Source organism: Nannospalax galili, unplaced genomic scaffold, assembly GCF_000622305.1.
Source record: "Nannospalax galili isolate Female #2095 unplaced genomic scaffold, S.galili_v1.0 scaffold1941, whole genome shotgun sequence".
Lineage (NCBI taxonomy): Eukaryota > Metazoa > Chordata > Mammalia > Rodentia > Spalacidae > Nannospalax > Nannospalax galili.
The window spans coordinates 753,292-825,380 of record NW_008344179.1 but is presented as its reverse complement, the minus strand read 5'-3'; the positions used below and the strand labels follow the sequence as shown (position 1 = coordinate 825,380).

At 43.3% G+C, this 72,089-nt stretch overlaps 1 protein-coding gene and 1 long non-coding RNA gene across 3 annotated transcripts; one reads left to right on the top strand and one right to left on the bottom strand.

Moving 5' to 3' along the window:
• Positions 1-19,597: 19,597 nt before the first annotated feature.
• Slc20a1 (solute carrier family 20 member 1) lies at positions 19,598-34,668 on the bottom strand. Of its 2 annotated transcripts, XM_008840367.3 has the most exons (11): positions 34,494-34,659; positions 33,456-34,068; positions 33,154-33,294; positions 32,896-32,981; positions 28,561-28,657; positions 25,537-25,656; positions 24,103-24,372; positions 23,446-24,004; positions 22,559-22,744; positions 21,992-22,076; positions 19,598-20,531 (listed from the first exon to the last, which is right to left on the bottom strand). In XM_008840367.3, exons 2-11 carry the CDS (start codon positions 33,799-33,801, stop codon positions 20,370-20,372), a joined length of 2,052 nt encoding a protein of 683 aa, XP_008838589.1. In that variant the 5' UTR covers positions 33,802-34,068; positions 34,494-34,659; the 3' UTR covers positions 19,598-20,369. The 2 variants fall into 2 exon arrangements, with proteins under 2 accessions (XP_008838589.1, XP_029422913.1); XM_029567053.1 differs by lacking the exons at positions 19,598-20,531; positions 21,992-22,076; positions 22,559-22,744; ... (1 more) ...; positions 24,103-24,372; positions 25,537-25,656 and adding an exon at positions 25,664-28,470 and having other exon boundaries at positions 28,557-28,657; positions 34,494-34,668.
• A 154-nt stretch (positions 34,669-34,822) lies between these two features.
• LOC115071586 lies at positions 34,823-50,534 on the top strand. The gene is made up of 4 exons (XR_003850684.1): positions 34,823-35,562; positions 46,971-47,054; positions 49,983-50,067; positions 50,518-50,534. It is a non-coding gene; the product is annotated as an uncharacterized LOC115071586 (long non-coding RNA).
• The last annotated feature ends 21,555 nt before the right edge of the window (positions 50,535-72,089 follow it).

The window sequence follows — 72,089 nt, the reverse complement described above, 5'->3', positions numbered from 1 at the left end:
CCAACGCCCTCTGGCATTGCACATGGGTACACCTACACACATACATGCAGGCAATACAGTCATACACATAAAACAAAAATAATTTTTAAAAATTTTATATGTATGAGTGTTTTGCCTGCATGTAAGTACACCATGTGCATGCTTGGTGTCCTCAGAGGCCCAAAGAGGGTGTTGGATCCCCTAGAACTGAAGCTAAGGATGAGTGTTAGCCACCATGTGAGTGCCGGAAACTGAACCTGGGTCCTCTGGCAGAGCAGTAAGTGCTATCACCACTGAATCATCTCTCCAGCCCCCCTGGTTCCACTATTTCATTCATACCAATGGATTCTGGCAGGAAGCCCTAATATACTCGATGGCCCATCTAGGATACCTATTTTAGGGTTCTCAGTCCTGCAAGCATATTGGAGTCCACACCAGAGATTTAAAAAAGCCTTGATACCCAGGCCACATCTATATCAACTAAATCACAAGGCCCCTGGAAGAGACCTAGGCCTAAGCATCAAGGTAGTGTAATACATAGCCAAGGCTGAGAACCACAAGGTCATTCAGTCCTCTCTGGAGAATGATAACCCTAAAAGACACCAAATGTGAGTTCAGGTTCTTTCTCCATTCAGCCATATGTGACACATTAATTCCTTTCTATTGCTTTCAGTTTATACAGTTCAGACCAATCAAGGATTCAAATGCCATGATAAGACTGCTTAGGCTTAGGAATGAAGAATCCTAGGTGTCAATACCAGTGTATCTGCTCTTCTCTAGCACTCAATAGAACTCTAAATGCAACCCCACTAACTACGTGACTACTCAACAGAACCCCCACTTTCCAGGGTAGGGTGTAAGGGAGAAGGGAAAGCACTCTTCTACCAATGAATGCCAATTGATAAGTGTCCAAAGAATGAGAAAAATAGATACTTAATTACAAATCCATTTTAGTAATTAATGATCCAGGCAAGATCCACGCATGAATGCTAAGGCCATTGAGAGGCCACTGATCACAGGATGATCACGTGATCTTAGAGTACCTCCCCTCAGATAACACACCATTCCACAGCACAAGAAATACTTCTAAAATAGGGAAAACTGGCAGGTGCCACCTGTGTGGGCTGTGAAGCTTTGGTAGCACATCTTCAAGCCAGCTACCATCTCTGCTCCCCTAGGGATGCTGGGATTCTTCCAGCCAGATATTTGCCAGCTGCCACCAGTTTGCTCTACCCACAGGAGGCATTGTGAAGGGACTGCAAGGCTAGAGGAAGGAAAAGAAACTTCCTCCTGGTCTGCTTCCTCTTTCGCAAAGGCAACTTCATATTTCTTCACTCTTGTGTCTGAGTCCCACTTACAGTTCTTTGGCTCTCCAAGAACTGGCCTGTCCTCATAACTCTTGACCTCATAGGCCACCAGCATGCTGTCCTCTTGGTCTTGGGCCTAGGCCTGCAAGACTTTTCTACCAGGACACAGCACACAAGCTAGGCAGTGACCTGTCCTCAGAGATCCATGATTCAGTTTCACAGAAGTTCTTCTAGGGAGCTGGTGTTCTAGTGTTAGTGACTCCAGTGTCTTTCCCTTCTTTGCCCAGATTTGGTGATTGCTACTTTGACTATGCCTTAGAGTGTGCTTTTTGCTGTTTCAGTTACTTGGTTATCACTTTACATCTAGTTAATAAATAAAATTCAAATTCTAAATTCTCTCTTAAAATAACTATGATCTGGGGAGGAGGGAGGCTGGGGAGATGGCTCAGGGGGTAAAGTGCTGGCTATGCAAACGTGAGGACCAGAGATTGGATCCTTAGCACCCAAGTAAATGCCCAGTGGCCACAGCAGCCACCAAGTAATCCCAGCACTCGGAAGGTGGAGACGAGGGATCCCTGGAGCAACCTGGCTAACAAGACCAGCCAGAATGACTCAATGAATAAGGTAGAGAGTGATGGCGGAAGACACTTGACATCAACTTTAGGCTTACACATACACACATCCATGCACATATGTGCACACTCACCTGCCCACACACATGCACACCTGCATACACTCACATATGTAAAATTTTTATAGAAAATTATGATTTCTATCTCCCAACTGGATCCTAATGAAATTGGTACCAGGAGTAGGGTATGTACCACCTTCTGTCTGCCATGCACATATACCTAAGGCATATATACTATATTGTGCACATTGGGACTCAATGGTGCAGTCAAACTTGCTATTATCAATGAGATCACTGATGTCTTTGGGTATTTGGCTCTAAGAGGTAACCACATGTGGAAGGCAGAACTAGACAGAAAGAGCCTGTCTCTCTACACTGATGACCTTGACTGGAGCCATTATGACAGCCCAGGACTTCTTTTATTGGGGGAGAGAAATTAACTTTCTTCTTCATTCTTGATATTTTCTGTCATTTACTGCTGAACCTAAAATGAACTTAGTAGAGGGTAGTCATATACACTTGGCTTCAAACTTAAGATGAAGTTACAGTTCCTGAAAACTGCTTGTCACATTCCAGAGTCAGGACAAGAGACCTAGAGAATCAATGCCAAATGGAATATTACCTTGTCAAGTAAGAGAAGGTGAAAAGCTAGGTATGCAGGCCTACAATCTCAGTATTCAGGAGGCTGAGACAGGAAGATGCCAGGTTAAAGACCAGCCTGGGTTACATAGCAAACCCCTAGAAAGAAGAAGAGGGGAGAGGAGGGGGAGGAGGAGGGGGGGAGGGGGAGAAGGAGAAGAAGGAAGGGAAGAAGAGGAGGGGGAGGAGCGGGAAGGAGAGGCAACAAAACAACAGCAACAGAAAAGATGCCTGTTCAGAGAACGACATCAGTTAATAAACATGATGAGGAAGAGGGCTGCAGTTAGGCACTGCACAAATCACATGCATTATTCATTTTAATCCTCATGAAAATCCCATGACGTAAGTGCTATCATCACCACCAATCTTCAGATGAGACACCTGGGACTTAAAAGGATGAATTAACCTCCAAGGCCACCCAACTAGAAGTGATAGAGCTGGAATTGGAGCCCAGACAGGTCTGGCCATCAAGTCTGTGCTCTTAAGTGCACTCAGCTGCACAGGGGAGGCTTCCTGCTGACTCCAGTGGAAACAGAACACTAAGCCTTTCACTAAGCTAGACTGTAATTCTATGGAGGAAGAGACAGAACCACTCACAGGAAGACCAGATCCTAAACACAGGTATCACTTACCCACTCTGCTCCCATGCTGACAGGATTCTAAAGAGACTGGTGAGGCCAACCACATTGAGGCTGACTGAGGGACTGCCAGGAGCCAAGATGTTAGGTAAAAGAAAATTATCTTATTTCCAAATCAATAAGGTATATGTAAAACCCACCAACTAATGGGCCACATTGATTAATTATTCCCAGAAACTGGATCCCCACACATTTTAATTGAAATTAAATTTAATAAAGGCTCCCAGAGCAAGCCATGAAGTCAGTGGGTGCTCGTTCTCAGGCTGCAGTAAATTCTCCAGTGGTTCATCACACAGCATAGGCTCTCCCTGTGATATCCAAGGGTCCATCGTCCTTCACACTTAACCACAAAATACTAAGTACTAGTTCATTTTAGGAACTGAACTGGCAAGTCCGTTGTCAGCTGTTATTGTGCAAAGCAGGACACAGTGAGTTGAAAATTATATTTTTCCAATTAGCACAGTGGGAGACACTGTGAGGCATTCAGCTCCAGCCTGCAATTAGAGAACAGCCACTTGCTTCCAGAAATAGAATGAATGGAAGTGGAGACCTGCTATCTAGGTCTTCAGCAAGAATACCCCTGGAGGGGAGACCTTGCTACCATTTCCCAGCAAACACCCATCTTGCTCTTTTTACAAAGCAGCATTCTGTGCTGCACCACGGTGTGCTCAGCAGAGACTAAGAACTCCAGAGTCATCCCTGACTCTAACAAAAAGAGTTTACACCCAAGTCCAATCTTAGGAGGTAAGTACTGCCAGGGAGCCGACCGTGGTTCATTAGAGTATTTATTTTAAAAACATACTAATAAGGTCTCAAGTACTCTCTCCATCACAAAAGGAAGTTTGGCAGGAGCACCTGCACGATCTCTGTCTGGCTCCCTGGCCCTTCTCAACCTTGTAAATTTTTTCATGTCTCCAATGAAACAGATGTTTAGGGACTGAGGAGATGGCTCAGTGGGTAAAGTGCCTGCTGCACAAGCATGAAGATATGAGTTCGGATCTCCAGGACCCATGTAAAAACCAGGCATAGCAGTACGTGTGTAACCCCAGTGCTGGGAGGCAGGGACAGGTAGATTCCTAGGGGCTCACTGGCTACCAACCTGTATGAGATGCAAACTTCAGGTTCCAAGAGAGACCCTGTCTCAAAAAATAAGATGATGAACAATAGAGGAAAATGTCCATCAATCTCTGACTTCCACACCTGCACTAACGGGCAAGCAAACCCACACACACACATGCATGCACCACACACAAATAAAGAAAGAAAAGAAATAACAGAAGTTTAAAGAATGTAGGTTTCTCGCATAATTGAGAAAGATCAAAGGAGATTAGTGACAGACAATTCTCATACTGTGTGGAATGAGCTCAGTAGCCTTATCAAGAAATTCAAAGCACTAAACAAGGTTTTAGTGAGAACAAGAGAAAAGCATAGGCAATTGAGATGTGTGCAAACATCTTATATTACAGAAGAGGAAAGGTTTCAGCAGACCAGGCACCTCTGTACCACAAGGTCTTACAGGGAACACTGAAGCCCAGCTTTTAATGAGCAAGTCTTAACTTGTTACCTTTGGTCTTTAAGCAGCTTTATACTGCCTGAAAGTGAAAGAGCATGGCATAGAACAAATCCTTTGATTTCCTGCCAAGCAGGAAATGAAGACTGAAAGCTTCATTTGCAACACTTACAGCAACTTGAAAATAAGTATAAGCAGGATTGTGCAACACACATATAGTCTCAGCTTCTGTAGGAGGGTCACCAGTACTTCAAGATTGACCCTCGTTCTAGGAACAAAGCCAAGGAATAAACAGCTCAGGGATGGTGGTAGGAGGATGGAGAAGAGGGAGTAGGTTAACCAAAAGCAAGGATGTTCAGAAAGCCTTATGCAGACCTGTTACTTTCAAAACTAACTGAATAATATAATTTTTGAAAAAACGTCTGAACAAAGATACCCTGCACAGACAATAGATAATACTGCTCCCACAAGCCATGGGTTATAATAAAAATCCAGGGCAAGCCTGGGATACCTCCCTATGAGCAGCTGGTCAGGAAGCCACAGAGGTTTCCTAAACAATACAAGCTATTGCCATTGCCCTTGGCTGACCACTAGAACTAGCCTATTGCTGAAGACAACACACACTTTAGTTTCAGGCCATACAGAAATCAAACTGGAACTGACCTGGAAACTTCTTCCCTGATAGTTAGCTTTCACAGTGCCAGAAGGTGCTATGCATGCCACTAGGGAAGAAAAGTCATCATAGTATTATCACCCTGGATGCTACAATACCAACCTGCCAGGCACGATGTGCTCACTGGTGCAATAGCAGCATGAAGGCTATAGAGGTTTGTAACCAACTACTTTCTAATTGGATTTGAGGCCCACTCTACAGGAGGGAATTCATGTCTGGTACTACAAATGCCCGTGGCTCATGAGGGTCATGCAGTTAATGCAGAGACTCATAATTGGTCAAAGAGCTGAGAGTAAGTGACTGTTGAGGACTCAGCTCTAAATGGGTCCTCTCCATCACCTCCCACCCATCCAAGACTCAGGGAACATCATGGAAGAGAAGAGGGAAAGAATGTAAGAGCCAGAGGATCGGAAGGAGTGCTGTGAAAGCTCTTCAGGACATGACATGGCTGTTGCACTCATGAACTCATAGCACTGTGGTTACCTGCACAAGATCAAGACAGTCAGAATCCAGCATGAGTAAGGAAGGGACATGACACCCCACAGCCATGCACATTCAAGCAACTATAAACTCAGTGGGATATTGTTCTAAAAAAAAAATAAGGGGCTGGAGAGATGGCTCAGTGGTTAAGAGCACTGACTGCTCTTGCAGAGGACCCAGGTTCGATTCCCAGCACCCACATGGCAGCTACAAACCATCCTTAACTCCAGTTCCAGGGGAATCCGAAGCCCTCTTCTGAACTCCGCGGCATTGCACAACAGGGGTGCACTCACATACATGCAGGCAATACACTCATACACAAAATAAAAATAATCAATAAAATATTTAAAATAAAAATAAGTAAATAAATAAATAAAAGACATGAAAGTCAGAGGGTGATGTGTTGGGAAAAACTCTAGAATGACTGGAGGGGAACAAAAGAGGAGGGATGGGAGGATGAAAACATCAAATACACTATATACATGTATGAAATTGTCAAAGAACAAAAAGATATATTTACCAAAAGAGCTTCATCTCTCAAATTCCACAAGTGTGTGTAGGCACACACATATGCATAGGTAAAATTCTTAAAAGATGTGCAAATTCCTGTCAATGGTTTCCTTTGAGTGATGAGACTGAGAAAGGGGAAAACAAATGTTCTCTCATTCATCGCTACACCTAATTGTTGAAAAAGTTTTTCGGGGCTGGTGAGATAGCTCAGCGATTAAGACACTGGCTGCTCCTGCAGGGATCCAGGTTTGGTTCTGAGCATCCACATGGCAGTTAGCAACCATAGCTCCTGTTCCAGGGGATCTGACACCTTCTTCTGACCTCCATGGGCACTGCACTACAGGAATGCACTTAGATACATGGAGTGCATTACTCATACACATAAAATAAAAATAATAAAATATTTTTGTAAAAGAAAAAGGGAGGCTGGAGAGATGGCTCAACGGTTAAGAACTCTGATTGTTCTTGTAGAAGACCTGGGTTCAAATCCCAGCACCCACATGGCAGCTAACAACTGTCTATAACTCCAGTTCCAAGGAACCCGACAGCCTCTTCTGTTTTCCGTAGGCATTGCACGACACGGGCACACTTACCTACATGCAGGCAATACACGTATACACATAAAATAAAAATAATAAAATATTTTAAAAGAAAAAGGTTTTCCATTTAAACATTCAGTATTTTTGTTTCTTTTTTGAGACAGGGTCTCCCTGTAAACACAGCTGGCCTAAAACTCACTATGTAGACCAGGCTGGCCTTGATCTCATAGAGATCCACCTGCCTCTGTCTCACAGAGTACTGGGATTAAAGGCATGCACCACCACACCCTGCTCTTCAATAAAAGTTTTACTGTGTGTGTTTGTGGTGTGTGCATGTGGGAAGGGTGTGCTCCCCTGTGTGTATGCGTGTTGAGACCAGAGATCAATTTTGGGTATTTTTCCTCTCTACCTTTTTCTGGAGACAGGGTTACTGTGTAATTCTAACAAGCCCACAACTTGGTATGTAGACCAGGCTGGCCTTGAACTCAAAGATCCAACTGTCTCTGCCTCCTGAGTGCTGGGATTAAAGGTGTGTGCCACCACACTTGGCTATCATCTTACTTTTTTGAGACAAGGTCTTTTGCTGAACCTAGAGTTTACTGATTCAGTTAGACTGGCAGGCCAGCAAGCCTGAGAGATCCACCTGCTCTGCCCCTCAGCACTAGTGTAACAGGCACACACTACCATGTGCAGCCTTTTCTTCTTTCTTCTTGTTAAACTTTTTTTCTTTCCTTTTTTTTTTTTTTTTTTTTTTTTTTGCAGGGGTTGCACACATGCTATCACGCATGTGTAGAGTCAGAAGAGAGATAACTTGTGGGAGTCAGTTCTCTCCTTCCACTATGTAGATTGCAGGGATCAAATCCAGTTTGCCAGGAAGTGCCTTTATGCACTGAGCCATCTCAGTGACCCTTTTTTAATTTTAAATTACTTAATTTATGTGAGCACACCTGTGTATGTGTTTTGTGCACACACACAGAGCAACTTGTGGGAGTCGGGTCTCTCCTTCAACTACATGGGTCCCAGGGATTGAACTTGGGTCCCAGGGATTGAATTTAGGTCCTCAGGTTTAGTGGCAAACACCTTTACTCACAGGCCTTTTTTGTTGTTTTGTTTTTATTTTTTGTTTCTTGAGACAGTCTCCCTGTAACCTCAGCTAGCCTGGAATTCCCTATGTAGACCAGGCTGGCCTCGATCTCACAGAGATCACCTGTCTCTGACTCCTGAGTGCTAGGATTAAAGGTGTGCACCATCATGCCCCCTTTTATTTTTTTTAAAGATTTAAAAAATGTTTATCTGTTATTATTTTGTATGGAGGGATGCACATGCCACAACATGTACATGGAGGTCAAAGGACTTTGTGCAGTTGGTTCTCTCCTTCCAACTTTCTGTGGGCTCCAGAGATTGCACTCAGGTTACCAGGCACCTTTATCCACTGAGCCACCTCACTGGCTCATGTTCAGCATTTTAAATGGGGACTGGGATCTGAACTCAGATCCTCATGCTTACACAGCAGGAATTTTCCCCACTGAGCCATCTTTTGGCTTTCCCCCAAGAACCAACTTTTTGGGTTTTTTTTTTTTTTTTTTTTTTTTTTTTTTTGTCGTTTTGAGACAGGGTCTTCTTGTAGCCCAACTGTCCGTTAACTCCAGTTCTAGGGGATCTTCTGACCTCCACGGGTATTGCATGACACGAGTGCACTTCCATACATGCAGGTGATACACACGTACATGTAAAGTAAAAAAAGATTTTTTAAAAGAGTATTACTAATCTATCATCTATTTAATTCCTAGGAAAACACAGATTGAAAACTTTGTGTTTGCTCCTCCTGAAACACCACAAAAAATGGCTGTAGGGACTATCACAGTGATGTAGGGGAGGGGAAGGAGGGGAAACTCCATATAGCTCTGCACACTAGACAGAGACAGAAACACCTGCACATTCAAGGACTGGTGCTAAGCTGGCCACTAGACAGTTCTGAAATTACAGACCAAGGCTAGGGATGTAGCTTCATTGTAGAACACCAGACTAGCATGAAGGAAGCTCTGGGTTCAATCTCAGCACCCACATAAACAGGTATGGTGAAACAACCTGTAATTCAGCAGGGGAGGCAGAAATATCAGAAGTTCAAGGTCATCCTCAGCTACATAACTAGTTCAGGTCTTTGATAGTACTATTTATTTAATACACTATAATTTAAGATACTGAAAATACCAGAATTTTTTGGACCAGCTTCCAATACTTTACCCTTCAGGCTTTACTGTGACATGTCTGAGATCCTTTACTGTCAAGTGCTTGTCAGCGTCACTTCATCTGGGACATTCGCATCCTCTTTACCATCATCACATCCCTCTTTTTTTCTTGGTTTCCTTCACTAAATTCCTCTAGCTGCCTACATATAATCTATCAAAGAGCAAACCCAGCCAGGCTTGGTGGTGCAATACCTGTACTCCAGCGCTCAGAGGCAGGACTCCCACAAAGCTTCAGGCCAGACTGGTCTACATACCAAGGTCCAGGCCAGTCAGGACTATAGAGCAAGGCCCTGGTCTCAAAAAAACTAAACCAAAGCAAACAGAAACCCACAAAACGTAGCAGTGTTAGCCTTGGGATATAATTCATGTGTGATCTGAATCCTGCAGCTCTTCCCAGTGTAGTTTCTACCACACTGAATGTTATTGTATGTTTCTGCCATGGCATTTTCCATATACTCCCAACCTTAGCTGAAGAAATTGCAAGGGCTCTTCAGATGCAGCATCAAAGGCCTACACCAGGGCCCATCTATGATAAGAAGTTTTAAAAATTGAAGTAGCTCCATTAGCTAGACTGACGAGTTGTGTTTGATGGTAAAAGCACATTTTCATTCAAGCCCCAGGACAGCTGGGAGCAGAGCCCAACAGCAGTGGAAGTTAGCCTAGGTCTTTACTGCTGAGTGGAGGAAACACAGCCAAAAGCTTTGTCATGAGAAAGTAACAGATGCACAAAACTCAGTCACCAATGGATGTTGAAAGATGCTGGACCACTGGGCATAAGAAGCTGGTATTTTCTAAATGTGATTTATAGACCAATGAGCTGCAATGAAGTTTGCACTTTATTCGATGGATCAGTTAACACATGGAGGTGACTGAAATGTGAACCCCAGGTGGTTGGGGACTAGTATTTACCTAAACCATGGCAACCCAAATTCACAAGAATCAGTGCAGCACAAAGCAAGGACTACCTTTACTGAAAACAGGGAGGTTACATTACATTGTAACTACTCACTCTGAGCAGCTGGCCTATCACCATTCTGAGTTTTCCTCCAGTTCCTCAAGGAAACAGTCCAACCACATCACCTGACATCAAGTTTCCTCAACTTCAACAGTGCTTAGCATTGTGAAATGTTCACAGCAACATCTCTGGTCAGTAGCATCTACCAACTGTGACAACCCAAAATGTCTCCTAAGGGACTAGAGAGATGGCTCGGCAGGTAAGAGCACTAGCTGTTCTTACAGAGGACCTGGGTTCAGTTCCCAGCACTCACATGGTGGCTAACAACTATAACCAAATAGGACCAGAAAAGAAACTCCTCATGGCATGTCACTGTAAAAACATTAAATGTACAGAACAAAGAGAAAATACTGAAAGCTGCAAAAGATAAAAGAAAAAAAAAAAAAAAAAAACAAAAAACGGCAAAAAAAAAAAAAAAAAAACAAAAAACGGCAAAAAAAAAAAAAAAAAAACAAAAAACGGCAAAAAAAAAAAAAAAAAAACAAAAAACGGCAAAAAAAAAAAAAAAAAAATGCCTATTATAGTTGAAAGGGGAAATAAAAATCTTTCACAACACTAATAGGCTGAAAGAATATATGTCCAAAAAAACAGCCCTTCGGCGAATACTTGAAGCAATACAAAGAATAGAGAAAGGAACAACTATACCCCAGGGGTAACAGAGAGAAAGTAAATGAAGGTATAATTGTGGAAACACAAAGTTAGACCAAGAATGCAAACAGAAATTAAAAATGACAAAAATCAATACACATCTTTCAACGGTAACTTTAAATATCAGTGGACTGAACTCCCCAGTCTAAAGACACAGGCTAGTTGACTGGATTAAGGAACAAAATCCATCTTTCTGTTGTCTCCAAGAAATCCATCTTACCCTCAAGGACAGGCACTACCTTAAAGTGAAAGGATGGAAAAGAATATTTCAAGCAAATGGCACTAAGAAACAAGCAGGGGTTACAATTCTAATATCTGACAAAATAGACTTCAAACTAAAACTAATGAGAAGAGATAAAGACGGTCACTTCATTCTGAACAAAGGAACAACTGACCAAGAAGATATTACAGTCATGAACATATGTGTACCAAACTCTAGTGCACCCAATTTCATAAAAACATACTACAGAACTTTAAGACACAGATCAATCCCAACTCACTAATAGTAGGGGACTTCAATATACCATGTCTCCATAAAACACATGAACAAGACAAAGAATAAGGAGACATCTGAATTAAATGATACCATACATCATCTACTAAATATTCCACCCAAGCACCAAAGAATATACTTTCTATTCAGCACCCCATGGAACCTTCTCCAAAATCAACCACACTGGGACACAAAACAAACCTCAACAAATACAAAAAACTGAAATAATTCCATGCATTTTTATCATACGATAAAGCTTAAAATCAACACTGAAGGAAGCCCTAGTAACTATACAAACTCATGGAGATTAACAACACACTCCTGAATTAATGAATGGGTCAAAGAAACAAATTAAGAAAGAAATAAAAGTATTCCTGGAACTAAACAAAAAGGATAATACAACACAACAAAACCTCTGGGACACTTTAAAAACAATCCTAAGAGGGAAGTTTACAGCTCTAAGTGCCTACATTAAAAAATAGGAAAGAGCACAAATACATGACTTAACTTTGCAATTCAAGACTCTGGAAAAGCAAGAACCAATTAAATCCAAACCCAGCAGACGAGAAGAAGAAACAAAAATCAGAGCAGAAATTAATGAAATAGAAACAAAGAAAATAATACAAAGAATCAACAAGTCTAACTGCTGGTTCTTTGAAAGGCTAAACAAGATAGTTAGCCCAGGTAACCAAAATAAAGAGCAAATGCAATACAACAAAATCAGATGAAAGGGGAAACATTACAACAGACACCAAAAGATCCAAAACATTGTAAGGGAATACTTTATACTCTAAATGTCAGGCATGGTAGTGCATGCTTTTAATTCCAGCACTCAGGAGGCAGAGATAGGCAGATCTCTGTGAGTTCAGGGCCATAGTGAGTTCCGAGACAGCCAGGGCTACAGGGAGAACCTGTCAAGAAAGAAAAGAAAGAAAAGAAAGAAAGAAAGAAAGAAAGAAAGAAAGAAAGGAAGGAAGGAAGGAAGGAAGGAGTAAAATTGAGCTGGGCATGGTGGCACATGCCTTTAATCCTAGCACTTGTGAGGCAGAGGTAGATGGATTTTTGTGAGATCCAAATCAGCATGCTCTATATAGTGAGGTCCAGGTCATCTGGGGCTACAAAAGAAAGAAAGAAAGAAAGAAAGAAAGAAAAGAAAAGAAAAAAAGAAAAACAACATGAAAAACTATACTCTATTAAATTTGAAAACCTAAAAGGAATGGATGGATATTTAAAATCATGGGACTCACCAAAGCTAAACCAAGAAGAAATCAACAGCTGAAGCAGAAATATAACATATTAGGAAATTGAAACAGTAACACAAAACCTCCCAACTAAAAAAAGCCTAGGGCCAGATGGATTTACAGCAGAATTCTACCAGACAGTTAAAGAAGATCTACAACCAAAACTACTTAAATAGAAGGAGCAGGAGAACCCTCAAATTCCTTCTATGAAGCCAGCATCACTCTAAAACCAAAACCAGGTAAAGATACAACAAAAAAGAAAACTATAGACCCATGTCCTTAATGAACATAGATGCAAAAATTATCAACAAAATACTTGCAAACCACATACAAACATACATCAAAAAGATCACTCATCATGGTCAAATAGGCTTTATTCCAAAGATGCAGGGGTGGTTCAATATATGCAGGTCAATAAATATAAATCATATTAATGGACTCAAAGACAAAAATCACATGGTCATCTCAACAGATGCAGAAAAGGCCTTTGATAAAATTCAGCATGCTTTCATGATAAAAGTGCTAAAAGGAATTGAACTGGAGAGAACATACCTCAACATAATTAAAGCTATATTCAACAAACCCACAGCCAACATAATTCTAAATGGAAAAAACCTGGAAGCATTCCCATTAAAATCAAGAATTAGACAAGGATGTCCACTGCCTCCACTCCTTTGCAGATGACATGATAATATACGTAAGAGATGCCAAAAATTCCACCAGAAAACTCCTACAACTGATTAACACTTTCACCAAAGTAGCAGGATACAAAAATCAGTAGCCTTTCTATATACCAACAACAAGCAACTGGAGAAAGAGTACAGGGAAACCCTCCCACTCATAATAGCTTCAAAAAAAAAAATCTTAGAATAAATCTGACCAAAGACCTTAAAGATCTCCACAATTAAAATTGTAAGTTTTTAAAGAAAGAGATTGAGGAAGACACCAGAAGATAAAAGGACCTCCCATGCTCATGGATTAGAAGAATTAATATTGTGTAAATGACCATCCTACCAAAAGCAATATATAGATTTAATGCAATGCCAGTCAAAATTCCCGGGACATACGTCACAGAATTAGAAATAACCATCCATAAATTCATATGGAAGCACAAAAGACCCCAGATGCCCAAAGCAACCCTGAGCACAAAGAACAACACTGGGGGGATTACTATACCAGATCTCAAAGTATACTACAGAGCTATAGTCATAAAAACAGCATGGTACTGGGACAAAAATAGACACATAGATCAATGGAACATAATTGAAGACTCAATCATGAGTACATGCAATTTCAGTCACCTGATATTTGACAAAGGTGCCAAGAAAACACAATGGAGAAAAGACAGCATCTTCAACAAATGGTTCTGGCAAAACTGGATCTCCATCTGTAGAATGAAATTAGACCCGTATCCTTCACCTTGCACAAAAGTCAACTCCAAGAGGCTCAAATACCTCAATGTGAAACCTGAGACTCTGAAACTGATGAAAACATTGGCAGTAATCTACAAGATATAGGTGTAGGAAAAGACTTTCTAAATCAGACATCAGTTGCTCAGTAATTAAGGTCAACAATCAACAAATAGGACCTCATTAAACTAAAAAGCTTCTGTACAGCAAAAGAAACCACCAAGAAAGTGAAGAGAAAACCCACAGAGTGGGAGAAAATCTTCACCAGCCACACATCTGACAGAGGTTTAACATCCAGAATATATAAAGAACTCAAAAAACAAAGAATCAAGAAAATAAATGACCCAATTAGAAGATGGGCTAAAGATCTGAACAGAGTTCTCAAAAGAAGAAATAAAGATGGCTAAGAAATGTCTTAGCTGGGCATGGTGGTGCAAATCTTTAATCCCAGCACTCGGGAGGCAGGGGCAAATGGATCTCTGTGAGTTCAAGGCCAGCCTAGTCTACATTGGGAGCTCCAGGCCAGCTGAGGCTACAGGGACCCTGTCTCAAAAAGACCAAACAAGAAACATATTTAAAAGTGTTCAACATCTTTAGTAATTAGGGAAATGCAAATTAAAACCCCCTTACAAGCTTAAGATTTCATCTTACCCCAGTCAGACTGGCTAAGATCAAGAGAACAAATGAGATCAAATGCTGGTGAGGATGTAGAGAAAGTGAACACTTATCCACTGTTGGTGGAGCTGCAAACTGGTTCAACCCCTACGGAAGCAGTGTGTAGAACTCTTAAAAAACTAAAAATGAACCTACTATATGACCCAGTTATACCACTCCTTGGCATATACCCAAAGGACTCATCCTATTGCAGAGATACGTGTACAACCATGTTTGTTGCTGTTCTTTTCACAAAAGCTAAGAGATGGAAGCAACCTAAGTGTCCCTCAGCTGATGAGTGGTTAATGAAAATGTGGTACATTTATATAATGTAGTTCTACTCAGTGGTAAAAAAAAATATATGAAATTTTCAGGTAAATGGATGGAACTAGAAACTGTTATACTACGTGAAGTAACAGAGACAGAGACTCAGAAAAACAAGCGACATATGTTCTCCCTCATTTGTGGATCCTAGCACCAAATACTTACATATGATTACATATCCTGAAGTAACTGCAGGAACTTGGAGAACAGAAAGGAACAAGGGAGGGAAACGGAAAGAAGGAATCTGAGAGAACAGTAGGAGACAGGTGTTACTAAGGGAGAAATGGGGAAAATCCAGGTAGTTAAATTGGAAGGGGAGAGGGATGGTTATACAAGGAACTATGGGGATAAAGGGAAAGAAGGAACTCTGCTATGGTCCCACCATAGCAGACAGGAATTATCAAGAGAAAAATGGGGACACTTTAAATGGGGAGGGGGTGGCAGGAGGATTACAGACAGGGAGAGAGAAGAGAGATAAATAATGCCTAGCTAGTCTCAAAAACCAGAGAGAATCATATCAGTCCAAAAACCTACCGAAAAATTACACATACACTATCTCTACATGAGTCCATGTGTGTAGCTGAAGGCTACATAACAAGAAACAGTGACAAACAGGAGAAACTGTCCTTTGATTTGTTGGCCAGGGTAGGCCAAGAGACTCCCAAAATTACACAGGCTGTTGCAACAGCTCTTGATTGCCTCCCAGAACTTGAAGACAAGACCCTATTGCTGAAATTAGGTCATACTTCGGACACAGGATTTGGAGCAATGGAGCTGGAACTGACCTGGAAGCCACCTCCCCTGAAGGCTAGCTCTCATAGCTTTGGAGAGCACTATGCAAACTGCTAAGAGAGAACATCAATCGATGGTTCAACTCCAGGTTCAAGGCCTAAAAAACACATTAATGACCAGCACAGTAAACAACATTGGGGCAGTAGTGGCACTTTTATCTTGGGGGTAATCACAGCTACCTAATTTAGACTTAAAGCCTACTCAATGGGAGGAAATTCATGTGCGGTACTATAAACCTAGCCAAATACACATAGCTGGAGAGGTCAGATCTCAGAGAAAACCTCAAGGCTCTAGAGAAATGTAATTTCTTACCATGTGCATAATATGGATCCTTAAATTTACAGACAAGCATCCCATTCACTACCTATCAAAAAAGCTTCTTTTTCAACAGAAAATAATTATTACAGTTCCACAACTGGTCATACACAGAGACTGTCTGTGAATTGCCCAAGCCTAAATGGCACATCTATGATGCACCCTCCACACCTAAGGCTCACAGAGCTTACATAGGGTTAGGGATGAAGAGAACACTAAGGCAGCTTTCAGTTCTCATCAATGAAGCTCCCTCATACAATAGAGGGCCAGGAACACAAAAGGTCACAAATGGCCAAAACATAGAGAATAAGAGTCTAGAGTATTGGTCCTTGGACTCCTATATTAAAATCCTCCCATCCAGGGCTCAGGACCATTGGGAAAGAGGGGGCGAAAGATTGTAAGAGCCAGGGAGGAGGTGCATGACTATATGGGAAAAAAATTCCCACAGGCTCCTGGGACCCTTCTCATATCCTACAGCAATGGTGTCAGCATGCACAAGACCCATGCAAACTCAAGCAGACAAAAACCCAGCACAGAACTGGAAATGGACAGGAGACCCTGATCTTAGTTGAAGAATTATTGGCAGATTATTGTTGGTTGAGGAAGAGCTGTGCTTCTTAAAGGGAGAGACTCTATATAGACTGATAGACCTCAGTGGATGAACTTGCACTGAGGGACATCTGGGGACACTAACGTGACATGATAGGCCCTAACGAAGATGACAGAATGTACGAATTCCAGCCGGGATGCTATGGGGGGAAGTCAATGGGAAGGGGTATAAAGATGATTAAGATGTTCTGTATGAGATACACAAAAATTCAGTAACATTAAAAAAAAAAAAAAGAAAAAAAATCACCCCCGATTGAGAACCACTCCCTGATACAAAGGCTCTACAGCCATACAAATGTCACAACTAACACAACTGGGAAAAAAAAGGAAAGGGCAAAATAGCAATATTTATACAGTAGTAATTATCAAAAGAAACAGGTGCCTCAGTAAAGGCAAACGGCAGCAAGAGACCTCGGTCTTTCTTATATGCAGCACCTTAATTTTTATTGTTAAAAAAAGGCAACATCTATAACCAAGTAAAGTAGGCCAGGGTTCTCACCAGCGTGTCCCTGCCTATGACTGTCATTAGTAGACCTGGGAATACAAACCTGTCACTCCCACCTCTAGGGGGTTCTTCCTCAAATCTAGCTGCTTTTCCTAGGGAAACACATTTTGGCCCTGGATGGACCTGGGCTTTCATGGCACAGTGCAATCAAGTGCAAAGGCACCATCTTGTCCCAGCCCTCAGTTCAGGGTTTAATGTTCAGCCCCATCTTCTTTCCTCAAAGTCAGATTGCCAGCCAGCCATGCAGCATCCAGCTAATGTCCATTCCCTAATGTGTAGCACTAAGTGCTGAAGTTGCTCCAGGGCTACCATCATCTACAAACTAAGGGTAAGATCTGCCACATACAGTCATGAGGACCAAGTGTAAACAGCTTAATTCAGTACCTTATGCAAAGTGTGAACATTTGCTGAGAATTCTGTAGGGAGACCCTAAGATTGACAGGAGGATATGATGACATCTAACCTACCCAGTGGGCTAACTGCTCTTGGGCATAGCTTTACCGCGCTATACTATTTATTACAATACTCTAATCCACAAAACTCAAATAAAGCATTGTTCAATAATATTAGCCATCAACCTCACTCATAAAGAAAATTTTCATTAATTCTGATTAAAGATCTCCAAACAACCTGCTGTATTTTTCAGTATCAGATGATCCAGGGCCAGGCCTATGACAGACAAGCACTCTGCCACAAAGCTCTATCTCCAGCTCGACAAACTTTTTTTTTTTTGGTCTTTCTTGAGACAGGGTCTTCCTGTAGCCCCAGCTGTCCTGGAACTCACTATGTAGACCAGGCTGGCCTTGACCTCAGAGATCCGCCTGCCTCTGCCTCCCGGGTGCTGGGATTAAAGGCGTGCACCACCACACCTGGCAACCCTACAAACTTTTTTAATGAATTTTTTTTGTTATTTTTAAAATTTTATTTAATAACCACACAATAGAAGCATTTCATTACAACAGCATAGACATAGTCAATAAGTTTCCAGAGCAAAGATTTATCTCTTTCAAAATTGGCTGCAAATTTTTAGGTTGTGTTGAATTAAGTTATACATTATTGTACTCAGTATAAACCCTGTAAGACATAAAATTGAATGAACTTTTAACCTTTAAAAAAGATCTCCACTTCTTTTTAAGATAGTTTCATATACAAGCTCATTTTTAATGCAACTAACACTTAGATGTTTGCACATGAGTCTCTAATTCTATATATCTGTTACTAGTCACAGTCAGTCACTTTCTGAGACCCTTGGCACCTGAGCATGGATACAGTGTCATCAGATAGATTTCAATGGTAATGTTTTTCATATCTACTAATTAACATGAAGCAAATTTTTATGCTTCTTCCTCAAATATAACTTTTTTTTTGGGGGGGGGGTCTTTTTGAGACAGGGTCTACCTGTAGCCCCAGCTGTCCTGAACTCACTACATAGACCAGGCTGGCCTTGAACTCACAGAGATCAGCCTGCCTCTGCCTACCAAGTGCTGGGATTAAAGGCGTGCACTACCACGCCCAGAATAACTCATTTTTTTATTTATTGATTTTGTTGTGTATTTCATACTTAACATCCCAAATAATCTATCTTTATACCCGCATCCCAAATGGCACACTCCCATATACTCCCCATCTCCCCTCAGAGCCCATATACTCTGTCATCCCCGTTACTGTCCACTGTGTTACCAGTGCCCCCAGCTGTTACCCAGTGCAAGTCCATCCACTGAGTCTAGTCAGCCTATCTAGAGTTCCTTGTTTTAGGGAGATGAGCTCTTCTTCATCTAGCAGCAATCGGTTGCCAACATTCCTTTAGATAAGATTGGGGTCTGCTGTTCATTTCCCGGTTCTATGCTGGGTTACTCTCTGGGAGTCTCTTGGGCTACCCTGGCCAACAACTCAAAGGAAGGTATCTCCTGTCTGGCATTGTTTCTTGTTATGTAGCCTTTAGCTATACAAAGTGGAGGGTCAACACAGAGGAACCATTTCCTCCATACTTCCAAGTGAAGCCAGCCATGGTCAAGCAGGACCTTTGACTTATCTTCACATAGATGGAACTGGTAAAAGAAAGGAGCCAATATGTTACATGGGCTCCTCCCAAGCCCATGGGACCCCTGAGGAACAGATCCTCAAACAAGTAATTCTTAAATGAAGCTAAACTACAAACAAAACCCATTTCAGTTTCTTTGAAAATTAAGCTAGAAAAAAACTACATGAAATATTTGCTGACATGAAAATGTATAGGTTGTAAGTCTGAAAAACAAATAGTTACAATAGTTCCTATGGTGCACTGTCATATGTTGGGATCCCAGGAAGTGTTAAGAGTGGGGAACTTGAACTGGTTAGGCTCTCCACCTGTTAGGACATACACATATTCCTAAGAATGTCAAAAAGCTGAGATCAGAGGTTTGGCAATTTAAGTATGAACAAAAACTATGAGAACAAATTTTCTAAAAATGGTAGGCTTTTTATTCAGTTAAGAGGTAGACAGATGAACATGGAAGGCTGTCCCATTAAATTTGCCCAAAGTTCATATTCCACTTCATTCACCCATCCCACACTGCCAGAAATCTCAAAAGAAATAACCACGATTGGCAGAAGGCTTTTTCCTTCCCACTTCTTAGCAATACGTCAATGAATCGTTTCAAAAGAAGTTATTGACTTAAATTTCATTGTGCCAAAAATCTCATCCCTCTAAGAAGTTCCCACATATCCACAGAGCCCACCAAGACTGTCAGGAGGGCAGAGTGCCATGACTGCTTCTCTACAAGACTACAAGGGAAGCTTCAGTTACATGTTTTGTTGTTAAACCCCTGCATGTTAGGGTAGAAGCTGGTGAAACCAATGAAGCAGAATGCATGCCATCAGATGGCTCTGCCTGGTTGTTTAAAAAGAACCCACACAAGTTATCTTTAGAGACATTAAAACATACTGGAATTGAAGCCTGATACAAAAGTACAGAAATATGTACAGGAATTCACAGCCCAGAAGTAAAGGGGACCTTAGAATGAACCAATGGAAACCTGGCTATTTTACATAGCTAATTTTGAGACAAGTCATATTTAGCACAAAAGCAATTATAGAGTAAGTAACACTTCCCTCCCACAGCTCCCGAACTTTAACAACTCTTGACTGTCTTTGCTAACACTGTCCTCATTCTTCCAGGGAGCAGGAACGTGCTCGGTGGTCCCAGACACTGACTCGAATTTGTCCTGGCTTCACACTTTGAGAATGGCATATTTGAACACAGCCATGATGCCAGCACTGATAACACCAGAAATGGGCACCGTGACAAACCAGGCCATGAAGATGTTGCGGAACAGTCGCCAGTCAACAGCCTTCTTGGATCGGAGCCAGCCAACAGATACAACAGAGCCCACCTTGGAGAAAAATAGACCAAACATTAGTGAAATGCCAAAGCTATTTCAGAATGACGTCTGGAGGTATTTAGACTAGGAACTCCCCACCCAACTGGACAAAAAACCAATTCCACAAAAGCAGGGTCTTGCTATATATGAAGTCCAGGCGAGCTTGAACTTGCGATCCTCTTGCCTCAGCCTCTCAAGAGATAGAATTATAGTCATGTAATACAATAGGCCAAAAGCTGACTTCTAAGAGGCTAAGATTATTCATGGGAAGATGAAGGCACTGTAGAAATGCAATCATTAAACCTACGCTAACTATAATGAGATACAATACTTTCTTTTTCCCATCTAAGCTACTATAGGTTTGGTTTTTTCTGCTTTTTTCAGACAGAGTCTCACTATGTAGCTATGGTTGGACCGGAACTTGCTATGCAGACCAGGCTGGCCTCAAACTCAGAGATCCACCTACCTCTGCCTCCCAAGTGCTGGGATTAAAGGTGTGCATGGCCACACCCAGCTAATTAATACTTTTAAAATATTTTATTATTTTTATTTTATGTGTAAGAGTGTGTTGCCTGAATGTATGTGAGTGCACCCATGCTGTACAATACCACGGAGGTCAGAAGAGGGTGTCAGATTCCCCTGGAACTGGAGTTAAGGATGGTTTGTAGCCACCACGTGGGTGGTGGGAATTGAACCCTGGTCCTCTGTAGGAGCAATCAGTGCTCCTAACTGCTGAGCCATCTCTCCAGCCCTAATACTTTTAGTAAGTTAAATTTTTGGTTTCCTAACAATCATTCTAGAGAGTGGCTGGTGTGTGTCCTAATAGCTAATGGCCTAGAAACATCTAGCAGAGACAGAGTGACTCAGCAGCAAGCCCCAGGTTGGACCAGCTTCAGTTCTTTTAAGGAAGCCAGTTTCTTCCTTATCCTATAATCATTGTAGGGTCATCCAGGAACTTTAAGATTCATTTTCTCAGTACTACAGTCCTGAGAGGCCCTGGATATATGCTTTGTGTAGAAAACTCCCTTTGTGTAATAAGCCTCACATACTTGTTAAAACCAGAGTATCCACTACAAGAGAAAGGAAGAGCCCACCCAGCCAAAGTTAAGCAGCTGGCTAGTTTATTAGCATACACCTAAGCTACTCTGAATGGCTTCTCCTCAGAAAAAGAGCATTAACAGTGCGAAGGAGAAATGACTCAAGCTCAAAAACACTAAGTGGCAGCAATGACAAAGGATTAGAGGACAAAAGAGGCCAGCAGTCAAAAATAAGAGCCAACTCTACATAAGCAACTTAACTCATTATGAGTATATAAGAAATCACAAGATTATAAGCTTTTTCTCCTGTAGTCATTTGCCCTAAGCTTGTGAACACTCCAAGACTCCAACTATATATAACTTTCTAAAAACATTTAAAACCACACATATTACTAGGACCATTTGAAGGGCACATTAAATTGACGTCACACTTACTTTACAATGCGTTGTACTGATGGGAAGGCCAATGTTTGATGCGATGACCACAGTGAGGGCGGATGCCAGTTCAATACTGAAACCACTGCAGATACAGAAAGATGCTTATCAAGAATTTAAGAGTTTTCTGGTAAGCCAACACTGTAAGCAAGCATTGCTTTGTTCTAGTCAGTGACAAACCGCCATCATTTTTATTTCCTGTAACCCTGAAACCTGTTTAAACCAGGGCCTACCCTCTGACATCTGAGGGTTAAGTTCTTCTGGAATTTCATTATTTTAAGAGTTTGGACTTCTATTTTGAAGAAACTGTAAACATCAGTCTTAGCTCCCAAGTAAAACCCAATCCACTCAATATATCTTTTCCAGAAAATTCAATTACATAGCCACTGGAACTAAGCAGATTAACCAAAACGTTTAGGAGCTCGACAGAAAGTACAGTAGAAAAGGTTGTGCAACCATGAGAACATATGCTGCAACCTTTCTCCTTTAACTGGAGCTGTGTGTCATCACTGTACAGTACTTCGTGGAGAACTTGAGCACTACCCTAAACCCATCTCACCTACTCACCTAGAAGGTGTGATTGGCGTCAGGTCCTTCCCCATGGTCTGGATAACTCTTCTTCCCCAAACCCACAGACCCATGCAGATGCCGACGCCACCATAAAGCAGAAGCCATATTGGTGTCGCCATTTTTGAAGAAACATCTCCCTTGTCATAAACAAGATACAGAGCAACCAGGGGACCGATGGCATTGCTGGAAGAAAGAGGGCAGCGATGACTTTCCTGGCAGAGTTATTCCCCTCAGAACCCAATCTGCTAACGGACTGCATCTGTCCAAAGCCCAGCTTTGCTGCTCACTAGCTAATCCTGCAGAAGCCCAACGCATGAAACAGGAGACAACGAAAGCTGCTGTGACAGGGGCATGCCTGTGGTGGTCCCCTTCCTCCTACATGTGGCTTAAAGTCAATGTCTTAGGTCCCAATGAAGTTTACAAACCACCGAAATGAGGCTTAATATCCTAAGTCCATTCAGCAGCAATTTTAAGTTTTTTATCAATGATCCCACAATTGACCAAAGACTTAGCTCCCATTGAGAGACAAAGGTTCTTCTGTGAAAACATCTGCTTACATTTATCTTCTACAGAAACCTAAAAATTCCATCGTTTCATTAAGTCAGTACCTGCTATTATCTCATCCTGTCTAGATTATTCGGTGTCCCTCTGGGAGATAGTACTACCACAAGCTCATAAAAGGCTAGATTGTTTAAAAATAGACTGACCTTAGCCAGGCATGGTGGCGCATGCCTGTAAGTCCCAGCACTTGGGAGGCAGAGGCAGGCGGATCTCTTTGAGTTCAAGGCCAGCCTGGTCTACATAGTGAGTTCCAGGACAACCGGGGCTACAGGGTGACCCTGCTTCAAAAAAACAAAAAAAAAAAAAAAAAAAAAAAGACTGACCTGACGTCATTGCCACCATGGGCGAACGACCCGAAGCAGGCTGTAAGGATCTGCAGAAACTGGAAGAGGAGGGAGACTTCAGGTTTATCCTGGTCATACCATTCTTCAAGAGAGCCACTACTTCCTTTCCTGTCTCCTAGACCCATCTCGGCCTTAACACTCATGTCCATCTCAGAAGCTGAATGAAGGTCAGACACAGCATTGCAGTAGCTGGTGTAACTGTCCATCCGAATTCGCTTCTTGGTATCGGCACTAGGCCACGTCAGCTTCTCCGTTTCTTCTCCCTTCTGTTCACCTTCTTTGGCACGGAATGAATCCAGGGGCATGCCACATATTGCCATGGTATAGGAAGTGTAGCTATTGTTGCGTCTCAAGGGCTTGTCCCCAGAGTCTCCCATGCAGTCTCCCACCTTGGCCAGATGTAATTTATGGAGCAGCTCTTTGTACAAGCCTGAATCCTTATGTACAGTGTGGTACTGATAGTGGCCACTGGAGTTTATCTGATTGCTGACGGTCTGATTGAACTGAACAAGATTCCCATTAGGCAACTGCACTGCACCTAGCCAAGACCAAACAACAAGGAAACACTCAATGCAAAGAACAGCAGCTTTCTCACCTCCACTGGGATAGCGCAAAGGCATGGCAGGCTCAGCTCACCATTGATGGTGCTGTCCATGCTGGTCTCCTCTTTCAGGTCCACACTGGGAAGTCGCTCTCGTTCTGGAGCTTCCTCCAGGTCTCCAAGTTTGAAAGACACTGTTCTCTCCTCCACCACAGCCCGGAGTGGCCCAGTGGCAGGCCCCATCTCAGGAACGGGATTCCTGTTCTCAATATCCCCCAGGGACATCTTTGTTTCTTCAGGGTCTTCTTTCAAATTGTTCTTTTTTTCCATTAAGGGACTTTCAGAGGGACTAGACTTTATTTCTCCTAGAAAACAAAGGTGATTTTTGGTTTGCTTTTGACCATACTACCTTAGTCCTACATCTCCTACCCACAAAAATCCACCTCAAAATAGATGTAAACTCTAGTTAAAATTTCAAGATCACTTTCCTGCCTGCCTGCTTTATTATTTGTTAGTAACTCCTCTTTCCCTCTATGAGGGAGAGGGGAAACAACCAACTGTTGTAAGCAGTCAAAGGTAAAATTATTTTAGGTTCCATTTTTTAAAATATTTTACAAGTGTCATGAAAGTAAAATCAAGTCTGGGGAAGGGGGCTGATTGAAGAGCTTGACTGCCCCTAAGGAAATCGCCCAACTCTCAATCCAAGAGTTCAAGCAGTGAGTGACACAGCTCAGTACAGGCAACTGGGCTGAAAAAGAGATGTTTCCTTAACAATTAATTCCACATCCTGTGGCCAGGCAGGAGTATTTTCTGCTTACCATGTTCACTTACTAGCTCAGGCATCTCAAACTAGTCTAGCAGTAAAATAACATTTGTCTCTCCTCCAGATCTGAGCAAAAAACAAGGTCAGGAGCCCTAAAAGCTTCCTTCCCACTGTGCATGTACCACAACTGACTAGAGCTTTAAGGCTCCTCAGTTCAGCTGCAGTGACGCAGCATTCTTCTAATGCCAAAGCAGTCTGTGCATCCCTGTACTGCTATGCACCACTAACATTTCCACAGATGAAAGATGCAGGGAAAAGGGCTCCTTTTAAATGATCTTAACCAGTGAGGAAAGGAATACAAAATTTAAGACTAGTATTCATCAAAAATTATTGGGTATTTAATTACACCACAAAAACATGTTGTAATGACCTAGAAGATGACCTCACATTATACCTGAAAGTGTTTACTTCTCCATCTTGTGTCATAATTCTAGCACAAATACATCATGCACTAGCATACATATCTGTATTACAGTGTATATGTACATGTACTGCAGCATATACAAAACATTGATTCTAAGGTTAGGTTATACTTAAGCAGCTGAAGTAAATGTTTCCTCTATCGAAAGATTGTCACATATTCTTATGACTAGGTCTCAGGCCATTTTAAGCCCATTTAAAACTGCTACTTTGCCAGTTTGTCCAAACAGTGTATTCTTACAGATGACAAAGAGAAAAACAGACATTACTAAACTATATTACTTACGTTCAATTTTTCTCTTCATCCTGGGACAGACAAAGAACCAGACGATAAGGGCACAGAAAACTGCACATCCCACCGAGATGAGGATGGTACCCCACAGAGGAAGTTTGTCAAAGCCCAGCACTAGGAGATAAAATGGTGCATCTTGAAAACCCCAGGGCAATAGCCCCCTTGCAACAATGTGCAAACCCTCCTGGGGAGTAGAGGGCTTCCCCAAGCCAGCCCATTACCCTCGACAGTTGATGCCATCTTCTGTTCCAGAGTTTCACAGGGCTAGTAGCTACAGACCAGGAAAAAAACCCCAACAACCATCGTAAGCCCACACCAACTGGGCTCACTTAAGCACCTGCAGGGCCCAAGTGTACTGAGCTTGTTTCTTCTCTTGGCCTTAGAGGTGAAGAATCACTATACAAAGGGCCCATGACTATTAAAAAAAAAAAAAACCCAAAGCATTCCTCTCCCTACTGAGCTCCTCATTTTAACTGTCACATATGCTGATATGATCTATTTTAATGTTAAAAAAGGAAGGCATCTCAGTCACATCGTCATGCTGAAATAATTCTCTACAGAAAGTTACTACATTCTGTATACTAGCAGGCCTTCAGTAAAGTGACTTTTCAAAAGCATCATCAAAACAGATAAAGCGGGGATATTAAGATACTGGTTTTAAGGACTGCTTAAGTAGTCTTTCACAAAGGATTAGTTTACTATTAGTTCACTAACACGCCTTATAAAGAGATTTGCCCAATACTTTTCACTTGGCTCAAGGATTCTTATCTGCTTGCCACTGGCATGCCACCAAGCTCCCAGCTACTAGCCTACACTGATGACAGAAGGAAAGCACTGCACACTTTCTATTAAAGCATGGGCGATCGATGGTTGGTATGGAGTTCAGACAACAGCTTAGTCACTTGTGTTTGTTTTATTTTGCTTATTATTGCTTTGCTTATATAACTTTAAAAATGGAAGTTCTACTGCCTGGTCAAAATAATTAACCTTTGAAGCTGGAGGTGTAGCTCAGCCTTGCATGCCCAAGGCCCTAAGTTAATCCCCAGCACTGTAAAACAGACAAAAAACTACTAACATTAATTATTAACCTTTAAGAATCAGATAAAACTGAGATTCCTTCAAAACCAAAGTTCTATGGTGACCATTAATCTTAAGTTCTGATTTCAATTTTGATCTTGCAGTTGGTCACACCAGACAAAATGTACATGAAATGTAATCAATCTCTACCACAATTTAAATCTGTCTACATTCCAAGTCAAAGGGTAATTGAAATGATTCATTTTCCTTATAAAATGATCCAAAGAGTAAAACAAAAACAGCCAAGTTCCCATTTTCAAAAGTGATTGAAAGTTTCCAATCCTACTTAGCTGTAAGCTTTGCTGATACCACATAAACCCTAAGTGCTTAGAGCCTCATAGGAGACTTTCCATTCAGCATGAAGAACTATTTATAACAGAATGGAAATTCTACACACAAGCTTTTCTTCACCTGCACCAAGACCAATATTGTTGTAAAATTATGTTTCTTTACTCATATTTCAAGAATGACAATGTTAAAAATATTTTGCTAGCTCTGTATTTGTTTTGGCCAGTGACTTATTGCATCATTTCAGGGATACTTAATAAACAAGTTACAATCTATTAGAACCAATTCAGGCACTGAAATCTTTTTTAAAAAACTGAAGATATAGCCGGGTGTGGTGGTGCACACCTTTAGCCCCAGCACTTGGCAGGCAGAGGCAGGCAGATCTCTGTGAGTTCAAGGCCAGCCTGGTCTCCATACTGAATCCAGGCCAGCTGTAGCTACAGGGAGACCCTGTCTCAAATCAAATCAAAACAAAACAAAACAAAAAAAACCTGAAGATATGCTGGTTGTGGTGACGCATACCTTTAATTAATACCAGTACTTGGGAGGCAGAGGCAGGCGGATCTTTGTGAGTTCAAAGCCAGCGTGGTCTACATAGAATTCCAGGACAGCTGGGGCTATAAGGAGCTGTCTCAAAACTGAAGATATGAGCAGACATAAAGACATATCTCTTCAGTACTTCAGTTATCTCTTGCTATATATACACATACATGGCTTCCCATTTTCTTCTTCTAGTGGGTGTCAGGAGAATAAAAGCCAAGAACCATCTGGATGGAAAGGTGGCTCAGCAATTAAGAATTTACAGCTTTTGCAAAGAACCCAGGTTCAGTTCTTAGCAACTACATGGTAGCACACAAACATCTCTAACTCCAGTTCTAGGGACCTTGATGCCCTCTTCTGGTCTTAGGGACTTCTGCACACACTTAGTTCATATAAACTCACCCAATCACGCACACAAAATTAAAAAAAAAAAATCAAGCCAAATGAGCCTAGATACCAGAACTGTACTGCCCTGCCTTATCCTCATAGCTGGTAAATATGTAAGGCCATAATTCAATCCATGCCTTGGTTTAGTCCCATAAATATGAAAGCAATCAACAGTTCAACCTTTATATCCTTTCCAAGCATTTTCCTCTTAGCTGCATGAATTCTTCTTCCAAGTGTAATTAGACCATGTGTTACACATCCCAGCTCTTCTCATTCAGGCAGATTCAGGGCAGCAAATTGAGAACTTAGAAACCAAAGTAGCTCCAATTGGGATTAGGAGAGAAAAACGACAGCCAGCAAACCAGTCCTAAATGACTGATTACTGATGAACAGATTAACCAACTCTCCAGTAGTTGAGGCCAATATCAATTACAGCATTTTTAGCATAGACAGGAGAAAGGGAGGGAGAAGGTCATATTATCGGTGGATCCTGTGAAGACTAAAGAGGAAAGGTCTGTAGTGATTTAGAATCTGAGCAGGTCTCTGGTTGGAAAACTACCTAGGTTAACTCAGCACACACTAGCCTGCAGCCTTCTCAAATGGGCGCAGGCCAGCCACCTTCTAGGAGATTCAGCCCTGTAAAGCAAAAAGGGGTAAATTGGGCATTTAATGCAAGTTTTGTAAATATCTTTAAATTCACATTAAAATATTTTGATGTGTACTTACTCGGTGCTCCAGTATACATGATGGAGAAGAGGTTTATTCCAACTGTGCAGGCATAAAAAACTGGCAAAGCACGCAAGCCATTGGGAACTGGGTCTGCCTGTAAAACATTAAGATCAGTATGTTAAAAGATGAAAACATCAATCCATTTCCAGAGCACCATGTGACAGACAGGGTAGGCTTGGGACTCACAGTACCAATAACTAAGTCTCCCCATAATAATTTCCAAGGCCAACTGGGCCTTTCCTACATATGCTCCTGGAAGCCTCCCTACAATAGCTAATTTCACCTTCTACCCACAGGTGGTTTTGTTTTTCTCCCTATTTTCACTAACAAGGGTACCTCTGAGGCACCCATCGGCCATCTGAAAAGCTGAGCATAGGCCAGAGGATGTACTGTACTAGAGATAAACAGACCAAGTTAAAATAGTGTTTTCTTGGTGTTTGACCTTCAAAAACTAAAAATAAAACAGACTATACACAGCCACCCTATCTAAACATCTAATCAGTATGGCATAATGCTGTACCAAAGTGCAAAGATAAAAACTGATTGTAAACCTAGTCATCCACTCAGTGAAGAGACTGTCAAGAACTGTTCTGGGCACCGAAATCAAGGGAACAAGACCAGTTTCCCATCCTCAGAGAGCTAACAATCACCTTCTACTGTAGAATGCAATGTGCTGACAAATGCTGGGAAGAAAAAAATCAAAGGGTAAGAGGACTGTAATGGAGTTAAATTGAAGGGAATTTGGAAATGAGATCAGTGAACATATGAAGGTCTCAGGGTGTGGAAAGTACAAACCATCTGGCCATTTGGGGGCTAGAAACAAGTATCAGCAAGTGCAAAGCCCCAGCAGCAAAAACAGATGTTTAAGAAACACCAAAGGCCAGTGTGACTGAAAATGAAACCAGTTCCCCTTACAGTAAATATATATATTCTTAATAATCCTACAGAAAACATCCACACCAGACACTTAAAAGAATGAGTTCAAAGATTTAATGTGATCTTAGTCACAATTCTAACTGAAAATCTTAAGAATGAGACAGGAGCAAAGGAAGTCTAAAGCTTGACAATAATCACCAACACTTTAGGAAGAGGCAGTGCCTTAAAAAATCAGTGAAAAATGGGCTGGGTGTGGTGGGCAAAACTTTAATCCCAGTACTCAGGAGGCAGAGGCAGGCAGATCTCTACTGAGTTCAAGACCAGCCTAATCTACATGGTTGAGTTCCTGGACAGCTGGGGCTACAGTGAGACCCTGTCTCAAAATGACCAAAATGAATGAATGAATGAATGAATGAGGAGAGAGAGAGAGAGAGAAAGAAAGGGAAAGAAAGAAAGAAAGAAAGAAAGAAAGAAAGAAAGAAAGAAAGAAAGAAAGAAAGAAAGAAAATGAAGACAAGCACATGGTTGCCTGCAGAATAACAGTGGCATTCCAGATCAGTAGAAATGGACCCTCAATTCAACACTCTTCATTTTAACTCTTACCCTTGTTTAAAATGCCAGCAGTGAACACCACCAAATCAGAAACCATAGCCTACAGGACTTAGCAACTGTTTTTCACCCCTGAACAACCAAAAAGGTCACACCTCAGGGAGAAAACATGGATAAGGGCCTGAGGTGGACAAGCTAATTCAGGGTTTCAAGAAAATTCTATAGACATTAGGTAGGGACTCTGCTCATCAGATTTTCAAGGGCTATCTGTCAGATAAGTAGCCTGGAGTAATAGCACAGCTGAGCCACCATGGACAGACAGTGTTACACACCTATCACCCCAGCACTGGACATGCTGGGGCAGGAGGATCTCAAGTTCAAGGCCAACCTGGGCTACCACAGACTCGGTAGCAATAATAATTATATTTAAAAATTTAAAACATAGAATATAGAAATAGCTTGGGATAGGGTAGGGGATGACACTACTCAACATACTATGAAATACAGGCTCATTGGTTTTAGAAAAAAAAAAAAAAACTTTGTAAGGGTAAAGGAAAATGGTAAAATAAGAAAGGTCTTTACTCTCTTCCAGCCTCCTCCCAATCACTCCCAAGAGGTAATCAGAGCTAGTAATCTTTTTTTGTCTTTTTGAGACAGGGTCTCCCTGTAGTCCCAGCTGACTTAACTCACTATGTAGACCAGGAGGGCCTTGAACTCACAGTGATCCGCCCGCCTCTGCCTCCTGAGTGCTGGGACTAAAGGCGTGCACCACCACACCCAGCCAGAGCTAGTAATTTTTATGAATAATTATCAACATGTGGTCTACTTATCTTTTACACATGGTGACAAAGACCACCTGTGCACACAGGTCATCCAGTCAACGGACTGCCAAGAACTATTCTAGGCCCAATACAGGAGGGAACGAGAACAAGTTAAAGCTTTACCTGGAAATGTGAATATAATGCATTCAGTTTTATGGAAAGGCAGACATCTGTTACTGAGGGATTAGTGAGCAAGTGAGAGCAAGACGGAGGACTATCCTCAAAGTCAGCACTATTTTAAACATCCTCTATCATTCTTGATCACATCCATCCCATACTCTTGTAAGAAATATGCAGTTAAGCTGGGTGTGCTGGTACACACCTGTAACCCAAGAACTTGGGAGGTAGAGGCAATGAAGTTCAAGGCCAACTTGGGCTACAGGAGACCATTTAAAAAAAAAAAAAAAAAAAGCACTTAATCATTTATCATATCTAACGATCTCCCAATAACACCGTGAGAATAAAGATACCTGGTGGATATTCCCTAAATGAGAGCTTCTGGGCACCTGAAAATCCCTCTTACCACCTCTACTCTCCCCGCCAAGAAAGACAACCCATCCATTTCATGGAGACTGAACAGACTGGGGATCTCCAAACAGAATGATCTACTTCCCAAGGATCAAAAGGGCCAATGTAAACCTTTATAAAACAGGACTCCAAGGGACTGGTGAGATGGCTGAGAGGTTAAGAACATTGGTGGTTCTTACAGAAGACCTAGGTTCAAATTCCAGCACCCACATGGCAGCTAACAACCATCAGTAACTCTAGTTCCAGGGGATCCAATACCCTCTTCTGTCCTCTGGGGGCATTGCACAACAAAGGTGCACACACACGCAAGCATAACACTCATGCACATAATTAAAAAAAAAAAAAAACTATTATTCTTCTGGTTTGTCTAGTACACCTCTAAGATATGGGGCCGTGGCAGGACCACAAACTCTTGGTTCCAAACTACTGGTGAGCCTCCAATTTAAACAAACTGCCACACACAGTTCCCGGGAATGGGTAGGCAGGCACTAATCATACCTGCTCACTGGATGAAGCAATACCAAATATAGAGGTTAGTATCAATGAACTGTTTACTGTCAGCTACTGTGCCAAGCTAGTAATTTTCAAGTGTTCAAAGTGTTAAAGAGTATATTCTGCCAGACACATAATGATTGATGATTATAGCCAATCATTCTCACAGTTAAGAATTTCCATAGAGAAAGAAATAGATCCTTCCCCAGGGAAGCTCAGAACTGGATCAGGTAAGTGAGGGTCTAAACACACTCCTACTCTAGGGATCAGGTACCCATCTCCCTTCACTCACCTTTCTACAGTTTAGGGGCATTTTCAAACAATGGACTGTTAAGAGCCACTCACCTTGGAAAATAGGACAACTTTGTTCCTTAAGAAAACAGCATTTCTTACTGTAGCTCAGTCCAGTGCCAACACAGTCCCTTGTTGTCTACATTTATTGGAGTCAGAATCTGACTTCTTAAAAGAAATGCTACTAGGTCTCTCAGACGGAATTGTCGAATAGGAAATTTAAATGGCTTTTTGATCTTTTTTTTTTTTTTTTGACAAAAAAAAAAACACCAACAACCTACCTTTACTCCATCTTTTTACTAGAGAAACTGGAGTCACTAAAGTAAAGGTCTCATCTAGAAGCTTATAAACTAGTTGAAAACCAACAATGTAGAGACCTATTTAAGTGGCAGTTTAGAAAAAGCCACAAGGGAGGGTATTATGACTTGTTGAACTGGAGGCTTACAATTTCAACTGGCCTACATATATTGGTGGTTTAGATAAAGTGGTAATCTGCATCCAGCTAGACAAAACCACCTTAAATAAATCCTTATTCTCACCCCTAGTTTCTCTGATTTCTTGGCACCCCAAGGAACTACTTTGGGCCTTCCTGAATGCCCTTTGGGGTATTCAAAACTTGCTTTCAGAGTTCAACAACATACAGAAGGTAGAGAACAAAGAACTTTTTTTTAACTTTCCAAAGCCACATACTTACACACCAGTCACATCTCTAAGAATGCCACCGAGTTTGAACAAGATTGAATGTGATTCATGGAAAAGTCATAAGAAAGGTTACCTTACGGAGGATGAATGCACGAACAAGGAAGAATAAAATTCCAGACATAATACCAGAAAGCAGGGGGGAGACGAACCAAGACATCACTGGAATAGAACACACACAAAAAAAGTGTCAACTGAAACTCAGGAAGCAAAAGTTCCTGAAATATTAAATATTCCATTTTCCAAACTCTTAAATCTGTCCCTCTACTTTACACCATGTACTCCCCAAACATAGTATTATGGCAACATATGACAAGAATAAAACCTAACATACCAATTTTTATTAGTTCAGACCACTTGACACCCTTCTGCCCCTTTGCCACGAAGGAGAAACCAATGGTTGCGCCGACAATACAATGGGTCCCAGAAATGGGGAGCTTCAAAAATGAAGCCACTAGTTGCCACACAGCAGAACCTGAAACAGAGTCAAATTTCGTTAAGTAAACGGCAAAACTATTATATAAGCTGTGGGCGCTACAGGAAATACTCTAAAAGGTTCAGCACAAAAATGGAACCTCCCCAAGATACAAACTGTGTCTCCCAGCACGAAGAGCACAAGGTATAAAAAGAACTTACCAAACATAGCACTGACGGAGCCCGCCATGAGCAGCCCTTGCGTCCCGTTATACATCTCCACGTCAATCAAGCCCTTCCGGATGGTTTCGCTCACTTTGGCCCCCAGCAACACCGATCCCACGGTTTCAAAGACACTAGCTAGGATGCAGGCTTGCTTCAGGGTCACTACACCTGAGCCCACAGCGGTACCAAACGAATTTGCTACATCATTGGCTCCCACGGAGAACGCCAAGACAAATGCAATGATGAAGCCCAGGATGAGCATCCATAAGTAGTCCACCAATGGGGCAGAAGCAGCGGTAGCAGCCAGCGTACTAGTAACCTGCGGTGCCACGGTAGATGCCATTCTCTCGAGTAGTGGTTCTTTAATTAGAGAATTACTGAGCGGCTTTCAAGATGTGTAAACGGAATATGAGGTATCAAAAATGCTATAATAAATAGTATATATTATATAAAATTAAATACTGTAAACTACGGCACAGAAACCGAGCTGGGGAGTTACTGCTATACGCTGGGTTTGGGCGTCTGTTGTCTGGGGTTTCTTTGGCTCTGGAGGGCTACAAGCACGGAGCAGAATTCCATGGCGGATTAGAGAAAAGGACGCAAGTTCATCCTGGGGGGACGAAGTGGGGAGAAAGTAACAATAGCGGCGCATCCCTGGGAAGCCGGCAGCCCGGGACTCTGCTCGGTCCCCGCGGCGAGGACCCCCCCGACCCCCGGTCCCAGGAAAGAAGCGTGAAGCTTGGGGCACGTGGCGATCGCTGTGCCCCCCGCCCGAACTACCAGCCCCGCCGGCTCTTGGGTCGTCAGCCCGTGCGCGCCCTCGGCGCGAAAACCGGAAAAGAGCCATTCCCGCGCGCGCTTCGTGAGGACCGCCAAAAAGGCCCGCTGGCGGGCGTGGGGGGAGGAGGGCCGGCAGCGCAGCGGGAGCCCGGAGCCCGGAGCCCGGAGCCCGCAGCTCATACCCACACGGCCGCTCCCACACCCCGGCTCCAGGAGAAGAAAGAGCCTTTGCCAGGCGGCGGCGCCGCCACTCACCAGAGGAAACAGGGCCGAGCGGAGACCAGGGGATCGAGGCTACGGCGGCCTAATGGAGTTTCACACGCACCGCCCGAGACTACCGCACAGGGGGCTTACGACCCACCCGAGAAACAGCCGGGGTTTTCAGCAGCAGAGAAGACGTTACGCGCAGCGCGCGCCGGCAGCCATCACTCTAGCCCCGCACGCTGCCCACCCCTAGTTATAGCGCGCCCCACGTGACCCACCGCGCCTCGCGGCGGCTCAGGCCCCGCCCCTACCGTGACGCAGCTCCTGGCCGGGTGAGCCCAGCGGTGGCGCTCATTGGTCAGATCGCCCCGGTGGCCCCGCCCCCAGCGGAATGCAGGTCCACGTGGGACAGCCCAGCCTCTTCCCTGCAGCCCCGCCCAGGTTCTCCTGGTCGAGTCTGGCAGCGCAGGCTGGTTGCGGGCGGAGACCGGAGTACTTTCGCCTGGCCCCCCGCAGGTCATCACGCGGGGATCCGGAGGTCGCAGCCAAGGTCATTCCGCGTTTCTCCCACGCGGGCCCAGTGTTTTTGTGCGCGGTAGGAGCCGGGCTTCTGGCCCGGCTCCCCCTGTCTGTTCCGAGGTGATGCGGAGGAGGCTGGAGTCCTGGCTCCGTGCCACACCTGTGACTTGTCCTTGGCCGGACAGGCTCTGCCCGTCGCCTGGCGGGGGTGGGAGGGCCCTCACGTGGTCGCCTTGCTCCCGCAGTCATGCACTTGGGTGAAAACTGAAAGATTGAAGAGTCACGAGAACCCGCTTGCGCTCCCATTTGTGCACAGAACTTCAGGGTAGCTGTGGGTCATTAATTTCCCCCTGGCAGGCCTGCGTTTTTCCGAGCTGAGGCTGTGGCGCAGCGGAGAGGACACTGTTTGAGATTCAAATTCTGACTCTTGCTGCACTGTGTCACCTTGAGCAAATCCTCCGTGAGAGACCGAGTTGTCAAAGTGAAATATGAGCGGTCCGTGTGATTGGAGAACGGATTAGGATTAGGAATTAAGCGTAATACAGATTCAATTCCCGTTTCTGCTCATCAGGGCTTGTGATCACAGGCAGCACTAACTCAGGTATTCTGGTTAACAAGTTCTTACCAACTTGGGTTGCTGGTAGGGGGGCGCGGATAAATGAGGTAAGATGTGCGCATGTGATTGGAACACCCTAGGTCTTCGGGAAATACTCATTTCCGCCTTTCTTTTTCCGTGAATATGCCTGTTTGAGGATGTAGGAAGGGGTGGAAGAGGCTGTTCTCTTTGCATTCTCGAAGTTTCCTTTTGAGATGAAGATTGCTTCCTGGTCCCCTACATGGGATATGGTGTCTTTATGTCTTTATTGTTCTGTGCATTGGGAGGCTTTTCATTATATTGCCTAAGCTCAAGACTGAGCAGTTGTACCTCAGATACCTTAGGATTGTAGTGGGATTAAAGTATTACAGCCATAAATACCGGGTTTAGAATGCTCTGGAGCCCTCCCTGCATTTTTACTCTCTCCGAAGGTAAGACACTAAATAGCAGAAACAAAGATGTTGTAAACTGTAACTTCACAACTACGTGGCTTCTTAACCTACCCAGAACATCTGGAAGGGTGTATAAGTTGTAACAGGTCTCTAGATCCCAAGGTCATGACTGGAAAACAAAGTTCATGTTCCAGAGCACTGATCATCGATCTTCAAATGTAACACTTTCCTCTTTTACTTGACTTCAAGGTTATAAAAACATTGAATAAAAGGACTGATTTGTTAAAGGCCGTTAGGATTCTGCCAAGTACAACAATTTTGAAAAATAATTATTTGTAAAAAAAATTGCTCATGGGTAGTCCCACTATGGTTTTTGTTTGTTTGGTTGCTGTTTTTGTTTTGTTTTGTTTTTTGTTTTATTCTATTCATTGTCTTACTTTTGCTTCTTGAATTTGAGACAGCCAGGGTGGGGTAGCTATGAATAAGGTCAGGTCAAGGCACTAGAGCCCAATCTTCCCACAGGTTTGCAAGATACACAAAGAAGAGTGAGGTTCAAAGAGAGGATCACTGGGTACAGTAAGTACTCTGAGACCTGGCCTTGTCTAGGTTGGGACTTCTATGTTTTCAGATGGCAAAGTATCTCCCTGCCTCTGGAAAGAATTTAGTGTCTTGAAATGGGAAAGAAGCCTGTGATGGTTAGTTATAAGTGTCAGCTTCACACAACCTAGAATCACAGGGGAAAGAGACTTTTAATGAGGGGTTGTCTGGATCAAGTTGTGCTGTGGGCATGTCTGTGGGGATAGTCTTGATTGCCTTAATTGATGTGGGAAGACCCAGTCTGAAACTGGGTGGCCTGTTCCCTGTTTGGGGGCCGTGAACTGTAAGTGGAGAAAGCCAGCTGAGCCCTGAGCATGTGTGCATTAGTTTTCTCTGCTCCTGACTGTGGATGTGACAAGACTACTTCAAGTTCCTGCCTTGACTCCCCCAATGATGACTGGAACCTGGAATTATGAGTGCACTAAAATAAACCTTTGCTCCCCTAACTTCTTTGTCAGGGTATTTTATCACAGAATCAGAAATAAAACAAGGGTATGAAGCCCCTAGCTCATGCATAAATGGCATTGATTCTACTTTCTCTCTGAATGCTGGGGAACGTGGTCAGAGACTCCAGGGTAATCTAATCATGTTAGAACAAGGGCTTGTTACAAACATGCCCAGGGCTTTAGGGAGGCTGTTGGTACAGTGGTTAAATACAGAGCCTGAAGCCAGACTGCTTGTTCGGCATTTTACTAGTCTCATGACCAGGACAAATACATCCTCCACCTAGAAACTAGAATCTATAAAGCCTCATCTATAACAAGAGGAGAGATGGAGAGTCCCCCCTTCACAGGGCTTTTGGGAGGAATAAATGAGTCCAATTCTGCAAGGCTACTCCTAAGGGCCTTGCATATCCAAGCACACTCTCTCTCTCTCTCTCTCTCTCTCTCTCTCTCTCTCTCTCTATATATATATTTAAATTCAGCAACTAGCTGAGGGCTGATAGCAGAGCCTGTGTTTAAAGTAAAGTGCATGTTGGATGACCACACAGCACCTTCCTTTCCCCTGCTTCAGGGTCACATTCTTTCAAACTTCTTGCTGCTGGTTAAGAAAGAAGGGCCATGCAAATAGTGCTGCTGCCAGAGGGATAGGGGCAGCAAACTGACGGGGCATGTGAGCATCCTGGCCTGGACTCTGACTGCCCACAGGACCTTTTTGTTTTTGTTTTTGTTTTTGAGTCAGGGTCTCACTATGTATTCCTGCCTGGCCTGGAACTCACAGAGACCCACCTGCTTCTGCCTTGCCAATGGTTGTTTTTGAGGCATGGTCTCCCTGTAGCCCCAGCTGACCTGGAACTCACTGTGTAGACCAGGCTGGCCTCAGTCTCACAGAGATCTGCCTACCTCTGCCTCCCAAGTGCTGGGATTAAAGGTGTATGCTACCATGCCCAGGTTTTTGTTTTTGATTATGTGTGTGTCAGTGGCTAGATGAGTATGCCCACATGAGTTCAGATGCCCCTGGAGACCAGAGCCATGGAGTCCCCCTTTAGCTGAAATTACAGGCAGTTGTGAGCCACCCAATGCCAGTGCTAGGAATCAAGCTTGTGTCCTTTTCAAGAGCAATACCCACTCTTAATTGCTGAGCAGCCATCTCTCCAGGCCCTAAATAATATTTTTGTTTTCTTTTTTTGCAGTGCTGAGGGATCAAACTCAGTACCTTGTAAATGCTAGCCAAGCACTCTACCACTGAGCCAAACCTCAGCCCCCTGCCCACAGGATCTTAATGAGTTACTGAGCCCTGAGCCCAAGGTCCTTCACCCACCTTCACCATCAGAGGACAGAACAAAACAGCCTACCCGGTACTGAGAGCGCAAAGCTCTGTGGGTTAGGACTTGTCTTAGAGCTATTTCCACTTCTCACTAATGGAGATGAATGGAGTTGAACTTCTACCAAAAGCTAGGAAGGCTGACATTGCAAGCCCCTCCAGATCTATGGAAGTCCAGACAAAAGGAGGAGGCAATGCATACCACATGTGCATTTTCTGAGCTCAGAAAGACTGTCAGGGAAATGTATGTGAAGTAGCCATTTGGTGTGTGTGAAGTAAGCATCCTGGAAAAAGTCTATTGGGAAGAGAGGAAGCGCAAGTGGGCATGTGCAGCTAAACCAGGAACAAAGGCAGTTTCAGATGCAATCATAGGACCTGAAGGGAGCAGAGGAAGGGAACAGCCCTGGAAGAGAAGGTAGGAACCTCTTCTGTAAGGGAGACCCATCTCGTCTGCTCTCCAGTCTCTTCCCTGTCTCCAGATAAATGGGAGAATTATAGTATCTACAGTACAATTAAATGCTTACTGCTGGTTGTGGTGGCCCACGCCTTTAATCCCAGCACTCGGGAGGCAGAGGCAGGCGGATCTCTGTGAGTTTGAGGCCAGCCTGGTCTCCATAGTGAATCCAAGACAGCTGGGGCTACAGGGAGACACTGTCTCAAAAAGAAACCCCCCCAAAAAAATGCTTACTATATGCCAGGCACTATTCCATGTCCTTTGCATGTGTTATCGCATGCAAAAACACTGGATAGATGCTTTCATCTTCTTTTACAGGCAGAGGAACTAAAGCACAGAGCATGAAGGCACAGTTAAATCAGAGAAGCCCCTAAGAAACTTCAAGACTTTGATACTTTTCCCAGAATGCCAAGAAGTACTAAGTATGGTACCTCTAGGTGTCAACTCTTCTTTGCGCTTTAGTTAACACATTTATTTCCCTCATCATCTTTATTTGACTCTTGCATTTACAGCCTGTATTTTAAGCCTTCTCAAACCTTATCGGAATAGAACGGGGCATTTCTAGACCTGTCTGAAAGATTGGCCCCAGTTTCCTCATAGAAAGAAGCAGGAAGTTCTAGAAATAAAGTTATAGCCTGACCATGTCTTAGAGTTACTGAAAATTCTGTTCTCTTGAGTCTTCCCAGAAAAGGAAACCTGTCTTGCAAGGTAAAACCCACCTGTGAGGTTGGGGAAATGGCTCAGCGGTAAGAATGCTTGCTGTGCAAATATATGAACCTGAATTTAAATCCCCAGTACCTATGTAAAAAGCCAGGCATGGCCACATGTGCCTATAACCTCAGCATTGGGGGTTGGGGACAGGGAGCAGAAACAGGTGGATACCCAGAGCTCCCTAGCCAGCCAGCCTAACCTAAATGGTGAGCTTCTGATTAAATGAGAAAAATGGTCTCAAGGCAATAAGACAAAGAGCAATAGAGGAAAACACCAAATCTCCTCTGATCTCTGACCACACACATGCAAAAAAAAGAAAAACACTACCAGTAGTCACTGGGGATGCAGAGACAGGAGGATCATGAATTCCAGGCCAGCCTGGGCTACACGTAAGACCCTGACTCTTAAAAAATATAATACCAAGAAATATAATCAGACCTAGACAGTTGACTCAGCAGTTAAGAGCACTTGCTACTGTTGCAGAGAACCCAAGTTCAATTTCCAGCACTCACACAGCTGCTCACAACTGTCTGTAACTCCAGTTCCAGGGAATCTCACACCCTCTTCTGGCTTCCGTGGGCACTGCATGTGGTGCATATACATACAGGTAGGCAAAATACTCATACACATAAAAATGTTTTTTAAAAAGTATTTTTTAAAAAAAAAAAAAGATTTAAGGAAAGACCCCAGTCACCACCACTTCACTCCCTGCTTTGGATGCTGCTGGCCTCTCTGTCTCCAGACATTTCCCATCTCCCTACACCCTGTTACTCAGGATTGGGAAGCCAGTGTCTGTGGCTCTATCACCATAAAGTCGACAGGGACCCTGGAACCTGAATTGGAGGTGGGATACTTTCAGACACCCAGCAAACCCTAATGAGTACAAGGTTGAGGCAAATCTCAGGCCAGCATCCCACAGCAAGAACAGCTGGATTTTGGCTGTGCCAGGCAAACTACTGGTCCATGTCTCTGTCAACACAGGAGTTGGCCCACCCACTCCAGACTTTATGTGCCTCTTCCCTGACTGCTCATCATGTGGCCACTTCCCTTTGGACTGTGTTCTCACATGTGGGTGTGATGTGGCAGAGGACCCAGACACTGGGAAGAAGAGCACAGTCTAAGATGGTTCAGATGTCCCGGTTTCCTTCAAAACCAGCCTCAGGACCACATAGCATTCTCAAACACCTCTTCAGAAAGACCTCTGGGGAGACTTAAACTGAGATTCTCCATTTTCTCCAAGGCTCAGTTTTCTCTGCTATTAAGCAGAGATGAAAAACAATGCTGGAAACTGTGTGATGAAGAAGATCCTGATCACTGTCCCCACACCCCAGGACATGTGGTTTTAGCTCTCTGCTATTAAGCAGAGATGAAAAACAATGCTGGAAACTGTGTGATGAAGATCCTGATCACTGTCCCCACACCCCAGGACATGTGGTTTTAGCCGGAGAAAGTGAGGAGGTGGCAGAACATGAATCATCCATACAGTCATGTCCAGGAAGAGAGATGCAGCTTCCGGCTCCACATGGCTTCCCCTAGCTCTTCAGTCATTCAGCAAACAGCCTGCTGTGGATCTAGATCCATGAGGTTGAGCAGCTCACATTCTCACAACAAATTCCTTGGTTTTAAAGACCAACCCTCAGTACAACAGCAGAAAAGGCAAAGTCAACATTCCATCCTTCCCCATGCCCCACCTCCTGCCAGACCTGCCACTTCTGTGCCTGGCCCACACTCATCTCCTAATAAACCGTGATTTATCATTCACTCAGCAGACATTTCCAGAACATGAGAGACTATGCCAGGCCACTTGTCCCTCAGGCTACCCTACCACTACAAGGCACCCCATTTACGAGAATCCTCTCCCTGTCAGACCAGGACTCCCCATTCATTTGATCTCTTCAACCAAAAGAAAATTCAAGAAGAGCCCCACAGGACTCAGTGGGTAGAAATAATGGCCAATCTAGGGGTTGGGTGAGGGGGACCTTAATGTAGCTTTGCTGGTCTCTAATTGCAAGTGTTTAGGGGTTCAAAGAGGTGCTTTGGACCAGGAATAGTGGTACATGCCTGTAATTCCAGTACTTGGGAAGCAAAGGCAGGAGGAACATGAGTTCAAGGCCAACCTGGGTTCCATAGCAAAATCCTGTGTCAAAAACTAAGGCTGGGCATGTAGCTCAGCAGTAGTGTTCTTGCCTAATGTGCATCTGTATCATTTTATCTTGTTAGGGAAAGTACAGATTGAAAAGAAAATCAGAGAGAGAGAGAGAGAGAGAGAGAGAGAGAGAGAGAGAGAGAGAATATGAGAATGAATTTCGGCTGTTTGAAGAAAGTCAGGTTCTGAGCCAAACATTCTTCATTTTCATTGGAGAAACCTATTTCCAGTGATAGAGGCTAAAGGTCTTTTTAGCCCCTGCCTAAGACCCTCGTCCTCAAAGTATGGCCAATGGACCTGCAGCAAAGAAACTTGCAAAGTCTCATGCCCTGTCCCAAATCACCAGAATGAGACTCTGGATTTAAGGGGAAAGAGTGGTGGGGGTCAATCCTAGGGCCTTGTGCAGGCTAAGCATGGACTCTGCCCCTGAGCAGCACCCCTAGCTCCCAGAATACCATTGTAACAAGCTCCCCATGTGATTTGGATGCACATTGCAGTTTGGGGAGCAATTATAAGAATAATGATTCTTGTTTGCTGGTAAGTTTAGAAACAATATGTTTACACATTCTTTTTCAGCCAGATGTTGAAAAACCATCGCTTTTTTTTTTTCTATATTGAATCAGTCCTGTTTTCCTGAGCAACTTCTCCTACTGTTAGACTCTTACACAGGCTTTGGGGTCAGACTATCTGAAATTAGGCTCCTGGCTTGACCATTTATTTACCTGCCATGACTTTGGTCAACTTGCTTAACATGTCTCTACCTTCCATCCTTATTCTGTAAAGTGGAAATAATAGAGTTGTTATAAGGCTTGGGTAAAGTGCTTGCCACTGTACCTGAAATTTAGAAAGCACTCATTTGGATACTAATTGGATTTTAGAGTTTCTTGTTTGTTCATTTTTGAGACAGAATTTCATGTATTTCAGGCTTGTCTCAAACTTGCCCTGTCATCAAGGATGACCTTGAATTCCATATCCTCCTGTCTCTACCTCCCCAGGGGTGGGATTACAGTCATGTGCTACCACACCCAGTTTATGGGTAGTGGGGATCAAACCCAGGGCTTCATGCATGGTAGAGAGGCACTTTACCAACTGAGCTACAGCCCTAGCTCCTGTTTGTTTGCTTGCTTGCTTGCTTGCTTGCTTGTTTTGAGACAGAGTCTTATGTAATTGAGGCTGACCTCAAACTTAGAATCCTTCTACCTCAACCCAAATACTGGGATTATATGCCTAGCTTTTCAGATTTTTTAAAAAATATTTTTTAATATTTTTTTATGTGTGCGAGTGTGTTGCCTACATGTATGTGCGTGCACCCATGTCATGCAGTATTGCGGAGATCAGAAGAGGGCTTCAGATTCCCCTGGAACTGGAGTTAAGGATGGTTCGTAGCCGCCATGTGGGTGCTGGGAATCAAACCCGGGTCCTATGCAAGAGCAGTCAGTGTTCTTAACTGCTGAGCCATCTCTCCAGCCCCAGCTTTTCAGATTTTGTATATACCACATTTACTATCTTTTAGAATGAAATGATTCTGTAGTTTGTGGTCTTATCCATTATTATCAGATTTTTTCCAGTTTTTTTTTTTCCCAAAATGACTTTATTCTTAGAGGGAGTTTAACTTTTACCTCAGAATATACCCCTTTCAAGCCAAGCTTTGTAGCAAATGCCTGTAGTCCTAGCATTCAGTAGGCTAAGGCAGAAAGACTACAAATTTTTCAACTAGACTGTCACAAAATATACATGTATACATACATACTGTATATATACACATATATATATACACATACATACATATATATGAGTGTGCATATATATATATTGTGTGGACATACACACACATGCACATTGCACGCAAACATATTTTAGGATTGTTCCTTTTATTTTAATTTTAATTTTTTATTTTATGTGTGAATATTTTGCCTGCATGTATTTAAGTACACTCATGTCATGCAATACCCATGGAGGCCATAAGAGGGCATTGTTCCCCTGGAACTGGAATTATAGGCAGTTGTTAGCCACCATGTGGGAATCAAACCCAGGTGCTCAGCAAGAGTATCAAGTATTAGTTAGTACTGTATCTTATAGAGAAATGAGAGTCCCAGGGCCCACAGTCACACAGCTAATAAAAGTGGGAGGCCTTAGCAGGCACAGAATAAATGAATAACTGAGTCCAGTGTTCTTTGTACTACCATGTGCTACTTTGAGAGTCAAACCAGAGACTCACCTACAGAGATTGTGTGTGTGAGTGTGTGTGTGTGTGTGTGTGTGTGTGAGAGAGAGAGAGAGAGAGAGAGAGAGAGAGAGAGAGAGAAAACACTTCATCTTCCAAGATGATCATAACTGCAAACACTCTTCCATTGTCCTTGTAGGGACTCATATATATCAGACTTCTGTTCTGACTACTTAGTTCACAAAATATGATCATCGAAGCTCTCTAATTCAGAGCTGGGCCTGATTATATAGGCCTGTAATCCTTGCTGTGTAGATGCTAAGGCAGGAAGATTGCAAGTTCAAGGCCAGCCTAGGCAATATAGTAAGATCCTGTCTCAAATTAAAAATTAAAAAGAAGTCTGGGGATATTTCCCCATGGTAGAGCACTTGCCTAGTACACACAAGGTCCTAAATTCAATCCCCAGTGTTGGGGGAAAAAGACTTACTAGACTAATAGGTAAGAGAAGCTCCAGATTTTTTTTAATTATTGCAAAAATACAGTCTTAAAAAGAGTACCAGAGGGAAGGGTACCAAGTTAAAAGGGCACCTTTTTAGGGATCGCAAATTTCTAATCTAACTCCAGTTATCACCATTAACAGTTCCTGTCACACACACACACACACACACACACACACACACACACAAGTATTTTTATTTTTTCTAGTATATACAATCTTTCTTTAGTCAAACAGAATACCATGGAATTATGCAACTTGTTCTTTTAGCACTATCTTAGATTTCTTTGCATTCTCCCCTGTTGTTTTCTTGTATTAGCTGCATAATAATAATCTGCTATAAAGTGTGTGTCTGTCTGTCCTTATGAAAGTATATTATCTGGGTCATAGATCATGTGAATGTTTACATTATTTACATAATAATATACTTAGACACCTATCCTACATGCAAGAGAAATTACTTCTTAAGGAGGCTGGGGGATGTTTTTAGATCTCTCTCAGATCACACAGTCCCTTCATCTCCTTTTCCAGCACCAACTTCTCTCTTTAGCTCTCAGTACTATTGAAATCTTTTGACTCTCATCCTCAGCAACACAGCTTTCTCTTCTCTGCCTTTCCTCTTCAGCTCTGGACCTGTCATTCCTGAGCAAGCTTGTCTCTCCCTTTCCACTGGCCCCACCTCTGTAGACCAGGGTTTCTTTCCTTATCCTTCACCCTCTTCCCAGTCTCAAACAGCCTCCCACAGCTCCACTGATGAGCGCCTCCTTTCCCCAGCCATGTGGGGTGTATGTTTACTTTTCCAGTGAGGTCATCCTTGCCTTCACCCCCTTGTTTGTTGACATCTCTGCCTCCACAGAGCCTTCCGTTGGCATGGTGCTTGTTACGGGGTCAGCGTGGGTAACTAAACTCTGAAGAGACACAGCTTTGCTGCTAACAACTGTAAGTCTGTAGTTATGGACTTAGAAAAGCTGGTTCAGGGACTTTACTGCCAAGTACTGATGCTTATGCCAACTCTTACCCTCACCCCCTGGTGGATACCTGCTTTCAATTCCCATCACGCCTGGACGTCTAATTCAGGGTCCACTCAGAGCACTTCACTAATGTTTATAACTCTCTGGGCAGTTTCTGGCTAGCAGTTCTGATGGGGCCCTATGATGGAAAAAAGGGAAAGAAATAGGTGCAGGAGGGACAGGAGTAGTTGCTGGTGCTTTGGATCCCAGCCCTGGGCTAGGAACACCCCCACTGCTCCTGGAGCTTCTAGCAGCCTAACTTGTCCCTGCTTCCTCCAGGAATGAAGGCTAGGGCCTTGGGAACCCAGGGCCAGCGCAGGCTCGCAGATATGACACAGGCTGAGGGATAAGGGAGCTGCAGCTTGTTGTGAAATCCAAGGTTAGCATCTCCAGCTATCCCTGGGCCTCACTTGGCTCCTCTCTCTCCTAAACTGTCTCCTTTGTCCCCATCAGATTCAGAACTTCTTCCTTCCTCATTGTCATCTATTTCACCCCCCAAAGTGATTGTATTGCTCTGACCACCACTTGTCTCTCTACTGCAGGCTTTCTGAGATAGTGGTCCCTGTCCATCCTCTGTCTTCCGGCCTCTCCTGCTGAGATACATCACCTTCTACTTCCAAACACTTAGCCTTTTCTCAGTTCTTAGTCTTTCTAGATGTCCTGCAATTGATAATGCTGCTAGATCTCTCTCTCTCTCTTTCTCTCTCTCTCTCTCTCTCTCTCTCTCTCTCTCTCTCTCTCTCTCTCTCTCTCTGTGTGTGTTTCTGTATGTGTATCTATGTGTCTGTGTGTCTGGGTCCATGTGTGTGCTTGTGTACTCAAAGGTCAAACTCAGGGATCATCCCTCAAGAGGCATCCACCAATTTTAAGACAGGGTCTCTCACTGGCCTGGGATTTGTTGAAGCTGATGAGCCAGCTGAGCCCAGAGTCCTCATATCTCTAGTATAAACAGTCAAACTTGGGGATCAAACTTGGATTCTTATGCTTGTGAGGCAAGCACTTTGCCCACTGAGCTATCTCTCTAGCCTCAGGTGGGACTCCTTTTTAATGTCTTCTCCACTGGCTTCTATGTGCTCTCCACCTCTTGAGTCCATAGCAGTCCAGTCTCCTTTGCTGGTCCTCATGTCTCTGTCCCCATGTCTCATCTAATCCATCTCCACACCTAAATTACCACTTCTGTGTACATTTCCACCAAACTCATGTCTCCCACTATTCTAAATGCAAGCTGTAGAGCTTTCCTATCAAATATATCATAGTAACACCAGAATGTTTCAGTGTCTCTGGGTAGCAACCCTCTCACGAGCCCCTGCTTGAATAACGAGAGCTGCATCTCTCTCAGAGAGTCTGAGACTTCAAGCCTACCATCCTTTGAATCTTTGAACTGTACTACAGCAGTCTGTATCCTGAGATTTCTCCCAGATTACTTTGAGCTCCCAATCCTGCCTCCTTTCCTGGATTATTTGGATCCTGAGTGACCCAATCTATAGACATCCTTTGTGCCATCATTAGTCCCATGTGCACACACTGACATATAGCTCAGTGGTGAAGATCTTCTCCAGCCCATAACTCTCATGTCCATTCCTTAGGGATACCTCTTAATCAAGCTCAGCTCTAAAACACAGGCATCTACCCCAGAGTGCATATGACATGATCAGCTCTTTCTCCTATGTACTTTTTCAGGCTTCCCAACAACACCAGAAGCCCCTGGAGCATAGAGGAATTGACAGATCGATAGAAGACTGATAACATGAGGTACCAAAAAAGGTACATATTAAGTGGAAGGGTCCAACATGGCCAGACCCAACCCACCTGCAGGAAGTCTGGACTATGAACCACCACTTTGACTTCCTCTGTGAGGTGGTGTGCCTGCAGCTATTCCATAAATGTTTCTTTATGGCTGAATCCCAGAGGTAGCCCAGAGGCAGTGGTCAGTCCCTCAGTCTCTGGCGGGATGTAGTGTGACCTGCTTTCCTCTACCCAGAGTGGAAGGAGCAGCAGCTCTCAGGCCGTCCAGAGGTGTCAGCTCCTTTTCTCACCCAGCCAGCTGTACTGCACCTGATTCCAGGTGCTGCCTCAGGCTCCAGCTTCCTGTGAGACAGAAGCAGAGCTGGCTGTCTCTACTAAAGAAAGAGCAGGCCTGCCCCTCCTCTGCTCGTGACCCACTCAAAGCTAGCCAGCCAGAGCTCACCAGGGCTGGCTACATCTTGATTATCTGAAGCATTTGGTAAGTGCCATCGACATACTCACTTAAGTGGTAGAAGTATGGGGTTGGGGGCTGATGTGGGCTCTGGGGGCTGGAAGAGATAACAGACAGGAGGAGAAAGGCAGACAGGGAAAGACGCAAGGGACCAAGAACATGTGGAAACCCAGCACCTGGGCTTGACTCTGGCCATGCCACCATACTGCACTGAGTCCAGCCACTCATCCCTCGATTCCTTCAGCTACTTTCCAGCCTCCAGTTCCACCCCAGTAGAACCCAACTATATGGTCAGCTAAGCCATTGCTTTCAGAATGCCTTCACCAATGCCTCTGAGACACAATCCAGACAGCCTTGTCTGGCTGGGACTTTCCATGACATAGCCTTCTGTCCATCAGCTTTATTTTCCACTGCTTGGCAAGGGTGACAAAAATCTACTCTCCCCAGCGTGGCTAGTCACTACTACCACTCCCTTCTATGCACTGAAACACATGGCCTTTCATGGTCAATTATAAAAAGGCAAGCTCTTAGATTTTTCATTCTTGGGGTTTCCCCCCAACAATTATTCACTGTTTTTCATCATCCACAGAATTAGAAAAAGGTAACTTCTTCAGGCAGAATTCCCTGGTTCCCTCCTTACAGCAGTCCTGGGGAAGAGTGAGGGTACCTAAATTATGCAGATGAGAATTCAAACCTCAGAAGAAACTGATTCTCTCCCAGGTCTGCAGAACCTTGGGTCAGAGGCTCACAGTCTCAGCTCAGGCCCTGTTTATTCTACAGGGCCAGGTCCTAACAGTCTATGTTTGACAAGTGATGAACACATTCATGCAGGTGGCTATAACAGAGTTTCCTAGGGCAGTGGCTTGTGAGCAACTGAAATTTATTGCTCACAGTTCTGGAAACTGCAAAGTCCAAGAACAAGATGCCCACATAGATCTGTATCTAGTGAAGGGCCGTTGTCTGGTTTATAGAGATCTATCTTACTACTGTATTCTCATGGTCAAAGGTTGAGGGAACTGTCTGGGAGTCTCTTTTATAAGGGCATTGATCCCATGCATGAAGGTTCTACCCTCATGACCTAATCGCCTTCCTAAAGCCCTGCTTCCTCATACCACCACATTTGGAGTCAGACTTCAATGCATGAATTCTGAGAGGACACAGCCTATTGCAGTGGGTTATTACTACTCTATATCAAAGCAGCATTGCATAACCAGTTAAGAGGAATATTCACAAAAAGTGAAAAGCTTTTGTTTTCATCTGAGTTTCTCTCTCTCTCTCTCTCTCTCTCTCTCTCTCTCTCTCTCTGATGATTGAACCCAGGGCTTCACACTCATAGGCTAGCAAACATTCTCACTGAATTATAGCCCACCACCCAACCTCACATTATTCGTTGTAAAAATCAGATTTCTGGAGCTGATAGAGTGCTAGCCCAGCATAAACAGAGTCCTAGATTTGATCTTATATAGCGGTAACCCTAGCACTTGAAAAGTAGAGGTGGGGGATCAGAAGTTCAAAGTCAAAGTCATCCTGGGATATGTAGTGAGCTCCAGGCCAGCGTGGAGTATGAGACCCTGTCCCCCCCATAAAATTTTAATTTCCTCCCCCTTACCAGACAGCACAGTGCTGTTCCCCTAGAAAGTGCTTGATAAGGTTTGAGAGAGCACACCCAGGTGTGTGAGACTGCCAGAATCTAGCTGAAGGTTCTCGGGCTCTGCTCTGAGGTGGCATTCCCTCCAGAGACTGGACAGAACAGAGCTCACAGTGTCTGTTACTTCCTTTTTGTGAAAGATGTGTGGTTACTGTTATCAGTGGACAAACAGAATCATGACAATATTTTGAGATGTAATTTCATGATTTATATGCCAATTATGTTTTATGGTGTGTCATTTCTGACAGTGGCAAAAAGGCTTTTTATCTGGAATATGGCTATTTTGGGATGGGAGAGGGGAATGCTTTAGCTTCCTCCCCAGCAGGGGTGGCTTGGGTGGAACTGGTTATCACCAGCTGCTATTCCCTTTGAATGTCTAATTCTCCTGCCTCCCCAGGTATGAGAGCCCCACTTGCATGTGCCCCTCCTCTGAAGCCTAGGTTTATTTTCTTTTTTATTTTTCTGTCTTTTTGAGACAGGGTCTCCCTGTAGCCCCAGCTGACCTGGAACTCGCTATGTAGACCAGGCTGGCCTCGAACTCACAGAGATACCCTGCCTCTGCCTCCCAAGTGCTGGGATTAAAGGCGTGTGCTACCACGCCCGGCCCATATTTTCTTAATTTCTTAAATCATTAGGTCTCTACACACAATTGAAGGGATAACTGAGTTTTGTGAGCTCATTGTCATTCTGCCCTCTGCCGCTTGGCCCTGGCCAGCTCCTGCCATCCCACTTCAGTGTGGCCTGCCCCGCCTAGCCCACTGGACCCTCTATCCAGGCAACACTAGGCAGTAGGGCACCTGCAGACACCTGAAGGTGCCATAATTCATCTCCTCTCCTTGATCCACAGATTCCTGATGGCTGGCTTTCTCAGACCAGGCTCCCTCCAGTAGCAACTGGCCACCTACACAAGAACTGTGTTACAGGACAATATGGTAAGAGTAGCCCTAAGGATGAGCACAAAGCCTAGCTGGAGCAGCAGGCAGGCTGTGGGAAGACTGTGTTAAATGAGTGGAGGAACAATATAAGGCACTGAACAAGAGTGCTACAAAAAGCAGGATCAGGGCCTAGTTCCCCTGAAGTCCATCACCACTGTCAGTAAATCCCCAGGTGGACCTCTCCCTCATAAGGGGGCCAGAGTCATGCCTGCAAAGCAAAACTAGCCAGAGCCCTCATTTGTAAACAGTTTAGCTCTAATCCGATCTAGCTTGGAAGCAAAGTTCTTCTCGCTTTAGCAGTGACAGCTTAGCTACCTATGCTTCAGGACTCTGGCTTTCTACCTGAGAGTCCCAACAAGTACTAGTTTGGTTTGGTTTTGGTGCTAGGGTTTTATGTTTACCAAGCAAGTGCTCTACCACTGAGCTGCATCCCTAAACTCAAAACAGGCACCTCGCACGCCTTTGATCCCAGCACTTGGGAGGCAGAGGCAGGTGGATCTTTGTGAGTTTGAGGCCAGCCTGGTCCACATAGTGAGTTCCAGGACAGCTGGGGCTACGAGGAGACCCTGTCTCAAAAAAGAAATAAAAGAAAATATCAGAGTCCATCCAACATTGTAAGTATTCTTTCCTGACATTTTTGTTGCAAATGTGTGTGTGTGTGTGTGTGTGTGTGTGTGTGTGTGAGAGAGAGAGAGAGAGAGAGGAGAGAGAGAGAGAGAGAGAGAGAGAGAGAGAGAGAGAGAGAGGCAGGCTATGTAAACTGGTTGAAAATGTATTTCTCAGTATGGGTGGAGGTTTTAAAAAAAATTTAAATATTGGTTTAAAGGAAAACATCCATTCCTCACATATTAAGCAAATATGCTTAGAACTGGGTGTTGCTGTAGGAGAAAGAGAAAAACAAAATTTGGTTACTGCACCTGGGAAGCTGTGGATCCAGGGATGAAAAGACAAACATACCACAAGGACAGGATGTAAAAACCACTTTGACTGGGGAGTGTCAGGGGAGGAACCACCACCTTCCTTGGGCCCTGGTGGCTGGTTTTGATGCTGACTAGGGGAGGAGGGTAGAAATGTGTTCCTGATAAGACATAGATGCTGACCTATATCCCCTGACCCCCACTGTTCCGGCTGCTGGCAAGACCTTGGCATGGATGCTGGGGAAGGACAGAGGCAATGGGGACAGACAGGAAAGGAAAGAACAGAAGGGAACAGATACTGACTTTACACTCTAGGATGTGGGTATATTTTTGTGTTGTTTCAAAGTCGGGGGCAGAGCAGTGGGGAGCAGCAACCTGAAGACCAGATGTTGACACTGTTCCTACTTCAAGGACTTTTCAGACTTATCTGAATAATAGTTCTGATTAAGATATAGGATACAATGCACCCGTGGTCTGATAGGAATACTCCGTATTTAGATTTCTTCTTGCTCCTGTCTTACTCTCCAGCTAGAACCAGTGTTGCTGTCTGTCGCCAGGCTGGGCTCAGCTTAGTCCTTTCCCACTTAAAGCACTCTGGCTTTCTCGCTGTCCCTGCTGAGCCCCAGCCCAGCGGAGGGGAAGTGTTTTCCCTCAGCACCTCTCCTGACATGCCTGGGGCTACAGAGACTCCGCAGGATTGAAAGCTTGATTTCCTGCCCTGCCTGTCTTCCTGTTCCTGCAGCTTGGAATAGACAACACAGGGGAGAGAAGAGGAATAACCAAAGGAACGGCATTTTCATTTTCCCTAGCACAAAAGCACTCTTTTTCAGTTGTTCATCCAGAAAGTAGTATTTGCCTTTTCCAGGGTAATCACTGAGCCAATCATTGCAAATGAGACAAGTATCTAATCACAAGATGTAGCTACCAAAGGTCTAAGATTTGGAGACTAGAACTCAGCAACCTCCCTCTAGCGACTTATGGACTTCTTCCTGTGGACTGGGAATTCTAAGGGGTCTCAAGTCACACGTGAGCTCTCCTGTATAGTCTGTGCTACCTGCTCTTTCTCATTCCCCACCCAGTCCCTCTTCCCTTTGCTCTCTGTGGGTTCCGTTTGGCTGTCTGGATTCCCTCACCTCTTTCCTGTGCCCATCTGAACTCTGCCAATAAGGATTATCTCAAATTCCTTATCTTCCAGGAAGCAAACATACAAGGAATGCTCAGAATCCATATAATCATTATGGCATTTAAATAATTATGGGTGATAAAAGGAATCATGCATCTCCTTATGTACAACCTTCTGATGTTAAATGTTTGTTACTGAGATCATAGATTCCTGAAACCTGGGAGACACTTAACTCATCCTTCTATGCCTGCCCCTGAGCTGAGTATATAATAGGATTTCAGAACTGACCTCTGATACCAATCTGATGTAAAACCTGGGTTTGAGTGTTGGAGATCTTTGGAGCTTCTTTAAGCAAACCAAAATGAGACACCCCCTCTGTAAAAGTAGAGTAGTCATAGTACCAGTCACTTAAGGAAGTCCCAAAGAGTAAATCAAATTGTTTAATTAGTTGTTTTACTATAAAGTGATAAGATAGAAATCAAAGAACATTCCTTTTTATTTGCTTGTTTCTGTTTTTATTTGATTTTAGGGTTCTTCTCCCTGTCCTTGTAAATTTAATTTAATTTAAATTTTATTTTTGCGATGGCTCCTAACGTCATGTTAGAGCGAAATGTTCTATTTAGAGAAGTCTCATTCCCTCTTCCTTCCCTCTGTCCTTTCCATCCTGTCTCTGCCAAGCCCTGCAGGTAACTAATCTCATTAGTCTGCTTTCTTTCTTTCTCTGTTCCTTTTTCCTTGAACAAATAGGTACATGTTCTTCTTCCCCTCAAAGGTATTCTTGAAGTAATGTTCTTTTGACACTAGTTTTTCAGGACTGCCCTCCCCATAACTACCTTCTGCATCTACCAGCTGGAAGGTGTTGGACAAGCAAGAGCCCATGACAAAGGGATCAGTTATGTGCTAATCCTCATATGGGTTAGTCATTGTGACAGGAAACTGACATTCTTCCCAAGGCTAGCTCTATTCCAAATACAAGCCCCCAGACCTACAGGTGTCCCCAGGACTGGTCATGGAGCTAGAACCCAATTCCTGCTACTGACAATGCATGGCTTAAGAAGCATCCACACCAAGCTCTCCATGGCCTGCTCGTTCTCCTAGAGGTGGACACAATGCCAGCATAAGATTGGGTTTCTGAAAAGCCCTTACAAAACCATGTTGCACAAGAGGCATCCATGTGACCTTCACACATTGCAGGAAACAGCCCTATTTCTGAAAATTTAAGATTGGAAGTCTTCTCCGGAGGCAGAGGCAGAGGGAGGTGATCTCTGTGAGTTCAAGCCATGCCTGGTCTACCTAAAGAGTTCCAGGCCAGCTGGGGCTACAGGGAGACCCTGTCTTAAAATGACCAAAAAAAGGGGGGTGGGCAGTCTTCTGGATCCTTCTCCATTAAGGCCCTATTTCAAGCTATTTCAAGGAGGATATAACTTAAGTAAATTTCCAGTCATAGGGAGGTGGTCAAAGGAAGTGGACTGCTACCACTGGAGGTATTCATTGGAAAAAATCAGGATGGGGGAGGAGTCAGCCTTGGAGTCAAGCTGTCCACAGTGGGTTTGGAGGCTGTGACTCACAAAGGGAAAGGGAGTGCCCTGTATCCTGGGGGAGGCTGCTTTCTCCAAGCAGGAGTTCTGTGGCCAAGGAAGGAAATGAGGCAATCCAAGACTAATCAGCAGATGCCAGCGGGCAGATCTAGAAACCCAAGCCATGCCCAGCTACTTCTGCTCAGTACTTGTCCTGGGCCCCCAGGGTACACCACCACCAACACTAACAGGTTAGGTTCTGGGGAGAAAGGGAATCAGGTCCTTCCTTGAGCAAGTAGCCTTCTCTCTCTAGACCTTAAATTTTCTCATATAAAATGAAGAGGTGGACTCTACAGGGAAGGAATTGATAGCAAAGATGCAGTTCGTTGCACAGCCACATTTCTCATCACTCAGAGTTAGAAAAATGATGGAACTGAGGTGCTTTTTCATAAGTCTCACCTCTCTGATTCAGCCTAGCTGCTACCATCCCTACCATCATACCCTAAGATGGCTTCACAATTTAGCCCTCCCCCTTCCATCTGCCCTTTGAAGTTAAAAGTGCCTACTTCTAGACTGGCAGCAACTGAGTCCCTTCCACCCCTGGGACTGTAGGAATCTAGGCCTCAGAAAAACGAATTCTGAACAGTGACTAGAGACAGAAAGCAGCCTGTACTGGGATGAAAAGGAAATGAGCCTTCATCCAAGATCCTAGACTGGTAAGTATGGCAGGGTTCCAGGGCCAAGCATCTGCCGGGCTTAGGGAGAACTCAAAACAACCTTTTTGCACAATCTCCTTGTGCATCCTGTTTCTCTAGTGCTGCTGCCGCCATCAAGTGGGCACTATGCCCAAACTTCAGTGGGCAATGAGGGGGCTAGGTGCCGGTGTGCCCTGATTCCTAAGCCATGGATGTGGAAAACGGTGCCTGAGTTTGGGCTGCCCTCTACTGGGCAGGCAGGGAAGCTGCAGAGGGGTCAGCAGGAAAATCCCTGTAGTCTATCGGGCTCTTCTTCCTGAATTCTCCACATTGATGAGGAGGTGATGGGGCATCCATGTGGGCTTCTGCCTTCCTGCCACCTTCCAAGGAAGACTTGGGCCTCTCCATGTGGTATTAGCATCTAGGGTGAGGCCTCAGGACCAGACCCCCCAGGCCATGTGACAGGATGCTCAGTCAATATGGAACTTTTCCCCAAGCCTGGCTCAGGTGTCACACAGCATTACACAACCAAGGAGCCATTTTTGATGGGAAGAGATCCATACTTTTATTATGCCTGTTTTTCTTCTAAATTGCTGAGGTGTGATATCTTCATTGTCAACCTGAGTGGATTTATAATCACCGTGGAATTACACTTCTGACTGTGTCTATGAAGGTGTTTCCATAAAAGTTTAACCGAGGCTGGGCGTGGTGGCGCATGCCTTTAATCCCAGCACTTGGGAGGCAGAGGCAGGCGGATCTCTGTGAGTTCAAGGCCAGCCTGGTCTACATAGTGAGTTCCAGGACAGCTGGGGCTACAGGGAGACCCTGTCTCAAAAAGACCAAAAAAAAAAGTTTAACTGAGGAGGGAAGCCCCACATTGAACATGAGGGACATTATCCCATGGACTGGGATAAAAAGGAAAAAGTGAAGACAACAAGCTTAGCTGGTACGAACACTCCAGACTGTGGGTGTGTTAAATGAACACAATGGGTTCACAACTTCAAGAGCAAAGCTAAAATTCACAGCCAGCACATGAAAGAGTGAAGATTTATCACCTGCAGAGCACAGCTTCCAAAGACAGCTTGCTCTCCTTGAACAGAGGACAAGGAATTTATTATAGAGGCCTATACATGCTCATATTGGGGAGGCACTTTGGGGAGGGAACATTCCTGCATGTGAGCAATTTAAGATACATACTCATGAGCATGCCCAGTTAGGGTCATTAAATATGGCAGAAAGGAACTCTCCTATATTTGGAGCCAAATAGTAAACGGGAACAGGAGCTAACTAATCACTACTGGCTTCTGTCATGAGTCGTCAACAACTAGGGTGAATAGGAGAAAGAAAGCAAAGCCAGGCTTTTGTTGAGATGAAGCAGCAGCCCCAGCAGACTAACCCTAACCCCAGGCCCTTCCCCTCACAGGGCCTGCTTTGTGCTCCACATAACCAGAGGCAGCCCTCATCCTTCTTATTTATAACCAAGGGAGAGAGTGCCTTAAAGAAGAGTTAAAACAGCTCCTGGATTCCCCATGCTTTTATGGCTATAGCAGATCTAATGTGCCCAGCTGTCTCATGTGCTTGCTACCATGCCTCTCCAGCTATGATGGACTGCACCCTCAAGCTGTGAGCCAAAATAAACCCTTCCTTATCTTGTTTTTATCAGGTATTTTGTCAGAGCAATGAGAAAAGTAACTTGAACCTGCAAGAAAAATGCTGCTCCTCAAAAACACCTAACCTGCTGGCCAGAAAAGGCTGTGCTGGGTTCTCAGGGAGCTACCAGGAAAGGACTTTAAACCTCCTCTCTCCACATGTCAGAACCTCAAGAACACTGGGGCAGGAGAGACCATGGCCTCCCTCTTCTCCCTCCCCCACACAGCACCACCTGGGGTCCACTAGAGCCAGAGGGATCTGAGAGCTGCACCTGGCAATTTGCTGCAACTCTCTCAGCTTTCCCTCTACATGTACTCTGTTGTATTTCTTATTTTCTATTACTTAGTTTCCATTCTTGCATATATGTCTTATGATGGTTTCCTTTTAATTGTGTATTGCTCAGGGTTTAGGGCTGCTGTTCATGCATCTCCACCCAGTCTCCTAGAAGTCGTCTACACTCTTCACACGTTTCATATTTACTTCCCTTTTCTTTCTTTTTCGTTTTTTAATTGAGACAGAGCTTCACTATGTAGCCCTGACTGGCCTGGAGCTCACTATGTAGACCAGACTGGCCTTGAACTCCCAGAGACAAGACATAGGTTTTTTTTGTTAGAATCTATGACCTCTCCAGCCATGTGTATTTGGCTATGTTTACAGTACCACACGAGTTCCTTCTCATTAAGTGGGTCTTACGTCCAATTAGATAGCTGTTGATTACCCCAAGATAAAAGTGCCACTACTGTACCAGTAGAGATAGTTTGCTGTGTCCATCATTGCTGTAGTTTTTAGACTTTACAGCTGCATTGGAACATTGATTGGTTTTCTCCCTTAGCACCTTGCATAGTATCCTCTGATACTATGAGAGCTAGTTTTTAGAGAGGAGGCTTCCTGATCAGTTCTAGTTCAATTGTTCCAAGTCCTGTGTCTGAAGCGTGACCTATCTTCAGCAATAGGAACTTACCTTTTTAAGTTTTGGGAGGCAATCAAGGGCTGTGCTATTTTGGGAGTCTCTTAGACTACCCTGACCAACAACTTAGAGGAAGTTTCTCCTATCGGGAACTGTGTTTCTTGTTATATAGCTTTCATAGGCTTTTGAACTAATACATTTCTCTTTGGTTTTTCACACCACCTAAGCATCACTTATTTCCCCCCTGTATAAACCTCCCTCCCCAGTTAAAATACCCCCATTTTCCTTATTTCCCTCTTGATAACACCTGTCTCCTACTATCCCCTCTCTCAATCTCCTCCTTCCTCTTTACCCCCATGGTTCTGTTCCATTTTCCTGGCTCCTGTGGTTACATCAAGATATGTACTAACATCTAAGGATCTGGAACTAATATCCACAAATGAGATTGTTTTTCTGATCTGTGTTACTTCACTTAGTATAACATTTTCTAGTTCCATTCATTTACCTGCAAATTTCATGATTTTGTTTTTCTTTACTGCTGAGTAGAACTCCATTGTGTAAATGTATCAGGTTTTCATTATCCATTCATCAGTTAAGGGACATTTAGATTGTTTCCATTTCTTAGATGTTGTGAAAAGAGCAACAACAAACATGGATGTACAAATTTCTCTGCAATAGGATGAGTCCCTTTGGTAGATGCCAAGGAGTGGTATAACCAGGTCATATGGTAGATCTATTTTTAGGGTTTTTTTTTTTTTGGTCTTTTTGAGACAGGGTCTCCCTGCAGCCCCAGCTGTCCTGGAACTCACTATGTAGACCAGGCTGGCCTTGAACTCACAGAGGTCTGCCTGCCTCTGCCTCCCGAGTGCTAGTATCAAAGGCATGCACCACCACGCGTGGCTCTATTTTTAGTTTTTAGAGTTCTCCACACTGATTTCCACAGTGGTTGCACCAGTTTGCAATCCCATCAGCAGTGAATGAGGGTTTGCCTTTCCCTGCATCCTCGCCACCATTTGGTGTCATTTGTTCTCTTGATCTTAGCCAGTCTGACTGGGGTCAGATGAAATCTTAAAGTAGTTTTGATTTGTATTTCCCTAATTACAAAGGATATTGAACACTTTTTAAGGTGTTAATCATTTTTATTTCTTCTTTTGAGATCTCTCTGTTCAGATCCATAGCCCATTTTAAAAATATATTATTTTTATTGATTCTTATTTTTTATATTTTTTAAAGTTATCTTTATTTTATGTGTATGAGTATATTGCCTGCATGTATGTAAGTGCACCTCTGTCATGAAGTGCCCTTGGAGGTCAGAAGAGGGCATTGAATACCCTGGTACTGGAGTTATGGACAGTTGTTAGCCACCATGTGGGTGCTGGGAACCAAACTTGAGTCCTCTACAAGAACAGCTAGTGCTCTTAACCACTGAACCATCTCTCCAGCCCCTATATTATTTATTTTTATTAGAAATGAACATTCTCTCTCTGACATTCCCTCAATAGCTCATTAGGGTAAATGTTGAAGTTCTGGAAAGACAATTCCTGAGCCAAGAGAAAAAAAATTGAAGTCTTAGTACTGCTTTGTGGTTGGGACATCCTGGAAGCTTCATGAGTGTGATTGAGAGGTGTCTTCAAATGTGAGGCATATGTAGACAGACCCCCAATCTATGGTTTCAGTCTTCTACAAGGAATAATAATAAAGAAGTCTGTTAAGACCACATGTGGAATCTTCAAAAGAGGGATTAGTGAGTAAGTACCCTGGTCCCAGAATATAAATAAAAAACTGTTAATACAACAGGGAAAAGAGGGGCCTGCAGATTTTCTAGAAAGGCTGACAGATCAGGTGTAAAAGTACTCAGAAGTAGGCAGAGAGGAGCCTTTGGGACAAGGTATGCTGCTCACATTACACTTTGTAACTAATCACTGGCCAGATATAGTGTGAAAGTTCTAAAAGACTGAGGATTGGAAGGACAGAAGAGAGAAGGAAGGGGCTGGAGAGATGGCTCAGCGGTTAAGAGCACTGACTGCTCTTGCAGAGGACCCGGGTTCGATTCCCAGCACCCACATGGTGGCTACGAACCGTCCTTAACTCCAGTTCCAGGGGAATCCGAAGCCCTCTTCTGACCTCCATGGCATTGCATGACACAGGTGCACTCACATACATGCAGGCAATATACTCATACACGTAAAATAAAACTAATAAAATATTTTTAAAAAAGAGAGAAAGAAGAGAGTGCTACAAAGGCAGGGAAAGGGACATTTCAAGAGAACAAGAAGAAAGACCCTGTGTTTTTTGATGAGGACTAAAATTGAAATTAAGGGTTAACATGTAAAGATTTCTGGCTCTTCCTGTACTTTCTTTTCTGCCCTTTTGTGTTTACAAAAACATTCCTACCCTCATGGTCATTTTGATAATGTGACTTTCTCTAACTCTCAGACTCTGAGAATACAGAAAAAAGGAGAAGGTGTAAGAGTTCAAGAGGGGAAGAGATTTCTTGAGACTTTCAACAGGAAAAAAATAACTTGGTAATTTTAAAAAAATATGTGTACAGGTCATCTTTGCTGCAATGTGTCATGCAATTTGAATTCAACTCTTGTTTAAGAAAATGAAGTAAGAAAGAAACAGTAAGTAGGTGTGAGAAATCATTGTTGAGAAGGATATAAGTATGAGGTTAAAGAGTTAAAAAGAAAAAATAATGTTTTAGATAAGGATGACTTTAGTATGATAAAATAAGATTTTGTCCTAAAAATGAAAAATAAAAGGTGAAGTAAAAACCATGAAAGTGTAAAGTCAAGTTGCAGAAGGCCTAAGTCATATACAGATTTTGGAAGATGGGACTTACAGATGATATGTTTGATGATTAAAATTCCTAAGGTTCTACTGTTAAGCTCATGATAACATTTACAAGAACTTTTTAAAACAAGAGCTTTTTAAAAACAAGGAATGTATATTTGCTTTTACTAACTTTGTTAGGCTTTTACCACTTTGGGAAACTGAGTCATAACAAAACCAATATTTAAAGTGTTTTATCTAAGCTTTATCTAAATGATATAAAGAAGTTAAAATTACTGGTAAATCTGTCCTTCTGGGTCTTCAACAAAGCTTTGAAGCCTATACTAATGATGATAAGAGAGTCAAAGAGGTTGTCCAACAATTTGGACCTTGACCTCCAAGGTCAGCCAGAGAGGCTGCAAAATCTCCAAAGATTATACTCTAAGCAGTGTACATCTTCTAAGAGGGGGTATTATTGGAGACCTTAGGCTGTGTGTGATGCAGTACAATGAGTCTTTCTGCAAGGAACAATATATTCTAAAATGAAATGGAGATCTTTTTTAAAGGTTAAAAACTCATTCAATTTTATGTCTTACAGGGCTTATACTGAGTTCAATATTGTATAACTGTATTAATTCAACTGTGAACCTAGAAACTTACACTTGTGAAAGAGAGGTACTCTTGCTCTGGAGTGTGTTACTGAATATGTTAAAGCTGTAGTGAAATGCTTCCTTCTAATCATGTAGTTATTAAAAAAATTTTTTTAAGTTATAATTGCCAGGCATGGTGGCACACGCCTTTAATCCCAGCACTCAGGAGGCAGAGGCAGGCAGATCTCTGTGAGTTCAAGGCCAGCCTGGTCCACATAGTGAGTTCCAGGACAGCTGGGGCTGCAGGGAGACCCTGTCTCAAAAAGACCAAAAAAAAAGTTTTAATTATATGGGGAGGGGCTATACCATTGCTAAGCAGGTGTATGAGGGCTGTATAACTCACTACAGGGGAAAAAGAATAATAAAAAAACAAACCTCAGACAGGAGGCCTCCTTTTTTGAATTTTTCAATGTTTGTACAATATAATTTCATGGTATTTAGATCCCCTCCCTTAGTCCCATTTCTCCTTATTTCCCCTGCCTAATTTAATGTACTCTGTTTTATGTATAGTATATATTGTACATAGTTATAATTCTATTTATATAATTATTTATATAATGCATTATATAATATAAATTATAATTTATGTTATATATAAATATAAAATTATGTGTATATAAATATATATAAACATATATGCATGTCTAAAAAGGCCTATAGAATCTAATTGTGTCCCCAAATGTCCTTCAGTGTGGGTTCATGACTACTGGAACCTGGTTAACTTACTAAGAGTCTCATTCTTGAAAGAGACTTCGATTTTTTTCAACAGCCATTGATTGCCAAAATTTCCTTAGGTTGGGTTGAGGTTCTTACTTACTTCTCCATGTCTATGCTGGGTTTTTGTCTGGGTTGAGCTTGCATGAGACTTATGCATGCTGTCACCATGCTGTAAGTTCATATAAGTAACTTATCAACTGTCTGAAAAACTCTGTTTCCTTGTAGTCATCTACCACCTCTGCCTCCCTGAGCCTTGAGAGGCAGAAGTTTGATATAGGTACCATATTGAGGAATAAGCACTCTGCAGCTTCTTGTTCTCTGCACATTGGCCAGTTGTGGGTATCTGTGTTGATCACTATCTGCTGTATAAGGAAACTTCTCTGGTGAGACTTAAATGCATTAAGCTGTGGGTATAAAAATAAGTCATTAGGAGTCAGTTTAATACAATAACTATTTAGTAGAAAATTAGTACTAAGTTCTCCCCTTTGTCCTGTGACCTATCTAGCCTCAGATTCCTAAGCCTGATATCAACGTCAGGCGTGAGCTCCATCCCATGAAGCAAACCTTGAATCCAACTAAAGAATGGTTGGTTACTCCCATAATAGTTGTGCCACTACTGTACCAGTGGGAGTATTTTGACAGGCTAGCTGTTATAGTTCACAGAATTCACAGCTGGGCAAGGTTGATGATCATTTTTCTCCTTCTGTTAAGATGCATTTCACCTTCTAGCACTTTGAACACTAGCTAGTAGAGATGAGGCTCTGAAGTCAGCATCAGCTTGATTTCTCCTTGTTTGTTCTACAGTTCATGTATGTAGTATCTTCACCAATAGGGTCTTACCATCAAGTTCTGGTGAGACCATTTCAAATGCAGTGAATGTTCCTAAAACTCACTGGACTCTGCAAGAAATATGCTAAGCACAAAGCCCACAGTACAAGAAGGGCAAAGATTCTGTGTGTGCCCAGGGAAATTGGTGTTATGACAGAAAACAGAGTGATGGGGTGGGGGTGAGGGTGGGGAACAGACTAAGCGTATTTTCAGCAAAAAGGTTAAAACTACAAATAACGTTGTACTGAGGCCTGTGCTGAGTCTGACTGCAGATCTAAGAGAACACTGGCTATTAAGAGATGCAAGTATTCTGAACTGGAAGGTGATAAGAAGAGAAAGGAGCCATGTGATCCAGTTGCTGATTTTGTTATGAAGATAATAAAATCATGAGATCTATGTTTTTTTAAAAAGTAGAGAAATAGGGGACTGGAGAGATGGCTCGGCAGTTAAGAGCACTGACTGCTCTTGCAGAGGACCTGGGTTCAAGCCCCAGCACCCACATGGTGGCTAACAACCATCCATAACTCCAGTTCCAGGGAATCTGACACCCTCTTCTGACCTTCTTGGGCATTGCACAACATGGGTGCACTTACATGCACTCATATACATAAAATTAAAAAGTAGTAATAAATTTTTTTCAAAAAAACAGAAATATCTGAATTGACTGACATCATAGATCAAATGAGCTTAACATACATCTATAGAACATTCTATCCAGACACACATTCATCTCAGCAGCCCATATAACTTTCTCTAAAATAAATAATATATTAGGACACAAAGGAATTCTCAACAAATATAGGAAAATTGAAATAAGTCCTTGTAGTCACTCTGATTACAGTGGAACCAGACTACAAATCAATAGCAAGAGAAACCCTAGAGCACACACAAACTCATGGAGACTAAATAACAACTATTGAATGGATTCTTGAAGTCAAGAAGGAAATAAAAGAAATTCATGGGATCAAATGAAAATGAAAACACAACATACTAAAATCTATAGGATACAATGGAAAAAAATAAAGCTCAATAAAGATTATACAAATGGTGTAGGGGTGTGGCTCTGTGATAGAGTGATTATCTGGGCCACAGGTTTTTTTGTTTGTTTTTTTTTAAAGAAGCTATGCTGGGGCTGAAGAAATGGCTATGCTGGGGCTGAAGAAATGGATGCTTTTGCAGAGGACCCAGGTTCGATTCCCAGCACCCATATGGCAGCTAACAACCACCTATAACTCCAGTTCCAAGGGATCCGACACCCTCTTCTGGCCTCTGCAGGCATTACAAAACATGAGTGTACTTACATACATGCAGGCAATACACTCATACACATAAAATAATAAATAAAATATTTTTAAAGCTATGCTGGCTCATATTCCTCTCCATCCCTTAATCACAGAAAGTCTGCTGCCATTTTCTTATAGCTCCTTCTAGAAACAGTATAGGAACATTCAGACATATATGTACAGTGATCCATTCTGACACTTCTTGAGTACCTGATATGATCTAGGCCCTGTCCTTACATAAAACATAAATACTTTTACTGTAGAGGAATTACATTCTGACAAGAAGTGGGGGAGTCAGGCAACACATCAAGTGCATCAGTCAAATCTATAATAGATATTAAGTGCAAACTTACACTTAGACAAAGTGTAAGTGGAGTGAGAGAGTTGAGATACTGTCCTGAGTGTCCTTCCCCTGAGCTGTCTCAGCTACACCCTCAGAAACCTGGAGTTGGGCTCCTTCAATTCTGGTTCCAGATTAGGCGCCTCCAGGTAGCCTTGGTGAGTCACTCCCCTCATTCTGAGTTCTGATGCTAGAGGAAGGAAACCAACCATGTGAAGTGTAATGGTCCTGTGGGTGTCATGGCTGCTCATCTTCAACTTCCCTCCTGGGTCATAGTTTATGAATTTTTCTGGCTTAAGTGAAATGTTTCCAGATTTTTCTCTATTAGTAGTTCTTAGAGAGTGGTCCGTAGATCAGTGGTGCAGGGTCTAGTCAAGAATATGCAGTGGTGGGGGACTAGTCAAGAATATGCACTCCAGGGATCCACTCTATCTTCTGCTGGAACCAGAATTCTGGAGTGCTCAGTAACCTGTCTGTAACAAACCTTTCAGATTCCCAGGCAGGGTAAAGTTTGAGATCCTCTGGAAATACTGTTTCAGTTCACATGGTTACCAGCTTAAATTACACCACTTAAAAAAAATCCCAAATTAAATCCTAGATGACAAGGTACAAATTATGTGAATAAGCAAAGATAAATCTAAAAGCTGGGCATGGTGACCAATGCCTATAATCCCAGAACTCAGGAGGCTGAGTCAGAGAATCATGAGTTAAAGGCCAGCCTGGGCTACCTAAATACCTTGTTGGGAAAAAAAACCCCACAAATCTTACAGTTCAATTATTTGAAAATAAGAATCTAGCCAGGGGATTGGAAAAATAACTGGGTGGTTAAGAGCACTTACTCCTCTTCCAGAGGACCCAAGTTCAGTTTCCAGCACCCACATGGTGCCTCACAACCTCCTGTAACTCCAGTTCCAGAGTATCCAACGCCCTCTTCTGGCATCTACAGGAACCACATACATACATACATACACACACATAGACACATACACATTAATACATTTTTAAAAATAAATGAAATACAATAAAACTTTCTATTTCTTTAAAATAAATAAATAAATATGCTGCCTTTAGCAGCAGACGGCTTCTCAGAGTAGTGGACTGGCAGGGTGCAGTCAGTCTCAGTTCTTGTGTTCCCAAAAGGGAAGAACTCAGACTGAGTACAGTCATAGATCAAGCAGTCAGCAGTGTAGTTAGAACTAGCAACCAAGCAGGAATCCACTCCAGAAAACAGATTTCTGTTCTTCCCTCCCTATGTCCTCCCTCAGGGTGTGCACTTCCAGAAAAGGTTTGTGGGGGGGGCTTTCTCAGAATCCCATTTTATTCTGAATTCAGTCTTAGAAGTAGATGTATAACTACAAGAATATATAGGGAGACTTGAATACCCCTAAAAGTGAAAAGTTTACTAGGGGAAAGGGTGACAGCATTCTTCACTTACTCCCCTGGCCAGGAAGTCCCTGAAGCCTCTTTAAGTTTCCCCAGCTGCAGTCGACCACTACCACTTTATGTACTGTTTGAGAACCCTGAGCTGGTCCATCTGGAGGGACCACCGACACTATGGCTCAACTGGAGTCAATCATCAGCAATTATTGTTCTTTTCAAATATTTTGTTTATTATTTTTATTTTATGTGCATGAGTGTAATGCCTGCATGTAGGTGGGTACACCCATGTGATGCAATGCCCTCGGAGGTCAGAGGATGGTATCAAATTCCCTGGAACTGGAGTTACAGGTGGTTGTTAGCCACCATGTGGGTGCTGGAAATCAAACCCAGATCCTCTATGAGAGCAGCCAGTGCTCTTACCCGCTGAGCCATCACTCCAGCTCCCAATTATTTTTCTTTATGTTCTGTTTTTCAAGGTCTGTTGGTCTGTCTCTGCCAGAGCTAACTTTCTGCCTAACAGTGACAGTAAGAACTTGGTATCTATGACTTTAGAATGCATAGTGTACCTTTCCTACCTCCCAGAATTCTCCATCAGAACCAAGACAGTCATTTCCTGAGCTACTGGAGCATTGACTGCTAATGACTCAGAATTGATTCCCTTCCAAGGATTACCTTGGCCTAGGGGAACAGTTTCACCCAGAGTCATGCAGGGACACACAGCCTGTCGTAAGTACATGAAGTACTTCTTTTAATGTTAAGAAATGTTCCTACTAGTAATGAGATGAATGCACCCAGGGACCCACCCTGCACCCCAGCCAAGCAATGTGGTGTGGGAAGAGTAGTACATGTTTGAGGGGTTGAGATAACTGTACATGGATAAAAGAACTAGCAGAGGCTTAAGAATACTGTCCATCAGCTGAATCAAACTTCTGCTCCAAAAGCTCAGGGATCATTGCAGAAGAATAGGGAGAAAGATTGTAAGAACCAGAGCTGGTGGATGACCACAAGGAAACAGAGTTTTCCAGACAAATGGTCAGTTACTCATATGAACTCATAGCATTGGTGACAGCAGGCACCAGTCCCATGCAAACTGAAACCAGAAAAAAAAAAAAACCCAGCATAGACATGAGGACACACATAAGAAGCTCCATCCCCACCTAAGGAAATTGTGGCCATAGATGGATGCTGGGAGTGCAGAGATGGTCTCTTTCAAGCATGGGACTCTTGGTAGGTTAACCAGGTTCCAATGGATGGACCCACACTGAAGGACATTTGGGGGTACAAATTAGACTCTATAGGCCTTATTGTATAAACATAATAAAGTATATTGAATTGGACAGGGACAAGAAGGGGAGGCAGGGGATCTAAATACTATCAAATTATATTGTATGAAAATCACAAAAATTCAATTAAAAAATAGATATAGAAAAGGAATATTTTCCAGAGGACTGTAAGGTATGCCTTCCCTGTCAGGGCAGTCAGCTCTATTGAGTCTTTTAAAAAATTCCAAGCATTGGGGCTGGAGAGATGGCTCAGTGGTTAAGAGCACTGGTTGTTCTTATAGAAGACCTGGGTTCAAATCCCAGCACCAACATGGCGGCTCATAACTGTAACTCCAGTTCCAGGGGGATCTGACACCCTCTTCTGTCCTCCGCAGGCACTGCACAACACAGATGCACTTATACACATGCAGGCATAACTGTCATACACATAAATAAAAATAAATAAAATAAATTAAAAAAAATTTTTTAAGTTCCAAGTATCAGGCCGGGTGAGGTGGTGCATGCCTTTAATCCCAGCACTTGGGAGGCAGAGATAGGTGGATCTCTGTGAGTTCAAGGCCAGCCTGGTCTACATAGTGAGTTCCAGGACAGCTGGGGCTACAGGGGGACCCTGTCTCAAAAAAGCCAAAAAAAAAAAAAAAGTTCCAAGTATCAGTGACTAGCTACTATGCAAAATGAAGTCAGCAAACATCAAATACATCATGTTGTTGTGGGGAGCCGCCTGCCATCCCTGCAGACGCCATTACAAGATGGCACTCACATCCAGTTCATGCTGAGCAGTAAATAAGTCAGTACACATGCCCGAAGTAATTTTCCACCTTCTAGTCTCTGCCTACCTCGTGACATGATATGGGCTGATGAGTTTGCGACCAATCAAGAGTTGCCACGTCCAAGACGGGCTTACTAACCTATATAAGGGCTGGGTTTCCGACATTCGGGGTCTTCGCCCTGTAAGCTTATGCTCTCCCTCTCAAGATGCATTAAAGCTTTTCTGCAGAAGGATCCTGAGTGTGCCGCGTCGTTCTTGCTGGCGAGACGATAGCGTGGGACATGTTGTCACATAAAAAAGTCATTTCCAAATCTCAGAGGAAAATGGTCCTGGTTCACAGAAATTCTGCTCAGTGGACAGAGTTGGAAACTGTGATATTTTCACTGAAAATTTCTCCAGAATGCACCTTGCTGCATTTTCAGTGATCCATGGACAGCAGCCAATAAGTCCTGTGTCTGGCAGCAATACAAAAAAATGATCGAGTTGTACCCCATGCCCCTGCCCCCCATAGAGATGAACATTATGGTGCCAAACGTCACAAAACTCCAGTAATCTATTTGAAACTAATATGAGCATCCTTAAAAATAAGTATGAGAGGAACTATAGATCAGATCAGTGCCATCTGAGCAAAAACAACTGGATCCACCCCTGTGACCACACAGGAAAGAGGTCCAAAGCAATGTCTAATCATTACAGCACAAGAAGCCACAAAGTAGGGGCTGAAGAGGTGGCTTGGCATTCAGAGCACTTGCTATTCTTCCAAAGGACCCAGGTTTGATTCCCAGCACCCACATGGTGACTCTGGCTCTGTTGCCCTCTTTCAGCTTTCATAGGCACTACACACACACACACACACACACACACACACACACAGGCAAACATACAGGCCATCAAAACACTTGTACGAATAAAAATAAGTAAAAAGAAGCAGCTGGCAAGTCTGGCCAATATACCTATCAGTGGAGTGCTGAAAGAAACTTCCATAACATGTAAATCTGAAATAGCATATGCTGTCCAATCTTGGAAAATGGACTATAGTCCTTTCTGTACAGCACTGCCCACAGCAAGCATCTTTCCAGATAATGGCATAGCCACTTACACCATCATGGTACATATGAGCTATACTATTGTAGGACTCAGAGAGAAGCTGTTCTGTATTCAGATTCCCCAAACACATCCAATCAAACAATGGTGCTGTGTTTAGAGGTAAGTACCCAGCAGTAAGCTTCACCTTGGACATTCTTAGGACGTCTCAGATCACTATTATCCACAGGTGGTAGATGCCATTGAAAAGAGAATGGATGGGACTGGAGAGATGCCTCAGTGGTTAAGAGTGGTCCAAACACCCATGTGGAGCAGCTCATAACCACCTCTAACTCCAGCCCCAGGGGCATCTGATGCCTCTGGGTTCTGTGCACCTGCACTCACCCGTGCGCATGCACACACACACACACACACACACACACACACACAAAATAAACTTTAAAAGGAAAAAAAAGAAAGAGAATGGATGATTAAAAGAGAAGCTAGCTGGGTAGGGTGGCATACATCATCTTTTCTTTCTTTTTTTTTTTTTCTTTTGAGACAGAGTCTCCCTATAGGCCCAACTGGCCTGGCCTGGAACTCGCTATGTAGACCAGGCTGGCCTTGAACTCATGGAGATCCGCCTGCCTCTGCTTCCTGAGTGCTGGGATTAAAGGTGTGTGCCACCACATCCAGCTGTGGCATACATCTTTAATCTCAGCAATCAGGAGGGAGACGAGGGTGAATCTATATGAGTATCATGACTTTGAGGTAACAGCTCCCAAAGTGGTCCTGGCATAGTAGACCATGTCAGAGGATGGAAGATGTTCTAAGATGGTATAATATATACAAGAAAAGAAGCATGAGCCATTTAGGAATAACTTCAGAAATATGGTGTATGTTAGGTCTAAGGAGGACTACAGAACAGTCAAAACAGCCACAGGCCATGGAAGGAGAATGGTGACCCAGGCTGGTGCTGAAGGAATACCATTAATTTCTTGGCTCCTGTCTGAAAGACAGCTGGCTTGGTCTGTCATCTTGGATTCCTTTGGTTACTTTATCCTAGCCCATCACCGCCCTCAAGATAACTCCTGGATACCTATTCTATCAGAAGACCTTAAAGTGAGGATCACTGACTTTAAAGTGTGGAGCCTCTTTACAAAGCTTCAGGAAAAATTAATTTTCTGGATAGTTATATTTCTCCTTTATTTTGTTTTGTTTTTATTGAGACAGAGTCTCACCATGCTAATCTCAAATTCAAGATCCTCTTGCTTCCGCCTCCTGAGTCCTGGGATTATAGGCATGTGCCACCAAGTCAAATTAACTTTTTCTGATTATTGTTTATATTTTCTAGTCTCTTTCCACTACCTAAAAGAAAAAAAAAACTACAAAATTTCTTCATATTGCTGAATCTGTCTTTTTCCTTCTGACTCAATACTTTTTTTTTTTTTTGGTCTTTTTGAGACAGGGCCTCCCTGTAGCCCCAGCTGTTGTGGAATGCACTATGTAGACCAGGCTGGCCTTGAACTCACAGAGATCCGCCTGCCTCTGCCTCCTGAGTGCTGGGATTAAAGGCATGCATCACCACGCTTGGCTTGTTGATACATTTTAATAGCTTCTCCATTGGATACTTTCTATTTTTATTTTTATTTTATGTGTATGCATGTATTGCCTGTGTGTGGGTAAGTGCACCTGTGTCCTGCAGTGCCCAAGGCTGACAGAAGAGGCTGTCAGATCGCCTGGGACTGGAGTTACGGACAGTTGTTAGCTGCCATGTGGGTGCTGGGATTTGAAGCCGGGTCTTCTGCAAGAACAACCAGTGTTCTTAACTGCTGAGCCATCTCTCCAGCCCCCTCCATTGCATACTTTTAAAAAACAACTTCAACCACAAAACCTCCTCCTCCTCCTTCTCCTTTGGTACCACTACCACCACTTCCTCTTTTTACTTTTTAATTTTTGTAACAAGATTTCACTCTGTAGTCCAGGCTGACCTTGAATGCTTGGCAGTTCTCTTGCCTCAGCCTTGTGATTACTGGGATTTCAGCACCATACCCAGCTCCCAAGTATCCCCTCTTTAAAAAAAGTATTTTATTTATTATTTTTATTTTATGTGTATGCGTATATTGCCTGCATGTATGCGAGTGCACCCACATCATGCAATGCCATGGAGGTCAGAAGAGGGCTTCGAATTCCCCTGGAACTGGAGTTAAAGACTGTTCATAGCTGCCAGTCGAACCCAGGTCCTCTGCAAGAGCAGTCAGTGCTCTTAACCACTGAGCCATCTCTCCAGCCCCGAGTATCCCCTCTTACAGGCAATCTTTCTGGTACTTAAATGTCCCTTATGTGGTTAATCCCAACTTCCAGTCTTGTAGCAATTAGACCTTGACCTTTCATTAGTTCTATGTTACTGTTGAGGCAACTAGAGCCTAATTATCAGAATTCACTCTGGACATAGCACTGAGGTTAGTCTGGGTTGTGATCACAGGAAAGTTATAGTGTAGCTTTGCCCCAAGTAGTACTTACAGTGGACATCAATTGTCTGCCACAAATACATGTGTCTCAGCTATCTACTAGTGATCACATTCCACTGGATTTCTGTTGACTAGACTTGCAGAGAACCTAAATTAGTGGCATATCTAACTGGTTTGGCCTGTTGTAGTCTATCTGCTTCCAGGTGGGCCAAGCCATCCTTCTGGGAGCTGTAGACGTGGCCATTCTCATTCAGTGTTATCCAAAGAAAAGAGGAAGACTTAGGTCCAAGCTTCTATCAGTACAACTAACTAAGGCATTTGATGGAGTGACCTATATGTTTAAGAATTCTTAGCAGGATATGGGAATGGTCCAGGAGTCTTGATGTAGACCATCACCACACAGGATGTGTTGTCAAGACTCAATAGAAGCCTGACTCCTCAAAGGAATGTATGCTAGCCCTCTTGAAATGGAGCTAGGCAGACACTCTTCAGGTGAATGATCACAAGACAGTGTATCATCTGCCTGACTCCAGGGAAACATGGGATGCTAAGCCTTACCCTCACTGAGTACAGCTCAGACTGTCTAGTCTATAATTGACACCTACACACAGGAGGAGGTAATTATACAGGACACACCAGGGGTCAGCCTAGAAGCCTTGTAACCATCCTAGCAGGAATGAAGATATTATAGACACTTGTACCCTCCCTTAGACTATCAGACTATTGAAACAATGAACCTCCCAAAGTTGGGATGCCCCTAGGGATCTAATGATGGGAGAAGGTAGAGGCCGAACCCTGGTGCCAGGCAGATGGGGAACTTAACTCTCAGAAAGAGATTTCATGTAGTTCTGACAGCTTGTCAGACCACCTTGCAGGACAGATTAGAGTCTAGGTCAAGACGTTGATGGGCTGGACCACATCTTGACTGCGACTGCCTACTTATACAGTACTTCTTACTCTCTATTTAAACCTTAATATCATGGCAGGGCCTTGAAGATAGACTGGGGGGTGGGGGTCGGGGTTGGGAGTGGTACCACTGGACTTCTCTATTTGTCTTCCCATTTCTCTTCCCAATGTGACTACATTGAGTAAATCTTTTGTTATGCTCTTACTGGTTTTTGCTTTGTTTTGTTTAATTGCCCTATTGAGGAGAGGACAGGTGCCAAGCCTGGGTTGTTAGGGTTGCTAAAGCCCCAGATCTGACCCTGACAACTCCAGTAACAGATCACCTACCACATGTGCCCTTAGAACATAACTGTCAGCTGTAGAACCACTCAGCTGCAGCAGGCAGGGCTCCATGTATCATCTATGTTGCATTTATCTGGCCTCTTTTGTTTCGGTGCCACTCTATGAAAAAGCCACAGAGATTCTGTGGGGTCTCTCCCATCCCTCGTGGGTCGTTGACCACTGGTTCATGAGGACAAAGGGAGAAGAAGTGACGAATGGGGTCAGGACGGCCAGTGAGCACTGACGGAAGAAAGCCCTTCCAGGGAGGCAGATTCAGTGATGCAAACTCAGTGAAACAGCTCCAGATTCAGTGAAACAGCTCCGTTTATTCAGTGGTGCATAGGGAAAATATAGTGTGGAGGCAGTAGCCAATGCTTTAGCTGATAGGCGCTCATAGCATGCATTATTTACATGTGGCAGTAGGCTCCTATCATCCGACTATGGGGCAATGCCTGATTATCATATAG

Bases quoted from the DNA above. Each gene is read 5' to 3' on its own strand.
- Slc20a1 (XM_008840367.3), bottom strand. From the start codon at position 33,801: ATGGCATCTACCGTGGCACCGCAGGTTACTAGTACGCTGGCTGCTACC. The intron at 22,077-22,558 runs GTGAGTAGGTGA...CTGTATCTGCAG, and splicing joins ACGCCAATCACACCTTCTAG to TGGTTTCAGTATTGAACTGG. The intron at 20,532-21,991 runs GTAAGTGTGACG...TTTTTCTCCAAG, and splicing joins TCAGTACAACGCATTGTAAA to GTGGGCTCTGTTGTATCTGT.